Source organism: Patella vulgata, chromosome 1 (genome assembly GCF_932274485.2).
Source record: "Patella vulgata chromosome 1, xgPatVulg1.2, whole genome shotgun sequence".
In the NCBI taxonomy this organism is placed as follows: Eukaryota; Metazoa; Mollusca; class Gastropoda; family Patellidae; genus Patella; species Patella vulgata.
Window position 1 is genome coordinate 45,981,299 of NC_065879.2, and position 72,089 is coordinate 46,053,387.

The 72,089-nt window shown below is 37.5% G+C and overlaps 1 protein-coding gene across 1 annotated transcript; it reads right to left on the reverse strand.

The window, feature by feature from the left end:
* Positions 1-1,940: 1,940 nt before the first annotated feature.
* LOC126807792 (neuronal acetylcholine receptor subunit alpha-3) lies at positions 1,941-31,494 on the reverse strand. Its single transcript, XM_050532622.2, has 6 exons — positions 30,741-31,494; positions 29,022-29,161; positions 28,314-28,358; positions 22,690-22,799; positions 8,858-9,393; positions 1,941-4,634 (listed from the first exon to the last, which is right to left on the reverse strand). Exons 1-6 carry the CDS (start codon positions 30,781-30,783, stop codon positions 4,204-4,206), a joined length of 1,305 nt encoding a protein of 434 aa, XP_050388579.1. The 5' UTR covers positions 30,784-31,494; the 3' UTR covers positions 1,941-4,203.
* Between the last annotated feature and the right edge of the window lie 40,595 nt (positions 31,495-72,089).

Genomic DNA, 72,089 nt, shown 5'->3' on the forward strand with positions numbered 1-72,089 from the left:
TATATTATTTTACAGTTATATAAAAAAAAAATGTTTCCTTTTTATCAAATGAACAATTTATTGTTAGGTCATGTAGAAAGATATGGTGCTTAAACGTGTTGCAAATTTCCGTATTACATGGTAGAATGAATAACTTAAGAAGACCACACACATGATTTGGCTAAAATTACTCTGAACCTGATTTGGTAGTAAACTTATAAAATAAATCATAAAAACTTGACAAAAAAAATGCCAAAAGGTTGCTTTTTCCAGAATAATCTGTTGATTTGGAAAATATATGATTTATTCAACAACAAGTATCATACAGCAGCAGATGTAGCATTTTCTTGCGAATATTGTGAGCCACATTCCATATCCATAGGTCGATCTGTTCGGGTTGGATGGCCGCCAAAATGGAATTTAGCAAAGTGACCAAATTTCAACACTTCAGCCACCTGGGCCGCCTTCGGCTCGTCCAAATGTTCAACCATAGTTCAACTAGGTCTCAACCATGCGCACCCGAACTTGAAATAGTTAGACTATGTCGCGACCATGATCAACCCACCTTTCGAGGTCGGTTGAGGCTGGTCAAGTCAGATTAAAAATGCGGCCCGCGACAAAACATATGTTGTGTTGGAATTGTTATTTGAAGATAGAACGTATACTACCAATGTTGCCCCAGAACCTGGGACTTATTTAAATTCATATAACATATTAAATGTTATATTAATTTTAAGTAGTTTCGAGATTATATAGGCCTAATATAGAGTGGATAATCCTGTTTTGTCAATTAATTCGACCAAGGCTGGTGTCAGACTGAAATTGTGAAAGTGACAGTATTATAGTAAAAATATTTCATCCATTTGTGAATTTTATTTGGAAAAACAGTAACACAAACAAACGATTTTGTTCATTAAATACAAGAGTTTGATATACATTGTAAATATGAATTATGTAACTGTAAATAAACTCAGGATATTTGGTTGATTTGTTTATTTTATTGTCTAGGAATAACTCGGTCACTAACTCAACTGTGAGTAGATTTCTTGAAATCGTCGTTATCATATTCTGCTTCTAGTACAGCTTTTTGAGCATAGTTAGAAACTTTGCCTCCAAAGAATAATGTAGTCATATCAAAGTTTTCATTAAGCAAACTTGCGTTTTCGTTAAATAATTAAGGTTTTGTAGCAGTTCATTGAAGAGAACGGCGTCCATTTTGACGACTATGGTCGACCTAGCTTCCGTTCGGGTGTAGTGAACTATACTCTGCCGTATAGTCGTGACCATACAAGCGCACTCGAAGGCTGTCCAGGCTAACTGAAAATCATGGTTGAATTTATTCATCAAATTGGTAATGATGCTCCAAAATCCCAGGTCTGTCACATGAACTACTATCATCAAAAGTTATCTGCCGATCTGTATGAAATTTATATGCGTCATTTAAATTAGTAAAAAGAAAAATCTGTATGGAATTTATGTGCATTATATAAATTAGTAAAACGAAGAGGCAAATTGTATTTCAGCAATTTCCGTTAATTACTTCTAGAGCTATGACCCTTGTGAACGCTCTAACGACAATACTTATCATCCGATCTTCTACAGTAATATTGCCCTTGTCGAACCTTATGAATATTCGATCTGTATATGAAATTGATATCAGTTTCTTGTAAATGCTTATATTACCTACAAAAACATAAATACGTGACAACCCTTGTCGACTGCCCGGGCGATTTAGCTGCCGTGGCGTATGTTTTGTTGCCTGACAACCTATCTTAATAAAATGAAATGGGGTTCAACGTCCTACTGTACTGCACCGACTGGAAAAAAACTTAGAAAAATCAAATGACAATCCCAGTCATTAACTTGGGTCCCCAACATCTGTTACTCCAAAAGAATATGCATCAATGAATTATCAATCCTGAATTTAATAGATTTATCTACCATGCACTTCTGTTGAGTTAGGTAAGTAGTTAAGCTAAAAGAATTCAACTGGTGTTTTGTTGGGGTTTTTTAAATGATAGGATATACTACTACATAACAGCAAACCAAAATTTTATTTCAAAATAGAGTTTAAGACCACACACAACAAAAGTCAACATGGGCACACTCATATTGATACAAAATAAATTCAAATAATTAGAATTATTTACATTTACATATTTACATTTCATGTTTACTTTACTTTTATTGATTTCATGTTGCCATCTTGATAAATAAAGTAATAATAATTATTTTCTTTACAAGCCAACAGATTCTTATTTCTTTACTGAAATGTGCTTAATGATATTAAAATAATGCAGATTTCTTACTTTTCCGACCATTGTGATTCACCTGGCACGTTAAAGGTTTTTCTTTCTAAAATTGCTTAAAAAGAATATTTTCAAATATGTTTTCAAAAATAACCTTTTCTTGAAGAATTGTTGATTTGTATAAACAATATTGGTATTGTTACATTTAGTTCAAGTATTAGGCCAAAAACATATTTTCTTGTATACAAAAGTTATATAATCACATACGATATCGATTTTCTTAAAGTGGCATTACTTATGTAACATATAGTTGGTGGCGTTTAAATGTTGTAAATTGCAATTGTGTTGTAATAAAGTAAAGATGAGATGGCCTTATTGAACTTTTTGTTAGAATTACCTGTACAGAATTATGTTAATATACCTTTCAGGCCTTGACAACCCTTCTCTCCGGAACTAGGAAAAGCCTTCAGCCATTGCTAACCGCGGTGGGGGCGTTTGCATTCAATCATAAGGTCTGTCATTGACTCAAGTAGCATGGTTTGGATTCCTCGCTTGTACGTGACAAGTATTTGGGTCGACTGTTCAATCTCTGAGTTTTCTTTGGCTTACCCGGTTTCCTCTCAGAGATAAGGACCCCAACGCGCAACCGAATTATTGATATAACATTGAACCATATACTAGTCCCGAAATGACATAGTTTGTGTCTAGTGGACGTTAATTCCCGTCTCCCTGTCTCTGTAATGCTGACCCCCAAATATCATTTAAAATTTGAAGCATTTTAGATTGGTCAAAGTCGACTGGTTGATACAAATCCAACGCTGCATGTAGTTAGATATCTAACCAGAACCAACATACAACTCAAAATAAAATCACAGGATTGGAAATTTAAGAAAATAGAACAGGGTAGGTATGGACGTCATTTAAACCTGAAACGGGGTTTATTTTATAATTAACGCCCTTCTTTTCTGCACCAAAAAGGATGATGAACACGGGCATACTATGGGAAATTTTGTCCGGTCAGCGGTCTATTCTTATTTCGAATTCCATTATTGTCACGGTTTCTTTTACGTACACTGTTTTCCGTCGCATCCGAAGGACTAGGCGCTGTTCTGCGCCCGTCTTACGCCACTGCAACTACGCATGGAACTTTCTCGGTTAGTGAGCTAGTGACTTATATCTCTATCACGTCATTTCAAGCTTAAACATCACTATACCATTTGCAGTATATGATGCTCCTATATCATATTGTAGTTCTGAACTTCCCGACGTCAAAAATATACCAACAATAGTGTTAAATTCATTTCTTTTCCATGCAGTTCATTTTGATGTTTTTACTTTTGGCGAAACACGCTTCTATGGAAACATGTAGCTTGCAAAGTTGTCCCTTTTGGGGAAGCTATACTCTCCGTACAATGGAATTTTTAACAGCTTAGCAGATATTGATACAAATATAAACCTAACTGATATTCGGGGGCCGCTGTCGTTCGGTGATTAAAACTTTGGCTGCTAACCTGGAGGTCCAGTGTTCCACCCTTGTGCTGGCCGAGAAAGTTAGGGATTTCCGGTGTGGTTCCCTCTTGTAAGTGGTGGAGGGCAGATGGAACGAAAAACCGAGATCCCGTGTACACATTGGCGTCTACGTAAATGAACCCTTGACAGTTGGAATTCGATATAAGAGTAGGCCGTAGTTCCGCTGTCAGGGCAAAATTCCCCCTGTAATACTCTGTATGACGTATACCCGTCTTCATTAGCCCAGTCGGTGTAGGGCATTAAATTCAGTTTCATTTTTTTTCTGACTGATACTCAGATTTGGGAAATAATACGTAAACTTTATCAGAACAACACGCTATTAGCATACACGGTTAGCATGATACTCGTCATGCGCTATGTGCAAATGATGAAAAAAAAAATGTAGACTTCCTTCAAATATTGTTGTGTCATGGACTAACAAATTCCTTTTAAAACTTGAAATATATTACCCACCCAGAGACCCCCCAGCCAAAAATCCTGCAGTTGAAGTAGTAATGATCAAGATATATAATCTTAGCATAAACGTGTCAAAGACTTTAGAAATATCCTTCCAATCAAAGTCATCTTCTGGCTCTACCCATGATGAACTTTTCAGTTTAAGTTGGGTCTGCTCCCTCTTCAGATACATATCTCGTTTTATGGTAGATCCAACGGGCTGTTTGTCAGTCGGCTGATTTTCAGAGAGCTCGTATGGGACAACGTTACTTCTTTCTGTACATTTCTTATAGCAGACGAGGCGACCCAGTATGTTCCTGAATAGGAACCTGAGACAAAAGGGAATGGGTTCATCATTCTCTCTAAAATGAAAGCCAAGCACCATAGTACTAAATATTACTGCCATGGCGCCTAATATCAAAACTACAGAGAAATACACAACTGAAATAGAAAAATATAACAGGTGAAGTATTCATTTCCGTCTTATACAACGAGTATATTTTTGTGCGACATCGTCTTATTTCAAGAAGGCAAGCAATGTATTATTTGAAATTGTACAGACTATCACACCCTACCCGCAAGGAAGTAAATATATATAAAAGCCAATCTGATTTCGTTTCTTTTGTTATAGTTCAAAATGTCGTTTTATTTGATAGTACTACACTAGGATCTGGAAGAGTTGTTATATAACCTGCGTTCTGGATGGCGGGAGGGATTAACCAACGAAACCATCTGTTACGGCGACTTCTTGGCGTGCGATGCACGGAACTGTGGGTAAACCACTTGAAACGTCAGCACTGATAGATTAACCAATATCTGACGCCATGGGGACAAAAGCCGTTCGTACGACCTCTGATGCGACCTTTTACTACAACCGGTCAGCTCTTCATGTAGTGTAGGCCATCGAAAGTATAAAAAAAAAAAACGAAACGAAATATAGATCTGTATTTTCATCAGATTGAATATAATTCTACCTGTGTCTTTTTGTTTGTATCCTATTCTTTATGCCTTTAAATTGTACAACAATTTAGAAATGTTTTTATAGATTTTGTGCACCCGGGGAAATGAATAAAATCATGCTAAATCATAAACATAATGCTGAACCCATGTTAAACATATACCATGTAGTTATGCCACATGACTCAAACATGTTTAACACCGCCGAAAATACATCGGCGTTTTGGAGAGAGAGATAATTTGTCGGTGAAAGATGCCTGTCAGAACCAATGATCATTCGTCGTTGATGGTGAATTATCGCCGACAAATAATCCTTGGTATTTTTATACGCCCACAATTTCATATGGAAGTATATTGTTGTCGCCCCTGTCCGTCGGCCTACAATTTGTTTGTGTACACTCTACAGGTCACAATTTTTATCCGATTTTGACGAAACTTGAAATCTAGGTTTATCTCCAAAAGATCTCGGTTCCTGTCGATATGGGGCATGTGTTGGTTAGAAACTTCATGGATTATGGCCCCTGATTCTACGAAAAATAACCTTTTTAGCTTGTGGACACATATAGAGGTCACAATTTTTATCCGTTTTAGATGAAACTTGAAATTTATGTTTATAACCCAAAGATCTTGCTTTCTATCGATATTTGCGCATATTGAACCGCAACTTCCTGGATAATGGCCCCTGATTGTACGAAAAATCGCGTTTTTAGTCCGTGGTCACTCTAGAGGTCACAATTTTTATCCGATTTTCAAAAACATACAAATATTTCACCGTTACACCATAATGACGGTTATGTACAAATTCTGTGAAAATCGGACCGAAACTGCCGGACAGAATGGTCACTCCTCGTATGCAAATAGTGTAAAAGTATGGTATATCATGGTTGTAGACCCTCTGGATGAATATCATATACATCATATCAAGGTTGTGGACCCTCTAGAGTTCACAATTTTGATTCGCTTTTGATGAAACTTGAAACTGCCTGACAAAATGGCCGCTCCTCGTACACAAGTTTGTTTTAAACACAAATGATCAACGCCCAGAAAGGTTTACGAATATGACAGTGTCAATATTATTATAAACCTTGGTCGGAGAAACCCTAGATCTGGAGACCCTAAGGTAAATCCGACAGACCGACACTGTGCGTGTAGATGGAATCTATACATACAAACCCGATCCCGATCAGTCCCGATTCCAATTTGGTACACACGTTGTCCTTTATGTTGTTGGATTTTCACGCAAATCAGATTGATTGTTCCACTAACAGGCCTGATAACTAATCCAATTTAAAATTTTTTAAAAAAAATCCAAGTACATCTAAGGGGTGGGGGTGGGGAGCAACCCTAGCGTGTCTTTTAAAAGGTGATAAAGGGGCGAGGGTCTAGTCAGCATTCGGAACTATTGTTGCCTCTGTATCAGGAGATCAAGCCCACGATTGTTATAGAGATGACGACAGATCGCTTTCTTCCCAAACCAGAACTTCTTACTCATAAACGGAAGAAGACAACTCGAACAGAATTCTCCGTCCCTCATGATATAGTGTCTTCTCCAAAGTTAGTTTCCATGGCAGCTAGAATGAGGATGACTACCAAAACGTTTATACGAGATATAGGAGGGGATGCATCAAAAGCTAGTACTTCTTATTCTCAGAGGGACCAGTGCAGGAGAATAATAGTGGGTGGTGAAGTAACGGGAAGTGTCAGGGAGTTGCGGATGCCGACAAAGTTCGCATCACTCCGCTGCACGAGGATTGGAAACAATTACCTACTCTAACAGCAATGGGCTGATAAAGTTGTGAGTATAGCCTTTGACAACGTCAGCGAACATCGGGCATGTTAGCGCAGCTTGTGTCAGCATCCAGGACATACTCAACAGACCATTACTCTCGTGATAAAATAGAAATGGACGAAAATAATGTAAATATTGGAAACAAGTGGCTATGATATCGTTTTGTGGGAGTATTTATGCAAATCAAAACGACTAGATTGAAGAAAAAACACATCTGAGTGAATCGACAGAGGTTTGATTGCCAGACATTACGAATTGTTGAAAAAAAAACCGAGCCGAAGCGAGAGCAGGTAAAATCGAGTCTTCAACAGGCATTGGATTACTGTTCTTTTTTATTATATATTGTCCGGTTGGACATGGTGTATGCATATATATATATACGGATAGAAGGTCAGACTCCTGTGTTAAAACCAAGTCAATGTCTGATATGTCGTGATTTTAAGAAACATTGAGGATATGTCATTTGGTTGACACTTGTAATATTTTGCATATGTTGGATTAGCTGATTATTATTCAAGTGGACGGTTGCCCCCCACCCACCAAAACATACTTTGGTTCTTTTCTTAATTTTGCATGTTTAGTGTACTATAATATTGGAACACTCTGGGCAATCTACATCTACAATTGGTTGAAAATTTAAAACTCATGGGGCAACGTGTGCACCCTGCTCTCCTAACTTGTCCCAATATTTGAAACTTTACAGAGTTCACTCCCTTGTATAATATTATCAGGATACGGATCACTAATGATTTCCCCATTGACTTTAATGTTAATTTTCGTCTCTTAGACCGACTCTAACCTTTTCCAACATTTTTCGTTTGGTAGAACGCTTTCTGCCACAACTGGGGCAACATGTGGCAACCTATTTCCCAAAAGCACGTATGAGGTTCTTCATGAAAAACCTAAGATAGACAAGTAGAGATAAAACAAAACATGCAATTTTCGGCCCTACATTTCAACCTAACCAGCCTCTCAACTCTTATATCCTTCCGCCTCAAAGTCATGAATATTCACCAAAACCTAGCAGAAAATGTATTTTCAAAACCCCTTTTCTTCGATTCTACAACAAAAAGTCAACAAAAATCGCCATGCAAAAGGAGGAAAATGGAAATGGAGAGAAATACTAAAAATACCTTTCGCCCTACATTCGGCGTAGGAATAGTTGGTGACGGCGTAGAAATATTTGGTGAGCTGTGTCCATGCTTCAGTAGTCTCGGTCACCCAGATCTCTTAGTCTTCAAACGCACGGAGGGCCTGTGACCGTTGTCAATATTTGAAAAAAAAGTCCTTTGTCCATGCGTAACCAGGAGTTTTTTTTTATGTAGTTGATTATCCTGTATATTTGACCAAGTCAAGTAAGGGTTGCGCTCCTTCCCGAAATAAATCCCACAATTCATGCATTATTGTAAACGAACATGAATCGTGACAACGAATTGGGATTAATAAAAAAAATGGCCCATAAAGAGTGGAATTAAAAATATATAAGAGTGTTGGATATTGAACTGGCAGGATTGACTTCGCTTCGAATATTAGTCTGGACGAAATAGATTCGTTGGAATTAACTGTCTGTCTGGCTGTATACCCACAAACAATGATTTATTATATGAAATGATTCTTAAGCCACCTTTACACCGCGGAGAAAAGGTTTACACCACAGAGAATAGGTTTACACCGCGGAGAAATGGTTTTTCATGTATTTTTGATGTATCGTAGTTTTCACTACGATTTCTCATATGAGGTAAATTACAAGAAAAAAGCATAAATCAACGTATGACAATAAAAGGCTACCGTACATATCAGCTACCCAGCTTTAATTTGCTTCTGGTATCTTAATCCAAACCATCGCCCTATTTAACTAATATAATGCACGAGGCAAGGTACCCCTTCTCAAGAGAGAGAGAGAGAGAGAGATACATACCCACAATAGATGTACTGGTTGAGGTTGATGGTATCTTATCCGATATTAATGTTAACAGTACAGCAAACGAAAGAAGCGTAGTTAAGGAATAGCCCATTTTTTCTCCAGACTCCGCAGGAAGGGCGAAAACCAGAGCTGTTAACACCGAATTTACAATGACAGGCAACAGCATATTTAGCCAATAATATTGAGATTTTCTGCGTAATTTGAAGCAGAACAGAAGTTGTCCATACTCATCATTTTTAGCATCCGTGCTCTGGTCCACTTTGGTCTCATTGTCAATTAAATCCCATTCGCCATTTTCTTGGAATTCCATAAGGTTGATTCCCAGATCTAAAGCAGATACGTTCAGTTCCAGTAAAGAGTAACCCCAACTCTGGATAGTTAAATGGCAAGTCTGCGTATCGAAGGGATAATAAGTAATATCCGGCGTACAGCTGACTTTATATATTCCAGGAGGCTCCCAAGTTATCCTTCCATTGTTTGAGATCCTTAGCGGAGTATACTCATCTTCGATAACTTCAAATTGTTTAACCCTAAAAGAAATAAAGAAATTTATTCGTAATAGAACTCAACGGGATCGGTAATAAATAAATTAAAAAATACATGAATATTACAGATACATTCCCGCGTACAAACTGGGTGATTTGATGATATAGTCGGACTAAAAACATATTCAAACTAAATAATCTATCAAAATTTTGATTCAAATCCTTCTCAAAACATTGTATTCGAGTGGGAATACCCCTGTTATAAAAAGTCCATTAAAAAGAGGTCACGTTTGTGTCACATGACTTGGCTGACGCACTACCTAGCAACGCGTGCGAAGCCGGAGGAGAATTCATTGCATATACCAGGCGATGTTGTCATTTATCGATGTCCATTTATCATAAATATCAAAGCCTAATTAAATTCTCGGATTATCCACTCTCCACGTCTTTTTCCGTGTGTTTTATTTCAGAAACTGCTGTGCGTTTCAGCTCACAATCAAGTTTGTAATATATACATCAAGCGCTCACTAACGCTGAGAGATTAGATAATCTTCGCGTGCAACCTTTGAAGTCACTCGAGCAGTCATCCCTAATTGTCGGGTTGCCGGTTAGGGAAACCCTTACATATATTGTCCTGTATTGAATGTTTCTACTTTTCATATATACCAAAATTGCCATGCATTTATTGGAAATAATCACACGATAAATACTTTTGTGGGAAAGTATATTTAATGCTAAGATATTCGCTTACGGAAGAAGCTATGATCGGACATGACACTTAAGATTATTGAGACGTCTGACTGAACGGACGTGTTTGTGAAAGCAGAAGAGTGTAATCATGCGTGACGAACATTTTTTGTTCGAAAATGCTGGACTCGTAGTTTGTTTATTACTTCTGTGTGGAGATATCGAAACTAACCCGGGGCCAAATCCTAACCCCTCGTGTACACAGGGATCACCCTTTTTTTAGTGAAAACCAACCCCAGGGTTACTAGGGGACAATCGACATTGCCATTTGGTGATTCAAGAAGTGAAAAGTCGTCAGACATTGACATAGCTAAAAGTTTGGTGAACATTACACAAGCGCTCGGTGAAATTATGTCTCAACTGGATATGTTCAAATCTGAATTGGTAGATATAAAAATTGAACTTCAAACGATGATCGAAGTTAAAGAGAATCTGAGTGTTATCCAGAAGGAAAACAATGTGTTGAAGGAAAAACTAGAGAAACTGGAAGAAAATGCCAAGGTAAAGAATTTGATAGTTTTTGTGATGATTGAGGCAGAAAGGCAAACTGCAACCGAAACCGAAGCTCGAGTACGGTCGTTTCTGGATGATAAGCTTAGAGTAGAAGGGGCAGGCTGTGAGGATAAATTGCCCATAGATAGGTGCTTTAGGTTTGGACGTAAAGTAGCTGATAAATGTCGCCCAATCCTTGCCACAGTGTTATTACAAAAGCACAAGACAGCAATTTTAAATGCCTTTAAAACGTTCAGACAAAACAGTGAGAGCAGGAAAACTGAAGATTTTAGCTGTAGTGATTTCGTAACTTGACAGGTTTTCAACGTTCAGAGTAGGTTTGGCTCTCCCAAACTCAACCACATTGATGGGTTGCCTAAACTCGACTACCTATATGGATCGCCCAAACTCTTGTATAATCTTGGGGTGCACGTGCTGTTGGCCTATATAAGAGGGCTGATTAGCTGAAGTGGGGTGTGTTTTACTGCAGATTAGAAATGGTCGCCTGTCTGGCAGATCAGTGGATTTTATGGATATCCCGGTCGCTTATTTAGCAGACCGGGTGATTTTATATACTAGTATTTTATAGTGTTCTGATGGAGTTGTCGATTGGTAGATCTAAATAGCCCTTATATAACCTTCCTTGATTTCGCAAATCACTTCATTGGCGCTGCGAGCTTAAAATTTTAAAAGCGGGGGAAGGATAGGTTATTTATGATTAGGGATTATAATTTTGGGCTCCATAAGTATTTGTGTCACGTGAGCTTAGATCTAAATAGCCCTTATATAACCTTCCTTGATTTCGCAAATCACTTCATTGGCGCTGCGAGCTTAAAATTTTAAAAGCGGGGGAAGGATAGGTTATTTATGATTAGGGATTATAATTTTGGGCTCCATAAGTATTTGTGTCACGTGAGCAGTTAATGTGGTTATTTGAGGCTGTAAGGACCTGGTTGTACCTTTTTTGTATTACTTGACGTAAGCCACTCTTCAATTAATAAAATACAGGGTGTAGCTGAGAATTAATATAAGGATGGTTCTAATTTTATTATTGGGAATTTTGTATATTTTTAAGTTTTAAGCGAAACTTTCACGTCAAGTATAGAAAGATAGTGTTCGAAATAAACAGTAAAATTTGTTTAAAACCAGATTTGGGTCAACATTTTAAATGTGTACTTCCAATACCATATATTTTAGTGAGGTGTCAATGAACATTCGTCAGTGGCATAAGAGTGGTCCTTATCCTAAGTTACTATTTGAAAATACACATTTAAGCTTGAAATAACCTCGCACCAACTGCTCTTGCAACCTTTCGAAATTTTCGCCTGTAAGATAGTTGCAAATGGGGTTAAAATTTCAAGATCTTTGCACTCACTGGAATAATTCTCAGATAGTTTTCTTATCTTCGCCATTCTTGAGATTATTCCTTGGCACCGTCTTAATTCTCTTTTTTTTTTGCACCTTGTTATCTTGAATACTTGCATATACTTATGAAGGAAAGGATGTTTTTATGTAACTTTTGTCCGATCCATTTACATTGTGGTAATACAATATGTTTAAACCAAAGTGTTTTGCACATTGTCGTTCAACTCCCGTCAGAACACTAAACCAAAGTTTTTTGCATATTGTCGTTCAACTCCCGTCAGAACACTAGTCTTACTTATAGGTGACAGTCGTATGGCAAAGTCAAACTATATTTTTACCCTTTTGCCATCGTTCTCAGTTTTTATTTAAAAATATAACCCCCACTCGTAGGATAATCGTAGTCTAGAAAGTGCCACCAAGTTAGCCTTTTCTTCTCATGTTCACATGGTTTCCGGTGTTTTTTATGAGAACTCTGCAGTGGGGTTTAGGTTCAATTGACCAATCATAATGGTTCACTTTGAAAGGGGACAAGGTTGGTTTAATTTCTGGTCGTTTGTTCGGTGGGCGCCTTATGCTATATTTTGTTGTCATCGAAAGTATGGCTCTGTGCGATGAGACTTTGTTTATTTACTGGTATTTCATCTTGAGACTCATTCTAAATGGGCGGAGATTGGAGGTCTGAGTTTTGCTCGTATGGTAGTGTCGCCCGATGTGCATAAAGAGTTTTAAACCAGTCGCCCAAACTCATCGATTTGTCTACTTGCTTGGCGTTGGCGAGCCAATCAACTATCGCACACGTGCATGCTTCGACTATAAAACTGGGCGCGTATCATTGTCTGCGATATCACTTATGTGGAAGCAGACGTTAAACACCAAGAACTACTGCTGCTACTACTTCATCGGGGGAGTTTCGGTTAGTAACTCCCGAGGTAAGGTGACCTTATCATATGTAGGACACAGGCCGGTTGTCAGAGTCGATAATCGCCTCATATCAACCAGATTGTGTTGATTTTCATTTCTTTTGTGTTTGGGCTAGATTGTTTGAGCGCATTTCTTACTCTTAGATAGTGGTTCTGATTTGGGGGGAAAATATATAGTATAATTTGTATCTACTTCTCGCTTCGCTGTGGGGACCGCTGAATCGATCCACGTACTAAATAATATTGGGATTTGGTCACTTGATTCGTGAAGAATTCGGTGATTTCGTTTTTAATGGTGTTCTAGTAGTTTAGACATTGCGTTCTACTGCCAGGCACTGGAGAAATAGGCATTGTGGCCTTTTCACTTGATTCGTGAGGAAGAATTCGGTGATTTCGATTTTAATGGTGTTCTAGTAGTTTAGACATTGCGTTCTACTGTCGGACACTGGGAAATAGGCATTGCGGCCTTTTCACTTGATTCGTGAGGAAGAATTCGGTGATTTCGTTTTTGATAGTGGACTAACGGGCTGTACAGGATTGATGAATCGATTCACCACGGTGGGTTGGTTTATTCCGTAGTTTGAGAAATAGACTTTGGCGTATAGGTTTCATGATTTCTGTTTAGCGTTTCGGGCAAGTCAATCATTTGAGACATTGAGGGCACACGTCACATTTCCAGAGTCCATTGTTGTTTGGTTTATAATAGAGGGTGTCAAATTGTGTCTTGTTTGTTTCATGACATTGGCTGCCGCTGCATCCAGTGTCCGAACCCTGTCCTACTACACTCGGAATAGTCTTTTTAAACAACTTATTGCATTAGATTAATCAAATAGGTAGGGACTTAGATTGTTTCTATTTTATAATTGAAAATAATAGCCCCGTTCTGGGGTGACGCTGTTTCATTAAATAGGGTACAATCTTTATGCCGAGGAGTCAAACGGTTAGTTGGTAGTCAGTCAAATGATATCCGATTGTTGGATGGTTCCAGTCAAATGGTATTCAGTCCGATAATATTGTCGTCAGACGGTACTTTAGATTGTATGCAATGAGAGGGTATCTACTTGTCAGGCGGTGTTCTATTAGACCGAACATTTCTTGTTTCGAACCTGTCTTGTCTAGGTCTAAAATAGGGAATAAGATTATGGGCGTAGTTTTGCCCAGTGAGGAGGTGTTGGTTATTTGATAAAACATTTTAAAAAAAAATATGTAAAGGTTGATAGCCTCTGGTGTCCGAATCATCAATAGGTTTATTGATGTCACCGTCGTTGGCTGTGAAGGAAGAATCGTTAGTGGTAGCAATGTCAGAGTTGTTGGCTGTGTCGAAAGAGACTCGATGTAGTAGAAAGAATAGCGCCTGGTGTCCAAATCATCGGTGGTTGTGGGTTTAACGATCTCATCGTCGTTGACTGTACATGAAGAATCATCATCGGTGGGCTTGTCGATGTCACCGTCGTTGGCTGTGAAGGAAGAATTATTGGTGGTAGCAGAAGTTAACAACAATATAAGAGTTGTTAATAGTTGTTGGCACTGGTTGAAAGATTATCGTTAGTGTTTAATTGGGGATCAGTACCAAGTATAGTCTGCAACTCTTTCCTGGGGAATTTCATTTAGATACTGCAGAGAAATGAAGAAGGGGACCTAGCAAGACAGAGATAATTAAACGTTGAATCTAAAACAAGAATAGTTTATGCGGTCTATTCTAGAATATGAATAGTTCATTTTGAATTGAATGCAGATGTTTTTTATTGTTAATATAAGATGTGTGTGTGTGTGTGTGTGGTCACTGAGATGTTATGTAGAAAATTTGAGATTTATTAAGTTTAGCAGTGGTTACAAAGCTAATTGGTGGTTCCTGGAGTTGAATGTGGAGATGTCAAGGGGGTATCAGCTCTCCAAGTGGACCACCCCTGCAGAATTACGGTGAAATCATTGATATTATTCCTGCTCAGTAGAGTTATAGTGAGGGTGGTGTCTTCTAAGAATTCATGTTTCTGATTGGTTGGATTGTCCTGTTTATAATGTGTGTATTTTTAGTCTGGGCAGAACTTTGATCCAGCCCACTGTACAAAGGGGGGCCTAATAAAACTGGGAGGTGTGTAGTGATTTCGTAACTTGACAGGTTTTCAACGTTCAGAGTAGGTTTGGCTCTCCCAAACTCAACCACATTGATGGGTTGCCTAAACTCGACTACCTATATGGATCGCCCAAACTCTTGTATAATCTTGGGGTGCACGTGCTGTTGGCTTATATAAGAGGGTTGATTAGCTGAAGTGGGGTGTGTTGTACTGCAGATTAGAAATGGTCGCCTGTCTGGCAGACCAGTGGATTTTATGGATATCCCGGTCGCTTATTTAGCAGACCGGGTGATTTTATATACTAGTATTTTATAGTGTTCTGATGGAGTTGTCGATTGGTAGATCTAAATAGCCCTTATATAACCTTCCTTGATTTGGCAAATCACTTCATAGCGAACGAGTTAGAAACATTCGAAGTAAACTTGGAGCGATTTTATTTAAAGCGAAAAGTGGTCAACCTGGTGTTGCGTGTGACAGTGATAAAGATGTCCAAATGCAATAAAGTTAACTCAATGATGTGATGACCAAACCCAAAGTACCCACTGTATATACACAGAAAATGTTTCGTTATTATCTTTTAATATTAATGGTTTAAAAAGACATGTGAGTGAACCATTTGTTGATAATTTATCTCAATATGACATTGTGAATATAAGTGAAACGTGGTGTAAACAATCGTCAGAATACAGATCGATGTTGCTCAACCATGAGTCTTATTCAATCACACGTGACTATACTGGAAAAGGTCGTGTTTCAGGTGGATTAATTGTATTCATCAAACGCTCACTGTCCCCGTTATTCACGAGAATTCACCCTGAACAAACTAACGGTATTTACTTTATCGCAAGGACTTCACGCCTCACGTTGTTCTGTTTTGTTTATTTACCCCCCGAGACGTCTGTTTACAACTTTAAAAACAATACCAGTGAAATAAACGGTGTAATCGAATTGAGCGAATTACTGAACGATATAAAGTATGAATATCAACAGGAGTTAGACATATGCATAGCCGGCGATTTAAATTCAAGAATAGGTGGTGAACAAGACTTCATCCTTGATGACGGCATCAAGCATGTACCTGGTGAAAATTTCTACGATGTTGATGACTTTAACACACGACGATGTTCAAAAGACACTACAGTAAATGGATATGGCAGAAGCCTACTCGAACTTAGCAAAACACACGGAGCCTACACATTAAACGGTAGACCTAACGGTGATATTAATGGAGAATTTACGTACATTTGCCACGATGGAAAGAGTGTTATAGACTATGTATTAGTATCAAACAATCTGTTCAACAAAGTGGTGAAATTTGAAATACTAAATGAAGATTTTGGCTCGAATCACTACCCTACACATTGTGAGCTAACACTTTCAGTGAAATCAAACAGGCAGCTACTAACAACTACGCTTCTGAGAATGTCTCAACCTGGCCAAGAACTAAATGAACACGGAGAAGAATTTCTTAACCTATTACAAAATGATGTGTACGAACATGGATTCGTTAAGCTACAATTAATGATAGATAATGGTGAAGTAGACAACGCTGTTTCTGTCCTTGATGGCATAATGCACCAGTCAGCGAATAAAATGGTGATGAAAAATCGTGAAACAAGAAGGCATGTAAAAAACAACCAATATGGTGGAATGACGAGTGTGAGAAATTAAAAAAGATCAAACTCAACACATTGAATATTTTTCGTGCTACAAACTCTGCATGTGATTTGGAAAATTACAAGAAGACAAGAAGTACGTTTAAGAACTTATGTGATCAAAAGAAAAGGGTGGTGAAAGAGGCTGAACATAGTATAGGTAAAGATGCGAGTACGGACAATTTATGGAAACAAGTGAAATCCTTCCTCAAAAAGGAGAATAATGCCGGACGTGGATATAATTATTTTAATGAACTCTATAACAATACCTCAACACAGTTAAATGAGCAGTTTCATGAAAAAATTATTGATGTAATCAGTGACAATGAGAACAGTGATAGTGGCTATAATGACATATTGGATGCTCCAATTAGTGAACATGAAATAGTTTCTGTAATTAATGACTTAAACAATAATAAAGCTCCTGAACCTGATGGTATAGTCTGTGAAATATATAAACAATCTGTCGGTATTGTCATTCCATATATATACTATTCAAAAAAAGTAGGGGATATTTGATTTTTAAGTGTTATTAAAGTCACCTAATGAAACTGACGAAGAAACAAATGACAAAATGAAATGAAGTTCACATTCATCGATTTATTCCAAATGATCGTTAGACTAAGTAAGGCACAGACTGACCATTATAAGGGTAAAATGATACCCGGGGTCAAACAGCAAAGTTACCACAGCATCACAACCAAGTCAGTAACGGGTAAATCCTCCTCTGTTTGCCAAACAAGCATTGATCCGACGTGGCATACTCCTAATGAGACGTCTAAGGTCATTTTGGTCCAGATTGTCCCATTCCTGTTGCAACGCAGCAGCAAGTTCTTGGACATTGGCAGGACGTTGTTGACGTTGACGTAACCTCTGTCCAAGCATGTCCCAGACATGCTCGATGGGGGAGAGGTCGGGACTCAGTGCTGGCCAAGGTAATGTGGTGATGTTCTGTTGTTGGAGGTAACCTGTAACGATCCTGGCCCTGTGACATCTTGCGTTGTCATCCTGGAAGATGAAACGGCGGCCATGACGTCGTGCGAACGGCACAACATGGACTGCCAAGATGTTGTCCCGGTAGTACTGGCCTGTAACACGCCCTGCAACAACATGTAAAGCCGTTCTTCCAGCAACAGTGATGCCTCCCCACACCATAACAGAACCACCCCCAAATCGATCATGTCTGATGACGTTAACGTCTTGGAAGCGCTCGTTTCGACGACGCCACACCCTCCTACGTCTGTCCGAAAAATCAACAGTGAACCTTGACTCATCTGAAAACATCACATTGCTCCAGCGTCGATTATCCCAGTGTTGACGATCCCTACACCAACGACGTCTTGCCTGAATGTGATGATCTCTCAAACAAGGGATCACGCGAGGACGTCGGGCGCGAAGGTGACCCCTATGCAGTCGATTCCGAATCGTCTGGCCACTCACTCTCACACCAGTGTCTGTTTGAAGACGAGCGCTGATCTGATTTGCTGTGATGACACGATTTCTCAAGGCCAAGGTACGGATAAATCGATCCTGGGCTTGAGTTGTCGCCCTTGGTCGACCTGAGCGTGGTCTGTCCTGTACAGATTGTGTATCACGGTATCTGGACCATAGCCTGCTTATGACAGACTGAGAAACATTCATCGTCCGCGCCACAACCGCCTGTGTTGTGCCGATCTGTAGCATGCCAAGGGCACGTAACCTTTCATTTTGGGTAAGCCGACGCATATCAAAATTTGTTTTCTGGTCACTAAAACAATTAAACTGATGTTTCCACCCTGGAATTCAATGCCACAATGACTGTAACATTCAAAGTCAGAGTCGTGCAAATCTTGGGTTGGACCCCCATGATGATCCCAAGTATCACCTGCATTCCATGCGGTAGCTATTGGTGCGTTTGGGCGTCACATGTAACTGGAAATGTTTCTTCTGTTAGGTTCTATAGTGACTTTTTTCGTAGTCATTTGCATATTTTAGTATTATGCCCCCAAAATCAAATATCCCCTACTTTTTTTTAATAGTATACTTAGTATTTTTAATTTAATACTGCTGACTGGATATTATCCAAAGGAATGGGCTTCTTCAATCATCCATCCCATATTCAAAAGCGGTGATCCAGAAAACCCAAGTAACTACCGGGGAATATCACTATCGTCATCTTTGAGTAAAATATTTTCAAAAAATTGTGAACAATAGACTAACAAAATGGTGTGAACTCAATGATAAGCTGTTGGAATCTCAAGCCGGTTATAGAAAGGGGCGTAGTACTATTGGTCACATCTTTACATTGCAGTCCCTAATACAAAAATATTTGTCAAAGAAAAATGTTAGATTTTATTGTCTATTTATAGATTTTAGTAAAGCCTACGATAGTGTCCATCATCGGTGTGTTCCCACTTAGCCGGCAGACTGTTAATCCTTTGATTGATCTTAAAACTATAGTCTGTTTAAAGGTAGTCACTCAAGAACTGTTCACTAGTGTTCAGCGTTAATGAGCTCTTAATCCCTCTTAATATAATTTATTAACCAACTAATTAATGACATTTTGAACACAGTTCATGCCGGCGTTATGATTTCAAACATGAATTCAATTCACTATATTAATAGGCCTCGCGTTAAGAAATATCGACAACTTGATACAAGAATTGAACATTTGAAAACACAGTTATTAAATGGCTCTTTAAGTGTAAATCGGTATGGAACAAATATTTTCTATTTAGTGGGGCTGTAAAATGATTGTTGTGTTGTAAGGCATTTATTTATAAATGTGTTAAATGTGTAAATTGTAATGCATTTTTATATGTGTAAATCATTTAATGTTATTTAATAAATATTAAATTTGTTAAAATCAATATATTTTTATGTGTAAGCTATTTAATGTTATTTAATAAAAGTTAAATTTGTTAAAATCAATACAGTTGTAGTCTTAAAAAAGATATGGACTATAGTTTATAACACCATTGTTCTAGGATTAACTTCAAAATTTGACATCAAAGCCTGCCGGGTAAGTGGGAACACCCCATTTCAAGTTATAAAAAACATGTATAAACATTTGAAATCATGTGTAAAAAGTGATAAACTAAAACTAACTGACTACTTTAAATGCAGAATTGGTACGAAACAGGGCTGTACTTTAAGCCCATTAATATTTGTGTTATTTCTGAATGAACTACATGAAATGATGGCTGAATTTGGTAATCAGGGTATATTTGTGAATTCTGAAATATCGAATATAATTTCTTTAATGTACGCAGATGATATTGCCAATGTATCGGACACTGTTAATAGACTCCAAAATCAGGTTAATTGTATTCATGAATTCTGCAAAAAATATGGTATGCAAGTAAATGTAAATAAAACTAAGATAATAGTATTTCACAGAGGTGGAATTGTTAAGGCAAATGAAAAGTGGTTTTATGGCAGCAAACCTTTGGAAGTTGTTTCTTTCTACAAGTACCTGGGAATAATGTTTACCCCGAAACTTTGCTGGTCCCTTGCCACCACTACATTAACCCAACAAGCCACTAAAGCTTCTAATATGTTAAAAGCCTTCGTTTCGAAATGCTCTGTGAGTGTTCAAGAATTTTTATTTCTCTTCGACAGAATGATTTTACCTATTTTAACTTATGGCTGTGAAATTTGGGGATTTGTTGATATAAAAAATATTGAAAATGTACATTTAAACTTTTGTAAATTTATACTTCATGTAAATTCAAGAACTTCACATGCTGCTGTGTATGGTGAACTTGGTCGAGAACCTATTTATATTACTTATATGACAAAGCTTATAAAATACTGGTTAAAACTGTTAGAAATGCCAACTGACCGTTACCCCAAAGCCTGTTACAACATGTTATTATCTTTAGACAATGCAGGAAGAATAACGTGGGCAAGTAAAGTTCGAAATATATTGTATACACATGGGTTTGGATTAGTTTGGGAGCAGCAATGCATTGGGGACAAAAGTGTATTTTTAAGGCAATTTAAGCAACGTTTAAAAGATGTAAATTCTCAAAACTGGTGTAGTAAAATAGCAGCTAGTTCTAAACTGTCTAACTACTCGGCTTTTAAATGTTCCCTTTCATATGAAGCGTATTTATCTGATGTACATATTAATGCACATAAAATATCACTGACAAAATTTAGATGCTCAAATCATCATCTTGCAATTGAAATAGGTCGTTGGACTGGTAGAGTTAACAGAATTTGTACTGTAAAAATGTTGTCAATAAATCTCACATTGAAGATGAAATCAATTTTATTGTGAAATGTACCTTACATAGTGATATTAGAAATGCACTATTAACCTTAAAAGTCAATTATTTAAGTGCAACTGATGCCTTTAAACTTATTATGTGTAATTATAATCAAGTTCAGCTAGCAAATTATGTGTATAGTTGCATGAGGTTAAGATGTAAATATATCAACAGTTTATAATTATTTATAATTATGTATATATTTTCATGTTTTTTTGTATATCATTGTATCGCTTGTACTTTGGGCAGAGGGCCTTGGATATTGAATAAACAATTATTATTAATGATTCCAGCGACGCTTGGAGATTATGAATATTTTAATATTTTCTCCAACTCCGACAGGGTTGGACTGGTTAGCTCCGCGCCCTCGGACCAACTGATTTCCTTGGGCTCCTTCGCGGTGACAAGGCGATAAAACATAACTAGATGGATTCACCTTTACCGCACCCCGACTCATTGATCATTTTTCTCCTCAGATTTGGGCTATTATATTTCTTAGTAGATTCGAAGATGAATTTTGGTTACATTGAAAAAGATCTGCCAATTGCTTTCCAGTCGGTGCCGATTATAGGCCATTATATTCTTCAGTGCCATTGCCAGTGGATTCGAAGATGAATTTTAGTTACTTTGAAAGAAATAATTATGTCAATTGTTTTCCAATAAGGGCCTATGCTTACACCGCGGAGAAAAGGTTTACACCCCGGAGAAAACTTTATACCGCGGAGAAACTTTATACCGCGGAGAAAAGGTTTACCCCGCGGAGAAAACTTTATGACGCGGAGAATAGGTTTACACCGCGGAGAAAGGGTTCACTCTGCGGAGAAAAGGTTTTTCATGATTTTTCGATTTATCACAGTTTTCACTGCGATTTATCATATGAGGTAAACTACTAGAAAAAGGTATAAATCAACATATGGCACAATAATAAACAAGAAAGCTTTATTGTTGTCAATCTGAAACAAAATTTAGGTATTTACTGAATCTTTTAAAAAGGTAATTTTTTTTGTAGGGTGGATATAGTAAGTAAATATACAAACCCTGAAATATGAAAATTGTCGAATTGATAGTTTAGAGCACAAACCAAACTACTGTGCGCAACTTAGTATTATCAGAGGAGACACTGGCAGACACTGAGAAATTGTCAAAGAAAGCTCACGAAAATCCACCACAAAAATAGCTAACAAATATAATCGAAATATAACGGTAAATTAGATGACAATTGGAATTGCGCGATTCATACACAAATCTGCCATGGAATAACAACAATTACAATTTTATCATTATTTTATCTTCAGTCATATCCCATAGATCATTATTATCTGGCGGTTAAATGTTTTGTAATACATATTAACACGCCCTATTATTCGACTGGGCTTGATATGTTGAATTTATGTAAATTAGGCCATTTCCTCAGCCCGAATATCAGAGAACTTTGGATGTGCTGTAAGGGATGATCCCACGAACACAACGATACCAATAAACCTTCTGCTGCAATTTTTTCTAGGTTGCCCTAAAATTAGCGTAGATTGACTGGATTAGACGGACATATACCGTGCAGTGTGCTATTAGAGTAATTTTGTCAGGACAACTGTGCTTCGGCCTATCCCTTTTTGGACTTCCAGCTGGCAAGGGTTGTTTTACATGCACACGCACGTGTACACTTGATTTTAAGTTTTTGTTATATCCAAATAACTTGAAACATTTTCTTGTCAGGCCCCGTTCTGCACAACAGACATGGGGTAATTAGATGAACCAAGTTAGCTACCCAGCGTCTTACCCCTACAGCCATCGCGGCTCCCAAGCCTAAACATGAAAGTAAAACTTTACTACTCACGCGTTACTTATAACTAGTGCCGGTCTCCAAAGTTCTGATTGTGATGCAAATATAAACTTAACTCTGCCATATTCATCCTCATTCCACCTCAATCGACCGTCTTCCCATATCTGAACATTAAATTAAAAAGATATATTTGTCTCTAAACAAATTTAAAGCATACATTCTGTTAGGACTCTTGAATGGTGGACAAAATTGGGACTTAGTACTAATAGGGTTTACTATACGTTAAAAAAGTCCTAATTGGGAGATATTATGTCCTAATTAGGAGATAGTAACTCCTAATCGGGAGATAATAACTCCTAATCCTGAGCGTAGCTCCCAATTAGGACATATTAACCCTGAATTAGGGCCAAGCATCTCCCAATTAGGACCAAATACATTTAAAAAAGCTTATCCGAAATGAAAACTCAACCCATTTGCGATATCTGATCTCTGCTTTATTAACGAGCTTGCAAAATGTTCAAACCTGTAGCCTCTATCGCGTCCAAGAGGTTTCGGGAAATAGGAGTAACTCCTAAATAGAAGGTCGCGGAACGAGGAATATCGATAAAGTTTGTCCTTTCATGAGTCCAATGCTTCACACTCAATTACAGGGAATAGGTCCGAGTACAAAATTTATCTCTAATACAGTTTTCACAACCTATATATATATATATACACTCTGCCCCCCCCCCCATTGTCTCGCCGGAACTAAACAGCCCCCCCCCCCATTTGCATATCGCCCCTACAAACAGCTTCCCCAAACCCTTTGGAACATGGATAGGTCCCACACCAGACGCCCTCTTCTTCACACGCCCACGCATCTACCAATGGATTGGTCTCAGTTATGAAACAGATTCCAACCACCACCAGGCTTCTACCAACCGCCACCAGGCTTCTACCAATCACAGCCAGTCTTCCATGAACTACCGCCAGTCTTCCACCAACCACCGCCAGGCTTCCATCAACCACCGTCAGGATTCCAGCGCCAACCAAACCAAGGCCTACCAAAGCAGCGCCAACCAAACCAAGGCCTACCAAAGCAGCGCCAACCAAACCAACGCCTACCAAAGCAGCGCTAACCAAACCGACGCCTTCCAAATTAACGGCAACCACCCTCAGAGAATTCAAGTTTCGTTTCATCAAAACTTTCTTCACGGTCCTCCAATGCCTCCACCATTTTACCATTATGGAGAGCCAGGAGAACGGAGCACCCACCAGAAGTTTAGCCTGGAAGATCCTGGATCTGAACAAGTTTGTAAAGCCGGCCATGAAAACACCTACCATAGCCACTACCATTGAACCTGAAATGGGCCAAGGACGTCGCCTCATCCCTGTCAACACACTACCGAACCATGCTAGCGGATACACTGGAGTACTTGAAGTCACGTCACTTTACCAAAGACGCCGTACAGGAGTACTCTAGCCACGCCCTAGCATGGGCCAAGAAGTTCCACGGCAAGCGACTTCAGGATAGTGTGAAGACAGAGTTCCACCGCCTCCTGTCCACTCTCCCTAAAGCTGTTACTTCTCCTCTCTCACCCGTGCAGAACATATGCAACCTTCCCCAGGAAACACCTAAACGAAACACCTAACAAGAGAACATCATCACCCGGGAAAGGCACATACATTAACACTCCCTCGAGACGTGCAGCTAGGCCAACCAGTCTGTCCCAGGTTTTGCCTAGTTCACCATCGTCCTCAGGTTCCATTTCTCCACTGAACGCTCTCATCGACTGTCTGTCTCCTAGATCGCCCCCATTCATATCCTTGACACCACTGCCAAGCCTTCTATCAGCTGCAGACGATCACTCAGACTTTCCACGAAGAGACCCCACAGCTACAAAGGTAAAGATGGAGAATTTAAACTAGAATCAGGGAAAAGGAATGAGAAGCTGTCTTTCGGACAGACAGTTGTCAATTTGAGCGACAGACCTCTCAGCCCCCTAGAACTTAGCATACTTGACAAAGGCCTCAAGTTTATCCCTACCCCCACGATAACATCGATAGACCTCATTTTTTAGGCAACCGATCGATTTCAAAGAACCCTTTCATTGACATGTTTTTTTTAGGAACAAACCCGGCAGAGGTAAACAATTATTTACAGAAACATCTACATGTAAACCATCGAACAATTCATTATCACCAGCCCTTCTAAACAATTTCGACAATCAACCACAATCACAAATACCAAATCTCAACCGGGCCGCAAAAACAGCATTAAATACCCCCAAAAAAGACAAAAACATTAAATAAGAAAAGTGACAACGGCCCGTGTTGTGTCATTATGAATCGCACAGACTATATCTCAGATCAAGTAATCCTAAACATTACACTAAATAAGACCAACCAATCTTTAAGGACACCGCAATCTTAATAAAGCATATCTTACATGAACTGCAAGACAAGGAATACATAACAGCAAAACAATATGATTATCTATCCGCTAAATCTGACTGCCGACAACGGCATCTCTATACACTACCAAAAATACATAAAAATCCAGAAACAGAATGGTTTATACCTAATAAATTACCCAAGGGACGCCCAATAATATCAGACTGTGGCAACGAATCATACACCGTATCACAATATATAGACCATTTCTTATTACCCCTAGCATGCCAACACGCTTCCTATCTTAAAGACACCAACGATTTTATTCACAAAATCAAACAGTTAAGAGTCCCTGAGCACACCATCTTAATATCCATCGACGTACAGAGCATGTACACGAACATCGATAACAAGCCAGCAGTGAGGCTGATGACCCCCGCCGAAAACCCCAAATAAATAGATGACACATATTAATTAATCGCGCATCTATTTTTTTCAAAAGAATCGAGCAATCAAACTGATTATCAACTATACACTTATTTTCATCACTCTCCATCAGTTAGAATCAAAGTTATCTTGTCCCAAAGTATCGACCAAGGAAATTGCTTATCTCTGCTTAGCTTTAGCTCGATATGTTAATCATTGAACTCAGTCAAGACGAACATCTACATCAAGTTTAAACATTCTACCTGAATTAGAAGCAGAGTTGTTATGTTCGAAAGTCTTGACCAATCAAAATGCTTATTGCTGCTTAGCCTAAGCAGACAATTCTCATCATCGAACTTAGTCAAGGTATTGATGTAATGAAACTATACACCAAGTTTCATCACTCTCACTTAATTAGAACTAAAGTTATCGTGTCCCAAAGCATCAACCAATCAAATTGCTTATCTCTACTTACCATAAGCAGAAAATGTTCATCTTCGCACTCTATCAAGGCATTGACCTAATAAAAACCTACACCAAGTTTGAACATTCTACCTCAATTAGAAGGAGAGTTATTGTGTCCCAAAAAGTGTGACGAACAGACAGACGGACGGACAGACGGACGAACCCATTTTAATAGTCCCCTCCTTTCTTCGAAAGGCGGGGGACAATAACACAGTTAGGAAAGCATTTATTAGAAACCTACAAACATCCAGACCGGGCGAAGAAATCCTCAAATTACTCGACATTTGTCTGGGGAGGAATGACTTCACATTCAACGATCAAGTATACCTCCAGTCTTCTGGAACTGCGATGGGAAAACGATTTGCCCCGAGTTACGCAAATCTCTTCATGGCGGAGTAGGAAAGGGAAGTTTTGCTACTCTGCCCACTAAAACCAGATTTCTATGGACGTTTCTTAGATGACGATTCCATAGTCTGGACGTACACACTAGACGAATTTTGGGCGTTTTTCAACATTCTGAACAATCATCATCCATCTGTCAAATTAACCGCAAATGTAAGTCATAACAGCATAGATTTTCTTGACACCATCGTTTTTAAAAGTAGTAACATCAATAACACTGGCCAGTTGGAAACTAAAGTGTTTTTCAAAGAAACCGATACACACCAATTACTGTTCAAAAGCTCCTTTCACTCAAAACATACGTTCTCTGGCATTATAAAATCTCAAATTCTTATGACCCCAAAGCTTCATATTAAATTTGAAAATAACATATTAAAGGGACAATAACACTCTTGCTGGCTTGAAAGCTCCAGAAAATAAATAATGTCTCTATCTAAGTACTAGATGTTTAAGTGTCCTACCTGTTGTGTTAATTATCCATTACATCCTATTTTACTTGTCCAGAGGGTTCGAAAATATTTTTAAATCAAAGTTTCATTTGAAAAGGTCTACGTTAGACGTTTCAAACCATTATGTTGAATTTTTCAAAATTTTTAAATAAGGTGTGTTAAGATGAAATTTGTATCATCAATTAATTGAAATATTCTAAAATAGTACAATTTGTTGACCTGAATAAAGATTGGGGCATATTATTCAGTTACAACAAGAGTGGTATTGAGCCTTTAAGCCTCTCTTGCGCTCAAACAGTTTTCGGCAAAGGGTGGGCGTTGTAACTCTAACACGAAATGTTGTGGAATGCTGCATATCGACATGATTCGTCATCGCAAGACCCCAATAAGTAACGTCAAATTTGAATAAAATAAGTCTTAAAACTCTATCGCATTCACAAGCTTTGGGCTGAGAACGCTAAATATCGATAGGGCTCTCGTCGCCCCAATGCTTCACACAAAATTATAAAAAAAGCCTTAAAACCGACAACCTCTTTCGCGTTAACAAGCTTTTCGGTGGGAATATTACTACAGAATGGAAAGTCGAGGAACGATGGATATGGATAGGGTTCGCCCAATTTTTTTGTAAAAAATAATCGCGTTCACAAGCATATTGTTGACGGAAGGAAGGACGGGCAAACAGGCAGACGGCCAGAGTCACGGGTTTATCCTGGTTCCACTGCAAGCCAATAAGAGAATATCTGAATTTATCATTAAAATAATAACCACACATATACAGATGTTATAAACATGCCCTCCTTGTACATTATATAAATACTTTCAATTTTGTTATGTGTATTGTGTGTTTTAGCCGATGGTTCTTGGACCTAAGAGAATAAAGAACTTGAATTTGACATTAGGAGATACTAAGATCAAATTAAGTCCTAATTAATATTAGGAGAAACTAAGTCTTAATTACGTGATGCTAATTAAGGGATACCGAGTCCTTATTAAGATATGCTTACACCTTATTAGGATATGCTTACACCTTATTCGGATTTAATGAAATGTTTAACACATGCATTTGACCCCAATAGCAAGTCCTAATTAGGGGATAGTAAGTCCTAATTAGGACTAGTCTTAATTTTAAAGGAGCTGCTATCTCCCTATATTAGTCTTAGTGTCTCGTAATTTGTAGTTAGTATCTCGTAATTAGATCTCACTGATAGTTTTTATCTTATCTATAATTGGCCCTAACTCAGATTCAATGAGAATATTTAGCACGTGCATTTGACCCCAATAATAAGTCCTTTTTAGGAGATAGTAAGTCTTAATCGGGACTAGTCTTAATTTTAAAGGAGCTACTATCTCCCTATATTAGTCGTAGTATCTCGGAATTAGTAGTTAGTATCTCGTAAATAGTGGTTAGTATCTCGTAATTGGTAGTTAGTATCTCGTAATTAGAACTCACTCATAGTTTTTATCTTATATATTTGGCCCATTCGCTTCCGCAAATTTTGCATTTTATTTGTAACGAAGATAAATTTAAATCCAAATCCCTCAAAAACTTATTTATATACTCACCATGGTCAACCAACCACTTACTTCAAATGACTGATCTTTGATACTCTATAACAAAGTTAAAAACACAACATTATTTTGTAACATGGTATACGTGGAATAAGTATACAGGTCACAATTCAATGGAATACATTTACTGCTTATTGATGTGGACGTTTCGACAAGGATTCTCTATTCATTATCAAGCAATGATAAATATAACGAGACAATATACACGTAAAAAACAATAATTGGTTAAAGATGCATAATGTAAGAGCTAAAGCTATTATTTATTCACACGACCATCATATAATTAACTCTTTAGGCTATCCGATGGCTGAGATTTAAACGGATTAAAACACAGTCATCATTTAATGATCTAATTTAAAAATGGCGAATCGAGGCTAAGTCTGGAATAACAGTGATAACTACGCCCAGAATAAAGTAATTTGAATGACATTTTAAAGGTATTCATTTTGCATTATCCATTTTTGAACTTTTATTTCAAAAACGACCAAATCTTTAATGCTGACCAACCAGAGACACCCTTCTAATTACCTTGAAGGAAACCTAACATAGAATAATTACACAGACCCACCTTTCAAGTATATAATTTTAAAAGCGAAGAACCGTATAATCATCATTCTGATTGGCTAATACAAATTTAAAAAAAAACAACCTAGAAAAGTCCTCTTGCAATACTATCCCCATCTAACTTTATTGATTACTTACCAATTCATTTACAGTCAACAAATTAAACATTATTTGTACTGTCAGCATCTGTTCTGGGCGAACATTCGCATTGTATCTGCTGGCATTGAACAGTTGAGTACGTAAATTTGTTTCATTAGCTATAGTAAATGCATGTAATGCTGAAAAGTGAAATGCAAGTCATTTTATCATAAAATTTTGAATTAGATATCAAAATCATGAGAATGTACAATAAAAAAATTTTTTTTTGAGAATCGTTACGAAAATAATAGAATGTTTCTAAAAATTTTGGCGATTTAATCTTTACATTAGTTTCTAGTGACTTCACACCGAAATTTAATAAAAATTGTGAAACCCTTTCTTTACAAGCCAGTCCATTCCCTGGAAGGTCTTTTTAAATTTAGATGAGCTTTATGATATAATAACAACATCTTTACATTAAATAGACTATGTGGACGATTTAGCTTGCTGTGCCTTTGGTCCAATGTTTTCAGATACAGAGTGGCTATTGTTACGACGAGTCTGAGCCAAGTTTAGAACGAATTCCAAAATGGCTGCCAATCGTCCCAACACCAGCTTTGAAAAAGGAGCAGTATTTTCAACGTTTTCAGAACTGAAGACAGCAATTAAGAGATGGGAAGGGTTAGGTTTAAGAATTTGGGGGGAGAGGTTTGTAAATGAATAATTGTAAATGAATAATTGTATCAAATTGTATTTTCTGAAAAACATGATCGGGTAATGGCCGTCCCGTAAATTGCTTACACCAGTAAATTCTTGGCTCGCTATGAGGGAAATTTTGTATGGACAGCGGCTTTACAGCCTACTCTTATATCGAATTCCAACTGTAAAGGGCTCTTTACGTTCACACAAAATGTATATACGTGACCTCGATTTTTCGTCCCATACGAACAACTAGACGCTTTCGTTGTCAACCCCTCTGTCATGCACCACTGACACGGGGAAATTACACTGAGACAGAACACAATTCTATGGAGTGACATTTTTTAAAAAGGTATATCTAGTCATTATCAAGGACAATATACATGTACCTTTGTTCGGCAAAATCGTAGAGTTTTCTGTAATACTTAGTTCGTTTTAAGAGAAGAATAATCTACGACAAGGTATTATCAGTTATAATCATTTGCTAACATTCAATATTTGACCATATAGCGCAATTCGGACATCCTATCTAAAAAGTGACCGACTTCTATATTGTTACGATTTCATAACCTAATTGATCTGACAACGTGGTTAGAGCGATAAAGTGTGGATTGGTTGATCAATGCCGCCCCCCCCCCCCGATTTTCAGATCGCAAGTTATTCCGGGCATAGAACATGCCCCAAAGATCAAAGAGATTTACCGTTAAAGGTTTATAAGTACATGTAAACATAGGCGGTTTATAAGCAAGATAAAGTCCTTGACTTCGGTTATGCTGGGAAGAAAGACTTTAGAAAAAAGAACGTCGGTTTTGCTATTTCTTTGGGTTATTTTCTTCAGCCTTTCTTTCTCCAGCATAACCTCAGTCTTGTGTTTTATCCTTCACATAAATACTCTATACGAGGTAATTGGTTGGGGTTAGTGTTAGCTTTCATCAATGCACTATTTATGACACAATCTTCGCAAACGCAAACACTGTGGTTTGTTTTACCATAAGTATACTACTAATACTACTTAACGCTATCAAGGTATGGACCATGCATGATTTAAATAAAATAAAGCTTATTTAGTCTGGTACTTACACACAGTTTGGTACAAAAACAGGACGCAGAAAGTTATAACCATCTTCAGCTTTTCAGAAAGAATAATTCAACGTATCACAAAATTATATAGGTTTGGTCCACAGGGATACTATGTTCCATAAATCATCATATTAGTACTACGAAAAACTGCTAGCTTAAAGGCTTCCAGGTTACAATGCGATATATATATAGGTCTGAACTGGAATGTTTATTTGGTTGTCATGAATACGCATGAAAGAATCATCGATATCAATTATTATTTGCATAATTCTGATTTAGTGTATTTACCCAGGACAAAAATGTTACATCAATTAATAACTGATACCTGGAATAGATAACACTAATTTTTAATAACTCTTTGTTCCCACTAGAGGTTCTGTTTTCAGCGACTCCTATGAATACACACGCAATTATTAGGTAACATGTATTACTCATTAAGGGGGTAATCACATGTTTTACAATCGACCAAATAAATAGTTTCGTGTTTTTAATTTCGAATATTATGGAAAATATTGAGTTAGAGGTTTAGCTCCTTTAAAGTCGAAATTTTACCCCCAATAAACTATAAGTATCGACGTGTATTCCTACTTATTCTAGAACACGTGATGTCACATTTCATTTTGTTGGTAACATTATGGTCTGCGGTTACTATTCTGTCAAAAATTTCAGATCACTGCCAGATGATTGCAACAATATTTGATATTTGAAAGCTCCCACTTATTTCTCCATTATGGATATACAACCAGCACATATTTCCAATTATAAATAAACCCCTATTCATAAAATTGTGAAATTCTCTTTAAATGTTTGTCCACTAATGGAAGCTAGGTATAAATTAATAGTGTTATAACGTAGCGGCTTATTTAGAGCTCTGAGTTCAATACTAATAATATTAGAAACCGATCGATTTTTAACTGATTGATTTTATAATTTAAAGGGGAGTAGGCTATGTGTTGTTTATCAAAACCAGCAATGTTTTTCGTTGACTATAATTAATCAATTTCATACCGGGAGCGAAAGTATTGATGACAAAAATTACTAATTCAAAGCATGAGGCCAGATACGCCCTAAAGCCGTATGTTTATTATATTGTATTAAGAGTCTTCTTGCTCTATAGTAATATCTAGAATACAAATAAAGCATGCGCTCGGTATCTACTACGATTACCATTTAAAGTTCAAGAAGGCCACACCACAAACAAAAAGTCTACGAACAGTTTTACGAAATTCAGCGAGAAAGCGTAGTCTCTTTACCGTATCTGGTCAAAAAACTCAAGATCATTTCACACATTCATGTATATAATAGATAATAATTATTTAACTGATTTTAAATTTTCAAAGGATACCAAGTGAAATCTGGCATTTCTCATTCAAAGTAACACGATGAGTTTGATTGTTTTAAAATATTTGAAAATATTAAAAGAAATAGGACACTACAGAAGTAAATTAGAACGATCCGCTATGCGATTCCTGAATGCAATGATGACAACACTATCGAACTTGACTTAGTAAAGACTAAAGAAATGAATAACTTACAGAAATGTTAATGGTTGGTTATGATAAATTCACGACTTTAATCGTAGTGCTGCCTTGTTTAATAATTTCAGTACAGATCAGAATCTCATCCTGGTAACTTATAATCTCAACTATTGTTAACGCTTAGATTGTACTACTTCAAAGGTAATGCAGGCGGGTTCTATGGTTTTACAAAGTAAAAATAATTAATTAACATTAAAATCTCTTACTTCCATTAGATGATATTAGTAATAACTATATCCTGGCAAAACATTTTGAGAATGCAAAAGCCATAAATTTTATTATTGCGGGAGAAAATGTAACCACATCCTTTTAAAAAATCAAGTTATACTTATCTCGTATAATACTGTAAGCATTAATAATGTTGCCTATTTAATGAATTACAATTAAAAATCAGGTTTTCTTTCTTTCTGGAAAATGTCGAAATCTTTAAGGTCGATTTTGTCAACCCTCAATAACATTTTACAGGAACATTATATTATAAGTATTTGGCTTGTTACTGCATCCTACCCACTTGTATTTCAAAATGATAAATTGTAAATATTAATCTTCCGTTGAATAAAATACTGTTTAAACCATATAACAAAACGGTTTGTAATACCTTGCAAATATACAGAATCAACAGTAGGAATATTATAAATAAAAATTGAATAAAAGACCTGGTATGTATCGATTCAGAGTCCATTAGATTTATTAGATTAATCATCGATATATTATTGAAACCGTTTACATTACACATTGATATTAAGTATATAGAAATAATCAATTTAAATTAATTAGTTTAACCTTTGTGTGAAACATGCGAGGGCATGTTAGGCTCGTGGAGATAAAAGAAATTTTCAACATACAAGTGCATAATGTTATTTATATCAATACTGTAATTTCGGCAAAGAAAAGAATTCAATTAAGAGAGAATTATAAATAAATATTAATCATCTGCAACTCATTGGTTTATATTTATTGATAGATCATTAGTTTATATTGATTCTACTTAACAGTCTGTATTATATCTATGACAGCGGCAGTTTTAGCGAATGGTACCTTTGGAATCTTGGCCAAATATTAATTTTCTTGTTGATAACTATTTGGCCAAGCACATAACCTTTATCATTATACGCATGGAATAAAACGGTTTATTGTACCGTATACATATAACGTGATTCTTGTTGTAATGTAAAGGAACCACACATGAGTCAATTCGTGCGCTTAAAACAAAAAAATAGAGGCTTTTTTGGAGCACTATCGTCACTGCGACATTGTTTTTAAATTTATAGACAAGGAATAGAGAAATAAGATGGTTTAAACAACATTTTTATCTTTACAAATTATTCTCTATGGTCAGTATATTAGCTATGGTATGAGTTTATTTAAAACGCAAATTAATTGTTTATGTAATTGTGTGAGAATAATAGGAAAGAAAGTCTGAGTTCAAGGATAGATTGTGTCGAAAAACATGTGACGGAAAATTACGATTGCATCATTTGGCCAATCTGTATACTTATTTACATGATATTTGACCAATTAGATAATTGAACGTCCAAAACCCACAGCTACAAAATTATCATACTTGTGAGAATTCGTTAGACAACAGACAGATTCTGGAAGGGAAAAGATGTAACCATTTCTATTCAGCAGACTCGCCCAAATCGAGTCTGGCTGGCTAGGGTTGAGAATAACTTTAGTATTGTATTCTATACTATGTTTATGTGTATCCAGCTTGATATATAAAATGTAAAAACGAACAGTTGCATTGTTATAACTACTGAGAAGACAAACGTCTTAAGAAAACAGTAAGAAGTAAATACACAACGTGAAGCAGAATTAAAGACAGCTAGAGACAAATTCTAGATGATCACAAGGCTACAAAGAAATGTAGTAAGAAAAGATGCATGGGTAGTACGTAGGATGTGGCGACCGATTATGATCTCCCGCTCTCTACGCCGGACAGAAGGCCCATGGTGCTACATTTTATTGGCGTTATGGTTTACTCCAACATTGCTTTACTTGAATAAAATGGCGGAACTCTACATAGCAAGGTTTAACTGTACTGTATTCTTCAACAGAAAAGAAATGACACTTCATCAATCAAATAAAAAACGATTCTACCATGCATTGATGTGTTTCTGATCGATCATACTAATCACCGTCAATAACTAAAAAGATCGTTCATTTGACAAAAACGCCCACAGTGACCGACAACGAAAGGTATATTACACATTAAATAAATGAATGAAATGAGGTTTAATGCCCTACTTTTCTGTATCAACCGGGATAATGAAGACGGACGTATATCATACAGTTTGCCATGAGTGACATTTTCCCCGGAAAGCAATTGGATTCTATCTGTCAAGGGTTATTGTAGGTTGCACGGTTCCCCGGTTTTACGTGACATCCGAACGACTAGACGCTGTACCTTGCCTTACCACCCCTCCCCTCCTCCCCACGTCCTGCACAAATGACATGGGAAAGCCGTGCCCCAAATTCATAATGCCAGCCGTCTTTATTTTGAAATATCTCCATTAATGTTTATCCAAACATAACTAGTTTGGGACTGCTTCATGTGGATAAGTTTATTTCGTATCCTGGGCTATGTGATTGATTGTTTCATGCCTTGGGGAGCCGCGGTGGCTTAGTGAATAAGACGTTGGCTTGCTAACCAGGAGATCCTACGTTCGATGCCGGTGTTGGCCGTGAATGTTCATCGGAATTTTCTGACGTGTACCCCCCCCCCCCCTCAGTAGAGCAAGACAGAGGGCCAGTATGGTCGTTCGTATGGTATGAAATGGCGTACACGTAAAAGATCCCCTGGCAGTTGAATATCGACATAAGAGTAGAGCGCTGTCCCGGCAAAATTTCCCTCATGGCTTTTGGTCATGTGGGGGTTGAGCGCGACGACGAAGTGTGATGGACGAACATACTTATATACATACACATACATCTTCATTAGCCAAGTCGGAGCAGCACAGGAGGACGTTAAACTCCATTTCATTTCATGATTTGGTGAAAAAATATTGTGCATGGGCCCTTACAACAGACATTTTATTGGGGCGGCAATGCTGACAGGAATCAATATAAATAAAATCAAAGATGTATGTGTATGTATATAAGTGTGTTCGCCATCACGCTTCTTCGTCGTGCTCAAAGCCTACATGACACCGTAAATGTTTTAGGCCATCGCATTTGGCCCCCGGGCGAATTGGGCGACATTGACTTCGTTCAACCGCCGTCTTTTCGAATTGACATTAACGCACACCATGGCCAAAGAGCTGCAATTTTTCAGCTGAACATGAAAGCAAGAGCTAGTAGAAGTTGAACAAAACCATCCGATTTGACACGGATGTGCATAGTAGACAAAAAAAAAATACCCCCCCCCCCCCACAAAGTACAGCTACTTATGATTTCCGCGTGCATTTGCTCACCCACGGAACATTTACGCGGAAACGCTCCTATAACATTCCATTAGACAGACATTATCGCCGGTGGAAAAACGACATGGAAAGCGTACCCTAATAGTGCCATAGATATAAGAACTCAGTTGCAAGAATACGCCAAAACCATTATGAATCCAACAGTCATAATGCCAATGGTCATAATGTTGAATCTCAAGAAAAGTAGGTCCAATATTTTGGGTATATCCTTCCAATCCAAATCTAATTCTGGATTATTTTCCATTGCTTCCCTTTGTAGGCTCACATCTGGTTTCATTGTTGACGTTGATTGCCGATCGGAAGTGGAATCTGTAACTACATTATATCTTCGTTTGCATTTCTTGTAGCACCCCAATCTTCCCAGAATGTTCTTGTATAATCTTTGTAAATTGTATCCATACAGGAATTGGTTCCTCGTTTTCGTAGAAGTACAATCGGATGACGACAGTGCTCAGACCCACTGCCAATGCCCACATTATCAACACTGCTGAGAAATAGACGACGGCAATGAATCAATATATCATACATATTAAAAACAACTTTGGCCGGGGTTATTCAAATTTGTTGTGAAGCGTTGGGGTTAAGAAAGGACGAATAGAGGTTACAAGAGTTTTTTTCTTCAAATTTGAAGCATTAGCACTGTGATGGGATGAACCCCAATGTCAGTATTCTACTGGGGAGCCCCGTTGGCTCAGCGAGTAAGACGTTGGCTAGCTAACCTGGAGATCTCGTAATCAATCCCTGTGTTGGCCGAGAAAGTTAATCTGGATTTTCCGACGTGGTTCCTCCTTGTCAATGGTGCAGGAACGTTGGGCTGGCAACGGTCAGCGCATAGTCGTTCAGATGGGATGGGACACCGAGGTCGCGTGTACATATTGTCGTGCACGTAAAAGATCCCTTGGCAGTTGGAATTCGATATAAGAGTAGGCCGTAGCGCCGCTGGGAGGGGAAATTTTCCCTGGTCTCCATTAGTCTAGTCGGAGAAGAACAGCAGGACGTTAAACCCCATTCCATTTCATTGAATTCTATAGATTGCCAAATTTGATATAAGGCATTGGGTTCTGAGTGAATTATTAACACAGAAATGTTTTAACTTGAATATATTTCTTATGGTTAACATATATAATTTCAGTCTACCCAGCTCTATACAAATGGGAGAAAATATGATGAAAGCGACAGCCGTTTTGTTAGTCTCACATACGTGTTGTATTTAATTCAAGAAGAAATGATAGCTAAATCCTTACTCGTGAGAAACATCGATATTTTGAGTAGAATTATTTATGAATTTAAAAAATATTCCCTTGACTAAACATTTCAGTAATAAGGTAGTGACCAGATTGTGTAAGCCCATGTTAAAAGGCTCCTAAATGCAGGTTGAAAGCCTAGTAATGACATACTAAAGTGACCATTAAAGGAGCTAAATCGCTAATATTTGGGACCTAGAAATTGACAGAAATGAGTCGCAACGCATATAATATGTAATATGAATGTATATATAAACTGATTTACATTCAATCGTTTCCGTTTTTACTGTAATATCTAATCGGTTGCGTTCGGTGAAATACGCCACAAGTCTCAATCGAATGGCAATCTGTAGCGTCTGGTTATTCCAGTCTACACCGATAGCATTTATTGCACATGCTCTCCAGATAAGAATTTGTCGTCTAGCCTCGTTCTTCGAGTCCCTTGTTACAAATGGCGCTAACACGCATTATGGTACATAATTCGTGTACCAATGGCAAAATGTTTATTTTGTCTTAAATTGAATATCAGAAGCCCATCTTTTCCCCGTAAGATCACAACATCGGCGTTGATTTAAATTGACAAACAATTCGTGTCTCAATGTCCAAGACTTAGAATGATATTGAGACTTAGCTACTTTAAGGGCGCGGACGAAGGACTTAATTGCCCCACTTTAAATAGCCTATCCAGTAGTACAGATAAAATCTTTACCAATGATGGAGGTATGAGTAGACGTTGATGGTATTTTATCCGCTACTAAAGTTAACAATACAGCAAATGCTAGAAGAACTGTTAATGAATAACCCATTTTTCACCAGATTCAGTTGGTAGGGCGAATACCAAGGCCGTCAGTACCGAATTAACGATAGTACCGAATTAACGATAACAGGCAGAATTATATGTAGCCAATAGTACTGTGCCTTTCTCTGGATGGTGAAATAAAAGTTCAGTTTTCCGTATCCATCTCCCTTTGCATACTTACTCGCTTCCCATACGGTATAGGTATTCATTAGGTCCCATTCACCGTTTACCGTGAATTCTTTTAGATTGATGGATGTACCATTAATAGCGGATACGTTCACTTCCTGTAAATTATATCCCTAACTTTGAAAGGTTATAAAACAGGTCTGTATGTCAAAAGGGTAGAGAGTGATATCAATGGAACAGCTGACATCGTATATACCAGGTGGTTCCCAAATAACTCTACCTTCATTGGTGATTCGAAGTGGAGTATAAGCATCCTGGAGTAATTTGAAAATTATAACGCAAAATGTTAGTTAGAAGATGTGATATCAATAGTCTAACAAAGTAAGCATAATCTGCCTTGTGCACTAATATAAGTATTAAACACGCTAATTTGTTTTCCTTTTAATAAACCAGTAAAACCCCGAAGAGTGGTACAAGGCCGGTAGTAGAAAATCGCACAAAATCTAGACCATGGGTTTCAACAATCAAATGACACCAGACCGGTAAGCCTTCCAACAGTCTACTCAATCTGATCGAATCAGAATGGTTATTATAATCTAGTCTTGTTTCTAATCGATGGCTAGTCGATTATATTGTGCTAACAAATTTTAAAAAAAATCACTGAAGCAAAAATTAACAACATTATATACAGGTGAGTGGAGCTGTAGGTGGAACAAGTCAGCGCCGTTTGATTATTTGGAACGGGACTATCGATTATAATGTCATGGGAGAAATCATCCAAACCACCGAAAGCATAGTTACTTTTCCAACATCCAATCAGGCGTAAACTCCTTCTAGTTATTTCAGCTATCTTCATTTAACCAGTAGGAGCAGAACAGTAGGAAGTTAAACCCCATTTCAGTTTATTTTCAACGCAGTTGCGAGAATGCATTATTGTTAGAGTGAATGTCATAATCTGTGTTAACTTACGAATTACTAATTACAAGGGCTGGTCTCCAAATTTCAGTGTCTGATGCAAACATATAACTGACATATTACCATACTGTTTTTTGGAACAACTCAATCGTCGATCTTCCCAAAACTTTGAATGTAAAATAGTTAGCTAGGTAAAGATAACATACGCCCATCATTAGTGGGGAGTGGCTTAATACCGCCTTGGTTCTTATTGCTTATAAAAACAAGAAACAAGGTACCGGAGTTTGGCACCCCCGCCATTTGAATTATAGTGATTTCCCCTCAATGAAAGTCAATTTTGCAAATTATGTGAAAATATAACCATTTTTAAGTGTGTATAGACACGGTTTGCGCTTTTAGTTAAAATTAATAGCCATTAATAATGTCATTTATTAAGTCATATTTAACAAGCGGTTGCCCTGCAATTTACGTCAACATTTTGCATGAGAGGTGCGGAGAACTAGGAACATCGGTAGGGATCATATAATACTCCCATAGTCTCCCATGGGGGTGGGGTGGGTGAGGTGGGTGAGGTGAGGAAACCAAGGACCGGAAGCTCATGGAACGCTGAATATCGACCGAGTTTGTCCTCTCATGACCCCAATGCTTCAGAGCAAATTTTAATTAAAGCCATTAAAAATAGTAGCCGTTTACATTAAAAACAACAGCCCCTATCACGCTGTAAACGTTTTTGACAAGGAGTTGAGGGTGTATTAGCGTGACAGGTTCCATCATTTGTGGTACAACGCATAGGGACCGTAACATTGGTATATGTATTAAATGCTTTTCAACTATTTGCGTAAAGGGGAGAGACAATTTTAAGCGGAAAATGCGGTCCAATTTCCACGAAATCCGCGATTGTTGTCTTAATAATCATAATCAGAAAGTTAATCAAAATCGAATAAAATTGTGACCTCTAGAGGGCCCACAGTTAAGGACAATATTCCAAGAAGTTACGGTCCGATATGTGCCCCATTCGAATCCATCCAATGAATATGAACACATATTTTGAATGTCATAACAATCGAATACAACTTTTGACCCACAGAGGGTCCACAAGCTATGTACGCGATTTTCGTACAATTAGAGGCAATAATGCAAGAAGTTCAATAATGCAGGAAGTTACGATCTGATATGTGCCTAAATCGGACCTAAATGTGAACGGACGTGCGGGCGGACAGAGCACATTACGTCCTTATGAGATATCACTAATCTTATTCTGGGAAAGGGTACACAGCGAACTACTTTGACACGCAATATGTTTATTTACAGTCATATGCAGTTATTTATCAATGATTTTATTTCCAGTAACTTACCAGTGTAAACCATCCACTGACTTGAACTGATTGCTCTTTAATGTTCTTAAAATTTTAATAAATAAGATAAATAAAAATAAATGAAATAAAACAATCCAAACATGACGAAACAGACGAAAAGTTATCTTCTACTGAACATAACTAGCATACTTCGCTTGTACACCCTGTAAAGAAACTGAAAAGAAAGGATGAGATTTGGCGGATATTCTACTTTTTGTCCAGAACCAAGGTTTATAGAGGAACGTGTTTCTATATTACTAAGATTCACTAAAAATCAATAAAAAGTAACGTGTTCATAAACGTACTTTAGGATTGATCTATTTCAATAATTCTTTATGACAAGACTACCATTTATTGTTTATAGTCTGAAAGTCTATATTTGGCTTTTAGTTTGGAATAGTATGTCGTTAATGTTATTCCAATATATATTAAAGTAACTTCAAACATTACTATGTCGACCTAAATATTTATAAACCATATTTTGTGACAGCAAAGCAAAGTTTATTTTATTAGACAGTCAATTAGCACTAATGGTACCAATTAAGAATAAAAGCTAATAGGAACCTTGATATCTAGCTTATGTCTATATTATGTTGTATTTAATTTCAACTTTTTCAAGTATCTGCATGGGGAAAACAAATTCAGATAATCAAACTTTCCCTTTTGTATATAATATTATATATTACAAAATATATACAAACAAATTTTAATAAAAATCACTGAAGCAAAAATTAACAACGTTATATAACAACCTATGGTTTCCTGATGACGTATTGATTTGGTTATACCATGATGTTCTGGTATTTGGCAACTGTACTGGGATACTTGCCATCGATTAAAATTGTTCAGACTTATCAACGGGCTAAGTCACAAACTTAGTTATTATTTATTTATGAAAATATATTTCCGCGGATCATCATGATATCTTGTGAGATATGAATAAAAAACTAAATATGACCTCTGGGATAGCTAGTTATATGCTTTGTATGAATTTTGTTAAGAACATGAAGAGGTGATTGTCCAGGCCAGTGAGTATATTGACCAGAAAAGCTGGAAAAGAAAGTTCTTGCCCAGAAAGAAGAATGGATAAGAAACTATTATTTAACATGACGAAGCGAATTATAAACTTGCCAAAAATACCCCATTTTCATCTAAATTTCGTAAGTCGCATGAAAAGTACATAAGAATGTACCAGAACATGATGGTCAGAAGTCACATCAAAAACAGCAAAAACGCCCACGTCGAACCAAATCAATCTGTGTGTAGTACCTGGGCGAAAACCCGAAAATTGACTGTATGCAGATGAAAAATTTCCAATCTTCAGCAAACTACTCATTTCTAAAGTACTATTACTCTACTTAACCGCGGGTTCAATAATGTCCCTTAGAAAATATAGAGAAAGAGCGGCGACGGTTCGGTCATGTCAGGTTTTACTAACCCTGAGGTTCGTTTTGTCCAATTGCCAAAAATGTATAAGACTGAAGGTTTTGTTAAACATAAGAAATGTGCTTCCTGATTTACTGGCCTTATCCTGCTTTAAAAATTGTACAAATTTTACGTTTAGTCGTAAGGTGATACTACTAAATAAGTAATATTAGTGTGGTAAGACATGTCATCAAAACAGCTCCCGTAGGATTTGTATGCTGAAATTGATTTTTTTGTTGTTTTGGGTTGATTAGGGACCAAGCTATCCAACAATGTTGGGGTTCAAATTTTCTGACCCCTTGACCCCTCTGGGAGGGGCATTTTGGACATCGGGACCCCTCTGAACGAGAACATGGCTATCCCCGCCAATAATGGTTGGAATTTCATGATCTATGATACACTTAAAGCGAGAGAGATAGAGAGAGAGAGAGAGAGAGAGAGAGAGAGAGAGAAATGGTGTTTAATGCCCACTTGACACAAACTAGGCCATTTCGGGACTAACATATGGTTTAAATTTTATTTCATTAATTTGCTTGCGCGTAGGGGTCTTTAGCAGTGGGAGGAAACCGGAGGACCCGAAGAAAACCCACGAGGTTGGACAGGCGACCCTACTCCTTGTCACGTACAACCGGGGATTCGAAACCACGCCAGTTGACTCAATGACAGGCCTTATGATACAGCGCGCGCGTGCTTACCATTCGGCCATCCAACCCCCCACACTTAAAGCGATTGGAGGTAGTTTTCATTGACTTCCGGTGGGGAATGCCAATTTCCGGTGTCAAACTCGGATTGATTTCAGTCAATAATCTTTGGATTTTCATGATCTGAAGTTTATTCTAGTTTTTATTTCATCAGACCGACCCCATCTTTGATACATTTAAGTAGTTTCCATTGACTTCCGGTGGGAAATACCAATTTTCGGTGTCAAACTCGGATTGATTTCAGCCAATAATCTATGGATTTTCATGATCCGAAGTTCATTCTGGAAGTTTTTCTTCATTATGACGCCCCTTGTATGATACACTTCAAGCGATCCAAGTATTTTTTATTGACTTCCGGTTGGAAATACCAATTTCCGGTGTCAAACTCGGGTCGATTTCAGTTTAGAGAAATCTGTCACGCAGTACCACTTTTTGTGGCTTCTGAATCGATTCGCATGGTGAATGCCGCCTGTGGGCCAGGGAGTTTCTACATGTTTGATGTTTTCTTCATACTCTGACGTACAGCCATATCATAAATGATAAGAACTTTGGGTGGTGTAGTCTGTGCTGTATCAACCAGGCTAGCATATGACACTGGTTGAGCCTTTGCTCCTTCAACAGGATATCCTAGCCTGTTTAATACAGCAGGCTACACCACACAGGGTTCTCATCGTTGAGAAACTCTTAGATCTTGCATCTGTAGCCGAGAGTTATTGGCGGGAAGCATGTGTTTGGTCACGTGACGCCGATGCCCTCACAATTCTGATGGACCTTGTCTCCCGGGTCGCCTCGGTATTCGCAGTCATCTCAAGTTTGTAACCGAGCAGGCCGCAAAACACAGAGATCTAGAGATAGATGTGATCGAGCGAGTGGGTGTCATTGAAAATCATAAGTCTCAAGGTCTGATTGGACTTTGCGGCTTCTCTGGTGCTTACTGGAGGGGTAAACTTGTGGGCATGACAAAGAAAACAAAGGCTGGTGCATACATGAAGTCTGATGGTGATGACCCCATTATCATCTGCTTTAAAAAGTTTGGAGAAGGGTGATTTGCCTTCGCAGGTCAAGGAATTGGAGAGATTTGCCTGCCAAGTCTACTTTTCATCTGTTCCATTAAACCTACCGGCACGTAGATGGCAATTATTCAGTTCAGGAAACTTGGTTGAGAGAGAGATGCTTCCACTGACTCGTGCTGCATTGTCGCCCCATATCACTGGAACAAAGTACACCGCGATACGCGACAAGTCGTACCTAACTCGATCCCTGAACTTTTCTGCCATTTAACGAAAGCGTCTGGCAGTTGGACAAGGGCATTTATGTTCCTGTGCCGAATCTTAATCTGCCTGCCCATCGTGCTGTAATTGAACTCACAAAATGTGGTTGTAAAACAGGCTGCACTGGGCGATGCAGTCTGTCTTACACATCTTTCTGCGCATGTTTTGATAGGGACCGTACCAATATGATTAGGGGTGTGAAGGAGGACGAGGATGATGAATAATTGATATATTTATTTCTAAGACAGGATCTTTTTGTTTCGTTTGTGGCGACTTCTGGCTTGTTAAGATTCCTTTTGTTTTTGATATTAATGTTACAAATGTCAAAGTGTCTTGAATCTCATGACAGAACATTCCAGTTACCCAAAAGTGACCATATTAATCATTTTAACATGCTTCAAAATTCACAAAAAGTGGTAAGCTGAGACACCGTAAATTGGTATTCCCCACCCGAATTCAACGAAAACTCCCCCCATTTGCTTTAAGTTTATCATAGATGAAACCCCAGAATGAACTTCAGATTATGAAAATCCAACCATTGTTGGCAGAAATTGCCATGGACTCGGTCAGAGGGGTCGGGATTTCACACAGGCCCTTCCCAGAGGGGTCAAGGTCGAAAAAGTGGAACCCTAGAATGGGGTCAGCATGATGAACAAACCCCAGAATGAACTTCAGATCATGAAAATCCAAAGATTATCGGCTGAAATCAATCCCAGTTTGACACCGGAAATTGGGATTTCCCACCGGAAGTCAATGGAAACTACTTCTATTCGCTTTAAGTGTTTCATAGATGGGGTCGGCATAATGAAAAAACCCCCAGAATAAACTTCAGATCATGAAAATCTACAAATTATTGGCTGAAATCAATCCGAATATGATACCGGAAATTGGTATTCCCCACCGGAAGTCAATGAAAACTACTTCCAATCGCTTTAAGTGTATCATAGATGGGGTCGGCATGATGAAAAAACACGAGAATGAACTTCAGATCATGAAAATCCAACCATTATTGACGGAGATAGCCATGTCCTCATTCATGGGGGTCCCGATTTCAAAACCGCCTCTCCCAGGGGGGTCAAGGAGTCGGAAAGTTTGAAGCCCAACATTTTTGGATAGCTTGGTCCAACACCAACGCAAACAACAACAAAAAAATCAATGTTAGCATACAAATCCTACGGGATGACATGTTATACCACACTATATACATAGATCTAAAATCGGCTAACTGTATTAATGATTTTGAATTTATCATTCGTTACATTTGCCATTCCCGTACCAGTATTACTACTGGTATTCTAAATTGTATGTAAAAGAAAACTAAACTTTAGTTATGGATCCATGTATAGAATTGGCCCGTTCTATCCATGTTTACACTATCCTGTTGGATTATTTTGTTGAATTGATTCACTGTGCTATTTGTCTATTTAAGGATCGATTGAGCGTGACAACACAATAAGACCAAATAAAACTTCAACGGGGGCTATATGGATCTCGTATACGCTGTAAAGAGATCCTTTACGTGCACGCCAATGTATACACAGGACCTCGGTTTTTCGTCCCACTCGAACTACTAGACAGCTGTCCTTGTCATGCCCTCCGTCCTGCACCACTGACAAGAAGAAACCACTACCGTAGCTCCCGCGCTTTAAAAAGATTTATGGTAAATGAATAATAACATTCGGTATGTGTTATTTGAAACGCTGTTAATTTGTTTTTAACTATTAAGAGATAAACAGAACATGAAGTCTAGAGTCAAGGCTAATTTGTTATTGTTTTAAAATCCTTATTGCCATGGAAATTTACCAGATATTCTTTCAAGGCCAATGTCCATATTTGGGTAATTCTTTGCGTCATTAGGTGTAATTGCCCCATCACCCAATTAATAGCAGAAACCGGGGAATTATATTAGATTCTCAGAAGGCCGTGATGTAGTGGTTTCGAGAGTCCTGCCACGCTTATTAGACTGTAATATAAAAATGTGATTCCATATAAAAATACAAGAAACTATTGTATTGTTGTTCCTGATAGACATAAGATTTGGCTGCTGTAAATATGCACGTAACGTGAAGTCCCAGTGAATTCAAAGATAAGTCTAAAGTAGAGAGTTTACAAGAGTATCCACGCGAGAGTAAAAACGATCAGGCCAAAACAAAAGATTGTAGCGGGGTAGTGCTACAACGCGTACAAACAAAAAGTTCGTCTGAAATCAGCATTTGAATATAAAAATTAATAAAAATTTGATTTAAGTACTCTGTTCTATATCACTTTACTATCAAACGGTAAACAAAATTTTAAATTGCGACATGGTTTTTATTTTTATGCCTATAGCAAAAAGCCCACAAACAACTACACCAAGTTTTATAAATAAATTACATTCGCATGCTTGAACAATTCAAAATCAAAATAAGAAGGTAATATCTTTAATCAGTTTTCGAATCCGAACCCTATTGTACATTTCCACTGGGTTTCAAAACAAAGTCCACAAAGAACTCTATCCTTTATCGTGTACAAAAGAATTGATGAGTCTGAACGTATATTCCGATAACTTAAAGTCAGCAATATCGACAAAAAATTGCATTCTATAGCAGCAACCGCAATAAAAAGTTGTTAAAATATCTTACCACAAAATTTATTGTAAGAAAATTGAACAAAATCATCATATGAACCAAGGAATCTGGTCGAACATTGCGGCTATATTTGTCGGTATCAAATACTTTCTCTCTTAATAGAGTCTCGTCATTTATAGTAAAGCCATCTATATCTGTAAGAAGAAGATACACTGATACACTGAAGTTGAAATTAGTTAAAGGACAATATTTATGTCAGTCATTATCACATATTATGTGATAGAACTGGTTCAACACGTTCCAAATATTATTTTATCACAGATATCATTGCTACGATAGATGAGTAATGAAGGGTTCAACAAACGGAAGTGACGAACGCAAAAGGAAAACACGAGTTATCCTTCTATATGAGGAGCGCATTTCTGCTCACTAATAATTTCTTCGAAGACCAAAAGTTGTTATGTGAGACTGTGAGAGGATATCTGACATTTCAAAAAAGTAATATAATGGCACTGGAACCTTTTTACAGCCAAATATGCCCTGTAACAGTTTCATAAGAGACGAGATAGACATAACTGGCTGTTCCAGTGTGTGGCGCTGTCCAACAAGTTTCACTGCAACACCTAAACATGGGTCAGTAAGTGTATTTATGAACTGATTGCACAAAATGGTCCTGTGAGGCTAGATTGAAACAAACGTTTACCACCAATCATTGAATGAATTATAGACATAATAACTGCACCTGTAGTGTTATTATTGTCTACATACCAGACAATGTATGTTCAGAACCCAAAGATCTTGGTTCCTTTCGATACTCGCGCATATAGGTTCGCAACTTCCTGAATTATCGCCCCTAATTGTACGAAGAATCACGTTTTAGTTTGTGGTCCATCTAGAGGAGGTCATAATTATTACCCGGTTTAAAAGAACGTTCGAATATTACCGTTACACCATAATGTTGGTTGGTTCGAATTTCGTGAAAATCGGACCAAAACTGCCTGGCAAAATGACCGCCCCTCGTACGCAAATAGTGTCAAAATATTGTATATCAAGGTTGTGGACCCTCTAGAGGCCACAATTTTTATCCGATTTTGATGAAACTTTAAATTTAGTCATAACTCACAAAGATCTTGGTTCATTATGATAATTGCCCATGTCCGAACGTAACTTCCTGGATTATGGCCTCTGATTGTTTAAAGAATCACATTTTTGGCTTGTGGATTCTCTGGAAGTCACAATTTTTATCCGAATTTAATCAAACCTAAAATATATATTTATATCCCAAAGATCTCAGTCCCTTTAAATATTTGCGCATCTCCGACCATAACTTTCTGGATTATGGCCCCTGATTGTACAAAACATCGCGTTTGTTTTTAGCTTGTTCTCTATCCATCTCTTGCAAAATATGGGCGTATGTTGCCTGGCAGCCGCTGGTTCCTTTTTATAAAGTCAAAATTAACAATACTATCAAGAGAAGGAATATGGAAACATACTTTATTGACCGGTTCTTACCAGATTTAAATGTTTAATTTGCCCCCTTCCCACCGTGTTAATATTCTAAAAATATTTTAAAATAAATCTTATTACATGTATATGTTTTTACACTTTTTACTTTGCCACTGTTTAAGAAGATTTCAAACCCTGTATATCTTTATTTTCCTATAATCGGTTTATTAGAGAATAAAATTGATATAAATGCTAATGAAAAGTTAAGTTTACTGTCAAATTACATAATTGATCTATTGACATTTAATTATTTACTTCTGTATTATTCTATTGTCAGATCATACCAGGAAGACTATGTAAATCAATGAAAGGTTAAGTTTTATAGCCAGATTACATAATTGGTGTATGAAATATAAAATTTTATTTCATCTTATTATTCCTGTATTGGCTATTGTCAAAGATCCAGAAATGTTACTAGTGGGTCTGGCAAATACCTGGATGATGACACTACCCAAACTTCATCACTGCCCTCCTCCACAGCACCCCTCGATTTGACTCTACATCCTTTAGTGTCCTTGTACCATGCCCTCCATTCCCTATATATGTGCCTCGCTTGACCCAGTAGTGCTCCTACCAATTAGACCCTCTGAGAATGCACATACCCCTCAACCCCCACCATAAGTCTAGCCTAGCAATGTTTTCTTACCAACATAACGCATCACTTAGTTTTTCGTATAACAAAATGATCCTGTAAACATATCTGTTTAATCTGTAATCAACGGTACAAAGTCAGAGGGGTCAAAACCAAAAGTACGACACAGATGTCAGTAGCGCGTGTGTCCTCCACGGGCTCTTACGCACGCTGTGCAGCGACATCGCATGGAATTAACCAATGTTTGAAAGAAGGCCTGGGGCAAATTGTTCCATTCTTGGACAAGAGCAGCTTCTAAAGCAGCAATGGTGTGCATCTGTGGTCTCCGATACAGACGGCGTCCAATCTCATCCCAGACATGGCTGGCCAGTCCAAGACATTGATGTTGTTAGCAGCCAGGTAGTCCATACTAAAACGGGCGGTATGCGGACGTGCATTATCCTGTTGGAAGTGCTGAAGTTGTGGGTGCGCTCAAAACATCGAAACAACAATTGGTTGCAAGACATCATAACGATAGGCTACAGCATTAACGCCACCCCTGCAAATGTGTAGGGCGGTCCGGTGATGAAATGTGAAGCCTCCCCACACCATTACACTTCCCCCACCCCATCGATTCGTTTCGAAGACGCAGCAGTCTGCAAGACGTTCCCCAAGACGTCTCCGCATACGTTGACGGCCATCAGCGTGATAAAGATGAAAGCGACTCTCATCACTGAAGACTATATTTTGCCAGTCTACTCTTCTCCATGTCTGGTGTCATTGAGCCCATATCAAACGCCGCTGACGGTGATGATCCCTGAGGATAGCTCCAACATAAGGTCGTCGTGCACGGAGTCCTACTTCTCTTAGACGACGTCTTACGGTGTTGGCACTTACTGGTCCTTGTCTTCCGACGACTGCTGCACCTGTTCGAGTCGCTGGGCGGAATCTGTCACGCAGATGAGTGAACCGGATGTAGCGGTCTTGAGCCTGGGTTGTAACGCGTTGTGGACCAGGACGTTGACGGTCACGTGTTGATCCGGTAACTCGAACACGTTCCACCAACCTTACAATAGTGGACTGATGACAATTGAAGTGTCTGGCAATAGCACGTGTAGACATGCCAGCCCGGGACATTCCCATGGCACGTGAATATGGGGTTTTTCACGTGCAGCATTGTGTGTGAGCCCTTTAAAAGCATGTTTTCAACTTAATGTGCAGTACATGAACTGTGAAACGTCAATCTGTCGTAATTTGTTGTTGGACGTGTGAAGGAATCGAGCTAGAGATGCCGAGACTTACTGAAAATCAACGAAATGAAGCCATGGGAATGTCCCGGGCTGGCATGTCTACACGTGCTATTACCAGACACTTCAATTGTCATCAGTCCACTATTGTAAGGTTGGTGGAACGTGTTCGAGTTACCGGATCAACACGTGACCGTCAACGTCCTGGTCCACAACGCGTTACAACCCAGGCTCAAGACCGCTACATCCGGTTCACTCATCTGCGTGACAGATTCCGCCCAGCGACTCGAACAGGTGCAGCAGTCGTCGGAAGACAAGGACCAGTAAGTGCCAACACCGTAAGACGTCGTCTAAGAGAAGTAGGACTCCGTTCACGACGACCTTATGTTGGAGCTATCCTCAGGGATCATCACCGTCAGCGGCGTTTGATATGGGCTCAATGACACCAGACATGGAGAAGAGTAGACTGGCAAAATATAGTCTTCAGTGATGAGAGTCGCTTTCATCTTTATCACGCTGATGGCCGTCAACGTATGCGGAGACGTCTTGGGGAACGTCTTGCAGACTGCTGCGTCTTCGAAACGAATCGATGGGGTGGGGGAAGTGTAATGGTGTGGGGAGGCTTCACATTTCATCACCGGACCGCCCTACACATTTGCAGGGGTGGCGTTAATGCTGTAGCCTATCGTTATGATGTCTTGCAACCAATTGTTGTTTCGATGTTTTGAGCGCACCCACAACTTCAGCACTTCCAACAGGATAATGCACGTCCGCATACCGCCCGTTTTAGTATGGACTACCTGGCTGCTAACAACATCAATGTCTTGGACTGGCCAGCCATGTCTCCCGACATGGCACCGATAGAACATGTCTGGGATGAGATTGGACGCCGTCTGTATCGGAGACCACAGATGCACACCATTGCTGCTTTAGAAGCTGCTCTTGTCCAAGAATGGAACAATTTGCCCCAGGCCTTCTTTCAAACATTGGTTAATTCCATGCGATGTCGCTGCACAGCGTGCGTAAGAGCCCGTGGAGGACACACGCGCTACTGACATCTGTGTCGTACTTTTGGTTTTGACCCCTCTGACTTTGTACCGTTGATTACAGATTAAACATCCATAAGTGTACAAATGTGTTGTTATTGATGTGTTCCAATTTGAATATTGTTCACAATAAGAAGCAAAATAAATCAGATATGTTTACAGGATCATTTTGTTATACGAAAAACTAAGTGATGCGTTATGTTGGTAAGAAAACATTGCTAGGCTAGACTTATGATGGGGGTTGAGGGGTATGTGCATTCTCAGAGGGTCTAATTGGTAGGAGCACTACTGGGTCAAGCGAGGCACATATATAGGGAATGGAGGGCATGGTACAAGGACACTAAAGGATGTAGAGTCAAATCGAGGGGTGCTGTGGAGGAGGGCAGTGATGAAGTTTGGGTAGTGTCATCATCCAGGTATTTGCCAGACCCACTAGTAACATTTCTGGATCTTATCCCAACCCAGCTCTAAATATTTGGACCTGAAATCCCCTATCGTTCCAAATGCTCTCTAAAAGTTATACATTTTGGTTCCATCTCATACATAGTGTTGTATAAACTGACGGGCTTTGATTCCTTTATGAAGGGGTACACGAAGGAACATTTGGTTAGGTCAAAGCTAATCGGTGGCACTGTTAAGAGTTGTTAGATGTACACTTAATCTTGTTTGCAGCAAACAATAAACTTTGGAAACAACATTATACTTTAAAACATAAAATTTATTCGAGAATTTGAAACGAATGCCAACCATCCAAATATATGACCTATGACACATGTACAACAAAAATAAACGTGCTTATAAATCAATCACTTAGTCTTAATATATGTTTGAAAAATTTAGAGTAAAAATAAAAAATAAAAATAACACGGCTGTTTTAATTTTGACAAAAGTTTCATATTAAAATAGCTAAACGCTAAACCTCTAACTCAGTATCATCCATTATTCAAAATTACAAACATGAATTAAAATTTTATATTGTTCCTTTTCAGTCAATAGCTTACTGTGAACAAATGGAAACCTAATATCCAATATTTAAGACTTAATGAACATAGTAAAATCAGTACACGGTGTCAGGACATAATGGTTTGAGGGACATGTGTAATGAACAAAGAAATCTTACACCAGAAGACAATTGCACGGAATTATTTAAAGTCCTGATTCACAAACGACAAACTAATTATAATAAAATCGTGTAGATTGGACTAACAAGAAACAAACGTTTGGACTGTTCACGTATTTATCAAACATAACTGATTAAAAATTATAATAAAATTTCAAACATTGAATAGAAATCACTATATATACAGTAAAGTGTGCTTTTAGACTCACCTTTGTATATACTAAAGTTCCCGAGAATAGAGCTATATGCCCTTAAATCTAATATCATTTTCAAGTTGGTAGAGGTGGTAGAAACAAGCCAAGAGTGAGCTTGGTGTTCAACCAACACATATTAATTAAGTTAATCAAGGTTTGGGTGTAGTGAAACTATACACACAAGTTTCACCAATCTGGCTCAATTAGAATTGATTTTATTATGTACCAAATCATCGACTCAATAAAATTGTTTATCTATGCTTAGCCTTAGCCTAAGCATCAAGGTATTAGCTAAATCTGCTTATTCCAGATATTTCTATAGGCATTAAATGTTATATAAATCATTAATTAGACATTTATTAACGTGCTAAGACCGTAATCAACTCTCGATGTTATCGGATGCTCGAGATTTTCAACGGATTTAATAACAATCGGCAGGTAGTGATTTGATTTAAAAAAATGATAATCGAGACTGCGTTCTTCTCCAAAAAGCCCCAACGGCGCTAAGTTGACTGAAATTTTCAAGACATTCCATTTACATTATCTATTTTTTTTTTAAAACTAGTAAACTTTATCTAGACAGTTTTTAAGAGTTTTTGACGCTTTCAGTCTGTATCAGGGGCGGATCCAGAGGGAGGGTTGCCCCCCCCCCCACGCCCCCCAGCTACATATTTTTTTGTAAATCAACACTTTTTATGAGGAAAGTTTTTTGGCCGTGTGCTTTAAAGGATGTGGGACAGGATGGGCACTCAAAGCACGAGATAATGATATAGACATTATGTGATATCACAATAATGCTTTGCATCCATGAAATTGAATCAAAATGTCATTGTATTAATTCATAATAAAAATTGACGTCAAACGAGGGGTTGAATTTCTCTGTTTAAAAAGCTCAATGTGTATGTATACACGCCAAAATGACGATAGAGACCATGCGGGAGGGGGAGGGGATACATTGTCTCAGGAACCTTACAAACCCCCTCCTGCAAAAATTCCTGGATCCGCCCCTGTGTATGTCTTTCTTTCATGAAATAATTTCAGGTGTGTTTTTTTTTTTATAAGCGTTGGTTTCTGAAAGGTACTTCAACGCACCTAAAAGTTATTTGTTTTCTTTTATAAACTTGTTTATTTATTTATTTCTTGCCTGAAAGTAAGAAATAATTTTGATTTATTTAAAGGTCCAGTTTCAATAAATAAGCAGTTACCATGCAAGACACACCAAAATTTTGCAAGAGATGGACGGGGAACTTTAGGGTTCATCCTCTCTAATTGTCCCAATTCTTCACATCGAATTTGAAAAAAAAAATACTTTAAAAACTGTAAGTTCTATCTGTTCTCAACGTTTTCGGAAAATGTGGCCACTTCGGACAAGAAGATCATAAAACGCTGAATATTGATAGGGTCCGTTCTCTCAAGACCCAAATGCTTCGAAGGGTGGGGGTGGATGGCCAAAAGGTTAGCACGTGCGCGCTGTATCATAAGGCTTGGTTTCGATTCCTCCGTTGTACGTGACAAGGAGTAGAGTCGCCTGTCCAAGCTCGTGGGTTTCTCCAGGTCCTCCAGTTTCCTCCCATTGCTAAAGACCCTCCCCTCCCAAAGCGTCACGCGGTCACACCAAATTTGGCAGTTGGAATTAGGTCAACAAGACAGTGATTCAAGATTTACCATTATAATTTATATCATAAGGGTTCAGTTATAAAAAATGGCGTCCTTATTGGCCAAGGCTATAACATACATGTATGGAAAACTGAACGAATACGGCATGATTAGTACAAGAGTAATTAACTCCCAAAATCATTGTAAACATATTTTTTCTGGTGTATCAATCAATGAATAAATTTAAATGTGTAGACACTTCACACTTCTATAAATTAATGTGAACCAGATTTCCAGATTTTGTGTGAAGTTAGCTGTTGAAAAAAAAACATGTCTGTGAATTGACTTAGAATTTTATTAGTAATTTGTGCGTTATATAGCTCCGTGTAAACCATTCAAATGACGACTTTTTGTAGTAGCAATCGTTTTGGAAAGGACTAATCAAATACATGACATAAATATGTAGGTATTGTGGTCAATTTACTGGACATTAAATTACTAACTCTACGACATGCCAAGACTTAAATTGGCAATGTATGAAATCTGAGCTTTTTTATGTTTAACAATTTAATATTTCTCAGTTGAAATGGAGTTTTTCAGAACTAATATATTGTGCAATTTTATTTCGCCGGCCTGCCCATAGGGATCTTTAACAACTGAAATATTGCATCGTACATCATTTATATTCACTGTAAGTTATATATTTAAGAATACACTTACAATACACAGTAGTCTGGGCAATGTTGATGTAATTATCAACATATTTAAACACTGTAGAAGTTCTAGTTTCAGAATTTTTAGATACTCCGTAAACCCGTTGTAGCCAAATATCCTTCCCTTTTTCGAAGCCTTATCGACACCATTCTTGGAAGATTGCAGTGCATTCGTAACTGAGTTCGACATATTTGTAAGCGGGGCATTCGGACTGCCGATGTCGACCAAATCAGACAATTTAAGGATATTTGTATTTCTGGATAATGTGTAACGTGGTTGGTCTTCGATAATTAAGTAGTGACATGTGAAAAACACTGAAGACGGGTAGTTTTGTTTTCAAGCGACAAGTAAACAAAACAAACAAACAAAAACTGATGACGGGTAGGTTTTTTTGATAACATTCCGAGGCCCCCTTTCGGCAAATGAAATGTTTATATTTGTGGGGGCATTATGTATTCACAGTATAGAATTACATAAAGCTTTTCATCGCTGACAAAAAGCAAAGTTGGGGTTTATGAGTGAAATGTTTTTAACGAAGCGAGTAATATAAAAAGAGGTAGCCTTGCGACAGGTAACTCTCATTTTTTTTAACATTTCAGGGTCGTTCAAAGATTATCTGATAATTAGAAATTAAATTTAAGATCTTAACAATTGTGGATGATGCGCCAATATAATCTTCTCTACGCTGTATTCAGCTTGGTAACTTTATAGCTTTTCTATTTTAGAAATCCTTGTTTAACGTATTGGCCTAAATCGAACGTAAGACGCTATTAGTATTTATATATTAAGTTTATTGAATAATTTATTTTTAAAATCCATAAGTAACATTTTTCAAATCAACAGTTAGTAATATGTTTATACTCACACATATTTTTTACCATCAAAATTGAAGGACATAACACTACTTGAAGTTTCAGCCCGCTTAGAATTACTGTTGAGTCGGCTACCAACCAGTTCCAGTAAACAATCTTCTCTAGTCATAAATTTGATTCTTGTGTAAACATCGGATAGTCAAAGAATAACAAAGAGTTTAAGACTTCAGAATGCATGAAGAATTTACACATTCAAATTATATTTAATAGCTATATTTAGAATAATAATTTGATTATTATTAGATCTACCTTTACTAACAGATCCAACTTCAAATCCATCACGGTCTATGCCATTACGTACCCATAAGAGAGCCTCATCTTTCTTCTTTTCATCTGTGTACCTTCAAGGAAGAACAAATAAATTCATACACCAAATCTAAATTTAAAAGACAGAGAAACAAAATGATATAGCCACAACAAAACGCTATGTATACGTTAAGCGTACGGCTAGATACATGGGCCTACATACGAACGATCAAAGCCTACCTGATTGCTTGTAAAGCGTTTGGATTCATATGAAGCAGTAGCACTGGTTTCCGTTGTGGTGCAGGCAGGGTGTTAGATATCAAAAGTGCCATCGACTTTGTAGCCTAGATCGAACACATAAACAATGAACAGTGAGGGGCTTATGGTGGCCCAAAAAGTGAACAGTACCGGTAGACTACTTTAGGCCTACTCGAGATACTAGGCCTGTAGATAAATTCCATCTTTAAGTTTTATCAAGGCTAAGTCAGTAAGTGAGCCCCATTAGGCCTACCATTCTGGCGAAAAATAAATCGCACATAAGACTAATCCATATTCAATTATAGTCATTTGATTTAGTTTATTTACTTAAAATTCTTTTGGTATTCGAAATAATAATAATTTTACTTACCATCCGTTTTCCATACGGTAGATATGGTGCCATTTTCCACAATCAAAAATGCAAACCAAAAGTCCCGAAAGTTCCCGGGTAGAGAGGAGGTTAGAGGAAGCTCCACGTTATATGCACAGGTTACAAAACTTAAGATTTGGCTTTCCAAAATGATCTAGGGGTAAAATATGTGTTGTAGACCTCAAACCTTTTGGACTCAATATTTTGATTAAATCTCAAAGGTACAAATTATTATTATTATTATTATTATTACAGCATATTTGATAGTGCGCCCTTTCATATAACATGTTCAGGGGCACTTTACAAAGTGACAATAATAAATAAAGAACAAGATTATGGACATGTGTACAGAGTCAGTTAAAAGCCTGATTAAATACATATGTTTTAAGTTGTTTTTAAAAGAATATAGAAATGTACAACATCATAAACTAAATGGTAGATTATTCTATAAAACAGGTGCTTGATAACTAAAGAGTGCTGACCATAAAAGTCAAGTTGAACAGTTTTGGGCTTTAAAAATAGTATATCTGATGTACGTAATGTTCGGCCAGGTGTATAAAGTTCTAAAAGATCTGAGAGGTAAACACAAGCTAAATTATTTAAACATTTAAAAGTAAGTAATAAAATCTTAAAATCAATTCGATTTTTGACAGGTAACCAGTGTAAATTATATAAAACAGCAGTTATGTGGTCACATTTCTTAGTTAAATTAACAAGTCTAGCTGCAGTATTCTGTACTTTTTATAATTTGTCTATAAGCTTTAAAGGTAAACCAACTGAAAGTGAATTAAAGTTATCTAATCAAGAAGTGACCAGAGAATTAACAAGTGACTTAGTGGCCTCTACAGTTAGAAATTTGCGTATTGTACCTGTATTTCTGATATTAATATAGCACAATTTGGAAATATAATTGACTTGAGCTCCCATAAGCATAAGCATAAAGGGAGCCGCGGTGGCTAGGTGGTTAAGACGCTGGCTCACTAGCCTTGAGGTCAGGTGTTCGATCCCTGCATTGGCCGAGAAAATTCATCGGGATTTTCCGACGTGGTTTCCCCTTGTAAGTGTTGCAGACTGGAGGGCCTGACAAGGACAGCTGTCTAGTCCTTCGGATGAGACGAAAAACCGAGGTCCCGTGTATACATTGGAATGCACGTAAAAGATCCCTTGGCAGTTGGAATTCGATATAAGAGTAGGCGATAGTGCCGCTGCCCGGGCAACATTTCCCTCATAGCACACTGTATGGCGTATGCCCGTCTTCATTAGCCCAGTATAGAAGCAAACAGTAGGACGTTAAACCCCATTTCATTTCATTTCCATAAGCATAAAACTATCAAATATTGCGCCAATATTACGGACAGAATAAGATGAAAATATATCACAATTACCAATCACAACAGGGGGGGGGGGGGTTATCATGTGACAATTTACTTAATTGATGCCATGAGGCTAATAACAAATACTCGGATTTATCATCATTCAATTTTAGAAAGTTCTTTAACATCCATTTTATAATTTCACTTATACAGTTCTCAAGTTGCAATTGCAATTAGGTGTAATTGAAATATATAATTGAGTATTATCGGCATACAAATGAAAGCTGAGACCATATTTTCTCACCTAATGAAGATGTATAAAGGGTAAATCAAATTGGACCAAGAACAGAACCTTGAGGAACCCCAAATGACAAAACAGATTCAGACGACGATTTACAAATAACTAAAATACACTGTTTTCTGCCCACAAGATTGCTTTCTAAAAGATCTAATGCAAAGCCACAAATACCGAATTTAAAATGAAATCTACGTAAACGAATAGAAGGATCCACCGTGTCGAAAGCAGCAGATAAATCTAATAAAATTAAAAATGTACATTTTCTATTATCAATTTTCATTAGAATATCATTCGAAATCCGGGTTAAAGCTGTTTCGGTACTGTGAAATTGTTTATAAGCACTTTGAAATGCTATTGTTGTCAATCTGAAGTTATGTCACCATGACTTTCCATTGTATAATTGCAGATAAATACATATCTAAATACCTGCAATGCTAACAATAACAATCGTTGCGAATCATATAGCAATTAATAAATTCCGTTTGTAAACAATGGCAATCCTCTATGGTAACTTGTGTAAACCAGATATCGTCGAAAGGTCGGCCATCATTTTATTCAGAAGCAATTAAAATGGTATTAGTAACTAGTATGTGATAAAATGTATTGATGTTAATCATTTATGATATTTTCAAGTTCTTTCTAAAGAAGATCAAGTGAATATCGATATTCTAAAATATATAATTTGTAAACACAGTAAAGTAGAACGAAGTAGAAGTTCCTTTATAATTCTGTCTTCTAGTGATACTTCTAGTACATTTCTATATTCTGAAATGTTTCATTATTGAATACCAACTATACGGGTTTGTTTTATAAGTCAATATTTCACCCAGAAATAGTACTTTTGGTTGTGTATAGTCGTGGATTATATGGATTGCAGTTTTATGAATAAGACAAATTTCCAAAACATCGTAAATGAATAAAAGCAATGTGTATAAGCATAATCCACACGGACCTAGCAAAAATCGCTCATCATTGAACCAAGTCACGATCTTGGTGTAATAAAACGAAACTATACACAAAGTTTTATCATTTAGAATCATAGTCATCGTGTTCCAAAGTCTCAACCAACAAAATAGCTTATCCTTAGAGGAAAATTCCCACGCCGAAACTCAGTCAAGATGTTCACTTAATGAACATTACACCAAGTTCGGACATTATACCCGAAGTAGATATATCGTGTTCCAAAAAGTGTAGCTGGCGGACAGACAAATTCATTTCTTCGAAAGACGGTGGGCAGATAGACAAAAAAGAGGTATAGATACACAAGTCCAAGTGGGTTTAAAAATAACCGCCCATCATTGGGTTGAATTATTACTTTCTTAGTCAATAAAACAATGTCCAGATGTGCAAATTTATTAAACAGTGATGATATTGAAATGTTTAATTTTTTCACAGCCGATATAAGCCATATGGGACTGAGTAACCTCATTCCCCCAGACAAAACGTCTACAATTTGGTGGTTTCGAACAAAAAAGGGAGCGAGAATGTTAACGTACACTCGGCACAAACTAGGTCAATTCGGGACTAACATGGTTCAATTTCATTTAGCAGTGGGAGGAAACCGGAGAACCCCAAAAAAATCCACGAAGTTGGACAGGTGACCCTACTCTTTATCGCGCGCGACCGGGGAATCGAAACCACGCCAGACGACTCAATGATAGACGTTATGAAGCAACGCGGACGTGCTAATCATTCGGCCATGCAACCCCCCTTTCGAAGAAGAAATCGAAAACATCCAAAATTACCCCTGCCCCATGGGGTCGAAAAAACTATATTTAAACAATCACTGAATGGCCATACTTACTAAATTTATTCGAAATCAATCCAGTATTTGAGGTGAATCAGTGTTTTGAGAAGTCTAAATTTGCCCCTCTGGGAGATGACGAACTTCTTTTATTTGAATATTCACCATCCACAAATAATTTAGTTTGAATCCATAAAGTAACTTGGGAGAAGTAGTTGAACCTCTCTAATTTTGGTATTTGGTAATTGAAATACGAAACAGCTCAAATCGATGGGGTATGTATAAAATTCATTTAGGTGACAAAATATAGGCATTGCGGTCGCGGTTTTGGCTACTGACGTTCGCAAATCACCCATGTTCGCTCTTTGCTTAGAACATAGTTTCTGCTTCAACACCAGCTACTCAATACAATGAGTATTGCTTCCTAACCTTGGGAACCGGACAATAACTGTAATTTAAAGTCTCTTTAATTTTCACAAGTTCCTTGACCGCAGTCACAATTTCCCAAGGCCATGGTGCAAAGGGTCGTCCACCTAGGGCTGTGATGTCGGGGTTGTTCTGATACCCCGTCGACCATACACAAGTCAACACACAAAATACAATATCATGGTGGAAATAACTAAAAAGGTGAACAGATATGATGTAATAGAATGATATCATGGTAGCTTTAAATTAATGTTCATTACCCAAATAGACCATCTGAAATAATTATTTGATGAAAAGTGTTTTTTTTAAAATAATGTTTGAGTATGGGATCATGGTTATTATTTCACCAGGCTCCTCACAAACAAACAACAGCCCAACTAGGTATTAGATCATTTACTTTGAGAGCTAATTAAAATATTGTTTGTTCTAGACCATATTACCGATTGGATTGCCAAAGTGTGTTAATATTCGGTTATTTTCTGTAAGAATGAATCTATTCCACCAAATACGTGAAGGCCTTGATAAGATGTACGTAGTTAAAGCGAGATCAAGCCTTCTATTGAAGATCCCCCCCCCCCACAAACGCCCACAGTAGCTAAGTTGTTCGTACAGTCAGATTTTTTTGTCTTCTAGTTTTGCCTTATATTAACATTTAGTACACAAAACATTAAATATCGGGGGCCATAAATCTGGAAGTAATTATCGGAAATCATTGAAAATCAATAGAATTTTTATTCTCATGAATTTAATCGTTTAGCCTCCAGAGCGTGGACACCGGACGGGCGGGCTGACAGACGGGGGCGACGACAATATATGACGTGGTTGTATAAAAAAAAGTGCCGAAAACCTGAAATCAGAAAACAGGCATAAAATTGTATTTCAAAAACCTGACATTGGGATGATCTAATTTGTATGCATTGTAAATAAACAGACATAAACTGGCTATATTCAGGTTATAGACCAACTAGCAGCTTGTTCCATATTCCCACAATATATATACATGTCATTTTATCGCATTATGAACACTGAAATATCTGGAAAAAAAGATATCACCCACCCATTGTTTTAACTGAGTTACAATCATGTACATGTATTATTATCAAGTCTGTGATGTTTGGACATTTTTTTAAGATACATTATGGGAGATTCGATAACGTGTTGGCATTTATCACTATAATAGTTAAAAACTAGATAATGTAAAGGCAATTCGCTGAAAATTTCATTCAAATTGATCCACTATGAACCGAGAACTAAGCGTTTGAAATTTCCGCCTAGCCTCTATCATCATTACTAACGTCAGTACGATAAACAGCATAGTCTCGATTATCCAATTAATCGTTAAATCGTGAAGAAAATCGGCTCATAATCCACTTAAGATCGCAGGCTAGCGATGCCATCTAGAGTTGATTGTAGTCTGGATAGGTTAATTAATGTCTAATTAATAATTTAGATAACATTTCAGGCCTAAAGAAAGACCTGCAATAGATAGAGTTAGCTCTTGCATAATATGTATGTTTAAGAGTAAATATTATTACATGATTGATTGATCTCAGTAGTAAAAAAAACAATAGGAAGCATTATCCCTTTTTCTAATTTTGAAATTGAAGAACTCGCTACTTTTGGTTACTTTGGATCAGTTTGAGACTTGAGCACAGATGTCTAACCCCTTTTTTGCGGACATACAGTTGTGTAACGGTAATTTGTTGACATTGTGATAAAATTGTGTTTACTTATTTTTAATGTTATTGCAGCCTTATAATCCCGTCTTCATTGTGTTGTAATGTTCTTTGTTTTGTTGCTTTGTTGATGCGATTATGATAAATTTGTGAACTAAGAATGTAATTTGTTTTATTAACTTGTTATTTTTATTTCGTCCTAGTGTTTTCAATTTTGATGGGTTTTTTAGTTGTATTTATTACTCTTAATTTAAAGATGCATTATACACAATTTAGGTAAGAGTTGGCTATTCATGTTATTATAGTTCCGAATAGATCATTCAAAATTAAATTAATATATTGAAAATTTCATTTAAATTACTTTATTCTAAGCGATGTTTGAATTTTTGATAGGATCTGGCAAATGGTGTTTATTACTGTTTCTGACACTATTTATTCAATAAATATTTACATACTATAAAAGTACACTATATGATTGTGGGATCTGAAAACAAGCCGGGGCTTATATAAATTCATCTCCCGAGGAAATTATTTACAATAAAATATAAATACATTGTATAAGATTATAATCATAAATAACAAATTGGTATAGAATTACAAAGTAAATGGGTTTACTCTCATTTGATTAATTTAAAACGTTATATTGGATACAATATAATCAGTTAAAGTACGTAATGTAGTAGAAATGTGGTGTGGTTAGCGAAATGATTATCCGATGTTCATAGCACGTAATTATTACTGTTAATCGAGACCAAGCCTTGTTTTTCCATTTTTATATTCAATCATTAAATGGTAATGGCATTATCAAATTAAAACATTAAATGGTGATTGTATTTTAATCTGTTTACATCCGTGCCCTCTGATGATCTAGAGAGTTGATTATAGCCTTGTTATGTGAATAAATGTTTAAAGAATAATTTATACATCATTTAAAGCCAAAATAAAACACTGTAATTAGTCAGATTTAGCTCTTACATAATGCATTTTTAATATTGTATAATGTTTAAATATTTGTTTAGCTATGTAATATACAATATATCCATATTTCTGGCATGGTTTCCCCTCATCAGTGGTACATATTTAACCACGTGGTCATAGGAAGGGTTGTTGGCTTATCATTATAATAGAATCACTCAAATACACATAATGTATATCAAACTAAAGGGGAACTCAATTTCTCAAATAATAAAAGCAATTGGCATGTCATGTCCAATCCAACAGAATTCGATTCATAACATCACGTTGTGCCATTTACATATTTTAACCACGTGGTCATAGGAAGGGTTGTTAACTTATCGTTATAATAAAATCACTCAAATATCAAACTAAAGGCGCACTCAATTGGCACGTCCAACCCAACAGGATTCGATCCATAATATCACGTTGTGCCATTTACATATTTTAACCACGTGGTCATATGTAGGGTTGTTTGCTTATCATTATATAATTAAAATACTAAAATAGACTGGGATGAAGATATAATGCAACAGAAAAAAGTAGGCTTAAATGAAAGTATGCAAACTTACAGGTGGCTTTCGAGTAGCCAGCTTTTTTTGTGACAATACTTTTAATGTGGAGATTCAAGGTAGGGACACTTCCTAGCTTCAATACATGATAAGCTAAACCCGTTTTCTTTCTCAGATCTACACCCCCCCCCCCCCAAAAAAAAAACAAACAACCCAGCCTTGGGTATTATTTTACGATGAAAATTGTTATTTCGTTATGAAAAGTTTATGTAGTTATGTAGCAATACATTTTAATGTAGGCCTACCCAGCCGACTGACACTATTATTGAAACAAAAACGTTACAATTTTAAATTAAAATAAAAATGACAATTTGGTAAATAAGAAATTACCAAATATAAATATAAATTATGATAATGTGAGCTGAAATAATGGTGGATTTGGGTAAATTGTGCCACCGTACGCCGACAGCAGATTATTTATAAACAATAACAAACTTCACTTTCTTCATCTGATCTTTGTAGTTGAACGTGTACCTTATTTCATTCGACACTACGGTATTACATTTATACTTCATGATCTGAATGCATTAATTTATTCAACACCATATCTTATCTTTATGTATGTATAGTCTATATAATATAATATTGACATGTTTACTTACGCTCTTCGAAACAATCAGACGTGAAGTGTCTGGAGCATAGCACCAGGTTTTTTACGTTGAGTTTATCTGCTCTGCCTGCTCTAATAACACCCAAAGATCATTTTTCCATTCTGTATTATTCTTTAGCTGGCAGTGAAATGATAGGTCCCGATTCTTGGCCTTGTGTGCTGGACATCCATATAAAGCACAAGCAACCGTAATAAAATAAATTATGCACAGAAATAGCCTGACTCCACACAGTACCTGTTGTCGTTAATAGACCGGAAGTATTCTATGGCAGGTCTCTTTCGCGCATGCGATGTATAACATAAACGACCAGTCGGACTTCCTTTCAGTACAGTTCTATGGTATAATGTCTTACTGTACAATACAAGTCTAATACTTTCATTTACGAGTTGTGTTGTGTTTGCGGTATTATGAATGGTCTACTGACGCTGTGCAACGTACGAATCCGAATTGTCTTTGCGAGAGTGGCCTAGGGTAGACGACTATAGGCCTAATCAGAATACCTCCCAACCCTCTTTTTTCCTCCGCCCAAGATCATTTTTACTAGTGTTATTTCTGAAGATATTGTGGCTGCAACGTAAATATGTTAGCATTTAAAGATTTGGGTAAACACAACAACTGCTGAGGCAGTGTCTTAGGACGATGTCTCTCAAGTGATGGATTTTTTGATCATCGGATTCATTTTGGAGCGTGGGTTTCTTATTCGTCACTACCATCCTAGACCCGGTCTTGCACCCTTTGTTCGGCTATCTTATACACTTCTAGAATTAAGTACAGCCGAGCTCTGAAGATTTAAGAATGCTAATAAAGGCGAGGCAGGACACCTCCGAAAAGTCTCTCGTTTTTTATTATTAGACATTGAGGATGGTGGTCGTATCATTAGCAGGACTCCCGACAAATACTACACATATAAGATACAACATGCTTGTATTCAAAGTAATAATTATTTACCACAACAGAAATATAGATTACGAAGGAATACACTGTTAGAAATAAATGTTAATTTACCGTAAGAATGTGGTAAAATATTTACGTAGTTGTATGTTATTTTACAAATGTATGTTTTATTACACCAAACAGGAGTGATAGTACAAATAGTCGTAAAAAAACCATATTATACAGGTGATTTTACCGTGAAATAATTTATTTTTACATACGTAACGTCAAAATACAGTAATGTTCAGTGTATTCAAACTATACGAAGATGTACCGTAGCCCAAATTGGTTGTCGTAAAATGTTGAAATCACAGAAATGTTTTATTCAATAGAAATGAAAGCAAACCTTGAAATATTTTTGTTAACATTTCTCAACACACAACTAATTAACAGTGACCGTTGAAGTCCACAACCAAATAGCAAATGATGTTACGACAACCACCAGGTAAACTGTCAGAAAAGTATGTAAAATTACAGTAGTACAAGGGTTTTTTGTACCTCAATTATCGGTATATTTTACAACATATACTACTTTTACCAAGTCTAATGTATTTTTACCGAGTTTCAAGTATGTTTATCGAGTTTCATGTCTTTTTGACAATAAGTGGCGATGGAATCAAGGAAATATTCAAAATCCTGTAAAAATACATATAATGTAATAAAATTGAACTGAAAGTAACGCAGCAAGCGTGTTACTTTACAGATTTTACGTTTGTTCACATTATTATGTAATTTACTTTTAGGTAAGAAATATAAGTAAAATTACAGCAGTTAAAGCATTTCTTTTTACCTTAAAATATTGAACGGAAAATAACATAGCCAGCATGTCATTTTACAGACTTACGTTTATTCACGTTATTTTGTAAATTTACTTATTCGGTAAATTTACTATCTCTTATTGTATTTTAGTATTCCATAGAAACGAAACATTCCTAATAAGTATCTTCTTATGGTATTCATATCAATTTATTAACCATAATATGGACAATCACATCTTGTAAATTTAGTATATTGCATGTCATGTATATCTAGTTTCCATTATTTATAAGATCTATAAAGTGTATTGATATTTAGCGTACGTTAATCAGTTTGTAAGTATTTTCTTAAATGCATAAAAAAAAAAATGTTTTGACTTTCTGGACGTAGGTTGTATTATCTCGTTTTCAAGTTCACTTGAAGACGGTAAATTAAACCGATTGGCCAGTGTTAGTTGGGCCGGACTGTCTGTAAAGCAGGGCTATAATGCCTGCAAATAGATAGTACCGCGAGCTTACATCTGAAAGCCTGGAACAATGCTCTCGTCTACCAAACAGGATTATCGATATTCAATATATATTGAAGTGATATTAATACGAAATATTTTACACCGGGGCTATTGCTCGAATCTTGCATGTAAAATTACCAATATTAGTATTTTTTAACAAAAGTGTAAATTAACAGTGTGATGTATTTTTACAAGAAATGTAAATTAACATATTTTTACAGATATGTCCTTCTACAGTAAATTGTTAAATAACTAATGGTCTAATTTTACCTATGATTTAGGGGCAACTTTTGCTTCCCGTAATTTTAGGGTAAAATAACCAAAATATTTCTAACAGTGTAATTCTTTGGAATTTTTCAATATCCACATTTGATTTATACCACTACGAGAGTATATTTTGTTAATATAGATGTCAATACTTTTGAAAGTGGTTTTGGGGAACAACGGGATGAACCTGCTATAAAACGTTGCTTGTAGTGATTTTTATGTAGTTTAGGTATACAATATAACAAGGGCAAATCTGTATAGGTATCTCCACACGGAGTACCAAATGAAGTGAGTACGGATTTGTGATTGGATATAATTTCATCCTTACTAAGAGTAGATCGTTTGTATGTTGCACTGTCGATTGGTTTCCCGAAATTAAGTTCTTTGAACAGACAGTCAAAATAATGTCGTTTACATATAAACACTATGTTATTGGACGCCTTGTCAGCCGGAACAATGACATACTTTTCATGCAAGGCATTGAGATTTTCAACGATGCTAACATCATTGAAAATAGACTTAGGCCTAGTGTCAAAATCTGAATTCATTGTAAGTGTGCATATTGTTATGAGGTATAAAAGGTTTAAAAAGCTGGGGTCAGTACACATACTGCAGTTTAGTGGAAGGTGTGACAAAGTTGAAACCTGAAAACACTAAGCATGTTCGATAATGAACATTTTCTGCTGAGGGTAAGCGAGCGATAAGCAATTTGATTGGTCGAGACTTTGGAATGCAATAACTCTCATTCTGACTGAGGTAGAATGGCCAAACTTGGTGTAGGCGTTAATTAGGTGAATGCCTTAACGGAGTTCGACGATGAGCATTGTCTGCTTACGGTAAGCAGATTCCATGGTGTAAATTGTCCCCCGCCTTTCGATAATGAACATTTTCTGCTGAGGGTAAGCGGAGCGATAAGCAATTTGATTGGTCGAGACTTTGGAATGCAATAACTCTCATTCTGACTGAGGTAGAATGGCCAAACTTGGTGTAGGCGTTAATTAGGTGAATGCCTTAATGGAGTTCGAAGATGAGCATTGTCTGCTTACAGTAAGCAGAGATAAGCAATCTGATTGGTTGATGCTTTGTGGCACGACGACTTTGATTATAATGAAGTGGGGGCGAATATAGATTCATTATATCATTACCTTGACTAAATTTGATGGTGAGAATTTTCTGCTTAGGCTAAGGAGCGATAAGCAATTTGATTGGTCAAGACTCTGGAACTTGAAAACTCTGCTTTTAATTGAGATAGAATGTGAATGTCTTGACTGAGTTCAATGATTAACATTTCGAGCTGAAGCTAAGCAGAGCTAATCATTTTCATAGGTCGATGCCTTGGGGCAAGATAATCTTGATTCAATCTGATAGAGAGTGATGAAACTTAGTGTATAGTTTGTTAGCTCGATACTTTTGAAAATTAGCGGCTGCCAGGCAGGATACGTCCACATTTTGCAAGAGATGGATAGAGAACAAGCTAAAAACAAAAACGATTTTTTTAACAATCAGGGGCCATAATCCAGAAAGTTATGGTCAGTTATGACTGACAATTTTGGAATATAAAGATATGTGACCTCTAGAGAATCCACAAGCTAAAAATGCGATTTTTCGACCAATCAGGAGCCATAATCCTGGAAGTTACGTTCGGATATGTGTAATTATCAAAAAGAACCAACATCTTCATGATCAAATCATATATTTAAAGTTTCATATAAATCGGATAAAAATTGTGACCTCTAGAGGGCCCACAACCTTGATATACCATATTTTTACACTATTTGCGTACAAAAGGCGGCCATTAAGTCCGTCAGTTTTTTTCTGATTTTCACGAAATTTAAACTCAACCATCATTAGTGTATCACACTTTTGTTTTTAATCGGATAAAAATTGTGACCTCTAGAGGGACCACAAGCTCAAAGCGCGAGTTTTTTGTACAATCAGGGGCCATAATTCAGGAAGTTACGATCCGATATGCGCGAATATCAAAATGTACCAAGATCTTTGGGTTACAAACATGCATTTCAAGTTTCATCAAAAATCGGATCAAAATTGTGACCTCTAGGAGGTCCACAACCTTGATATACCAGAAGTTGACACTGTTTGCGTACGGGGGCGGCCATTTTGTCCGACAGTTTTGGTCCGATTTTCACAAAATGAAATGAAATGGGGTTTAACGTCCTACTGTTCTGCTCCTAACCTGGGCTAATGAAGACGGGCATATGCCATACAGTGTGCTATGAGGGGAAATTTTGCCCGGGCAGCGGCGCTACGGCCTACTCTTACATCGAATTCCAACTGCCAAGGGATCTTTTACGTGCACGTCAATGTGTACACGGGACCTCGGTTTTTCGTCCCATCCGAACGACTAGACAGCTGTCCTTGTCAGACCCTCCATCCTGCATCACTGACAAGGGGAAACCACGCCTGAAAATCTGAATGAACTTTCTCGGCCAATGCAGGGATCGAACACCCGACCTCCACAAAATTCGAACTCGACTATCATTAGGGTGTAACGATGATATACTAAAACGGTTTTTTAAATCGGATAAAAATTGTGACCTCTAGAGGGACCACAAGCTAAAAGGGCGATTTTTCGTACAATCAGGGGCCATAATGCAGGAAAATAGGATCCGATATGCGCGAATATCGAAAGGAACCAAGATCTTTGGGATATAAACATGCATTCCAAGTTTCATCATAATGCGCGAATATCAAAATGTACCAAGATCTTTGGGTTACAAACATGCATTTCACGTTTCATCAAAATCGGATCAAAATTGTGACCTCTAGGAGGTCCACAACCTTGATATACCAGATTACACTATTTGCGTACGAGGGGCGGCTATTTTGTCCGACAGTTTTGGTCCGATTTTCACAAAATTCGAACTCGACTATCATTAGGGTGTAACGATGATATACTAAAACGGTTTTTTGAATCGAATAAAAATTGTGACCTCTAGAGGGACCACAAGCTAAAAGCGCGATTTTTCGTACAATCAGGGGCCATAATTCCGGAAAATAGGATCCGATATGCGCGAATATCGAAAGGAACCAAGATCTTTGGGATATAAACATGCATTCCAAGTTTCATCAAAATGCGCGAATATCAAAATGTACCAAGATCTTTGGGTTACAAACATGCATTTCAAGTTTCATCAAAATCGGATCAAAATTCTGACCTCTAGGAGGTCCACAACCTTGATATACCAGATGTTTACACTATTTGCGTACGAGGTGCGGCTATTTTGTCCGACAGTTTTGGTCCGATTTTCACAAAATTCGAACTCAACTATCATTAGGGTGTAACGATGATGTGCTAAAACGATTTTGTTAAATCGGATAAAATTGTGACCTCTAGAGGGACCACAAGCTAAAAGCGCGAATTTTCGTACCATCAGGGGCCATAATTCCGGAAAATAGGATCCGATATGCGCGAATATCGAAAGGAACCAAGATCTTTGGGATATAAACATGCATTCCAAGTTGCATATACGTCCACATTCCAGCTTTGATTGATATGGCACTTTTTAAAATGAAGAGAATGAAACATGAAATGGCTGTAATATGACAAGAGGCAAAGAAGGCTAGGCGTTGGGTTTGTTTTGCCAAATTTACAGACAAAATATGAACAAAAAAGTGGGTATGACACTACCCCAGGAGGTCGGGGCATGCACCAAAATAAATAGTTGCTGTCTTTACGGTATAAGGAATAAATATGCAAAGTTCCAAGATGATCCATTCAGAATTGCAGCCTGTAGATGATAAATACAAAAATCGGGTGTGGCTCTGCCCCTGGGTGTTGAATATGGAACAATATAAATGGGCACCACCCTGTTATTGAAATGACAACATCAATAGTTGCTGTCCTTAGGGTATAAGGAATAGGTATACCAAGTTCCAAGATAATCCATTCAGTATTGTGGCCTTCGCCCCTGGGGGTCAGGGCCTTCACCAAAATCAATAGTTGACGCCCTTAGACTATACGGAATACATATGCCAAGTACCAAGTTGATCCATTCAGAATTGCGGCCTGTAAACAAAAATTGGGCGTGGTTCTGCCCCTGGGTGTCGGGACACGCAGTTGTCATCCTTAGGGTATAAGGTATAGGTATGCAACGTTTCAAAAGGATCTGTTAAGAATTGTGGCCTGTAGGCGAGACACAAGACAGAAATAAGTATAAAAAGTTTTCAAGACGACTGATTAAGCATTGCAAGCTGTAAGTGACATACTGACACACAAAAAGAAAATAAGTATAGAAGGAATAAGTATGCAAAGTTTCAAGGTAATATGTTAAGAAATTTGGTCTGTAGATGACACACAAATAAATACAAGAAATGGGCGTGGCTCTGCCACTGGGGGTCGGGCATGCACCAAAAAGAATAGGGATCATCCTTAGGGTATAAGGAATTCATACGAAATTTTTTCAGGACAATCGATTAAGAATTGTGGCCTGTAGGCGACATACACAGACAGGGGCGACGGCAATATACGTCCACATTATGAATGTGGGCGTATAAAAATCGGATGAAAATTGTGACCTCTAGACGGTCCACAACCTTGATATATCATATTTTACACTATTTGCGTACAAGGGCGGCCATTTTGTCCGGCAGATTTGGTCCGATTTTCACGCAATTCGAACTCAACCATCATAAGGGTATACCGGTGATATACTAAAACTTTTTTTTTAAAAATCTGATAAAAATTGTGACCTCTAGAGGGACCACAAGCTAAAAACGTGATTTTTCGTATAATCAGGGGCCATAATACAGGAAGTTACGATCCGATATGCGCAAATATCGAAAGGAACCAAGATCGTTGGGCTATAAACATGCATTTCAAGTTTCATCAAAATCAAAAGCGTGATTTTTTTGTACAATCAGGGGCCATAATCCATGAAATTATGGTCCGATAGATGCCAATATCGAAAGGAACCGAGATCGTTGGGAGACAGACCTATATTTCATGTTTCGTCAAAATCGGATAATAATTGTGACCTGTAGAGTGTCCACAAACAAATTGTGGACGGACAGGGGCGACGACAATATACGTCCTCATGAAAATGTGGGCGTATAAAAATAAATGTGCGATTAATTAATATGTGTCATCTATTTATTTTAGGATTTCGGCGGGGGGACATCAGCCTCACTGTTGGCTTGTTCAAGATGAAACGAGTACTAGAGCCGTCGGTTGGAATGCTACCACACATCCGTCCTAAGACCGACCTATTGTTTCCACCAGACAGGATTCACTAAACATTGGTAAAGGTCTCGATGGAAACAGCTGACAACACCTTATCTGGCAACATATGGCAAGATGGCACGCTTTCAACTTCCCGTGCTACTGCTACTGTGTTTGAGCGGGGTGTCACGTTGGTTCACCGTTTGTGACACTGTTGCCAAACGGGCTTTCGTTGGATGAATTCTGACTTAACGTCGTTATCACGTTCGAGTTTTACCCAGTGTACCCACTTTTCACTGTAATGTAAAGTTGTTCAGGCCACCTGATGCAATCTGTCTCGCCAGAACTTCCAGTCATCTCAGTCGTGCGTGTACATTGCGTCTCAGTAGGCCTAAAGTTTAGGCTGTCAAGGATACATCAATTAGCTTTGTCATGAATAAATCGAGTGTTTATTCAGAATGTAAAGGTATAATTAGGACATTGTGTCTTTAGTGTAACAACCCTGTCATGAAGATCATAATACTTCTTGCTGCTCTTGCCTTTGTGTTGGTTTCCTGCAAATCTTTTAAAGTACATGCAAGTTGTCGTTTTATTATCAGTTAACCTGTTTCATCTGGGGCCGCCCATGTGAATGATAATAGCTGGATAATACTATTTATTTCGTCGGGTACTTAAAATCCAGACCAATTAACAGTTGAGCTCATTGCATGAACCATTCGAGACCTTAAAAAATTACTAGATCGCTTTGATTTGGGACGAAAATAAAAATGTTGATATCTCTGGATTTGATCAGTAAAATGTCAATTTACCCCGTTGGTTGAAACGTTTAGATGAAGATAAAGCCAGTGTTGAGAACTTACCAACTCTACGTTCAACTATCATCACCGTTGGCAAACATTATGCCATAGTGATATGAGATAAATTTTGCCCGAACAGCGGCACTACGGCCTACTCTTATATCGAATTCCAACTGCCAAGGGATATTTTACGTGCACGCCAATGTGTA

Bases quoted from the DNA above. Each gene is read 5' to 3' on its own strand.
- LOC126807792 (XM_050532622.2), bottom strand. From the start codon at position 30,783: ATGGTTATAACTTTCTGCGTCCTGTTTTTGTACCAAACTGTGT. The intron at 28,359-29,021 runs GTAAGTAATCAA...ACTTTGTTATAG, and splicing joins TGTTGACTGTAAATGAATTG to AGTATCAAAGATCAGTCATT. The intron at 4,635-8,857 runs GTATGTATCTCT...TTTCTATTTCAG, and splicing joins AACCAGTACATCTATTGTGG to TTGTGTATTTCTCTGTAGTT.